This window comes from Talpa occidentalis, unplaced genomic scaffold (assembly GCF_014898055.3).
Source record: "Talpa occidentalis isolate TD23 unplaced genomic scaffold, MPIMG_talOcc4v2.1 talOcc4.14, whole genome shotgun sequence".
Taxonomy (NCBI): Eukaryota; Metazoa; Chordata; class Mammalia; order Eulipotyphla; family Talpidae; genus Talpa; species Talpa occidentalis.
Window position 1 is genome coordinate 7,839,410 of NW_023601433.1, and position 72,089 is coordinate 7,911,498.

The 72,089-nt window shown below is 39.4% G+C and overlaps 1 long non-coding RNA gene across 3 annotated transcripts; it reads left to right on the top strand.

The window, feature by feature from the left end:
• The first annotated feature begins 21,175 nt into the window (after positions 1 to 21,175).
• Positions 21,176 to 51,594, top strand: LOC119244317 (uncharacterized). 3 transcript variants are annotated; one of them, XR_005124937.2, is made up of 5 exons: positions 21,176 to 21,313; positions 21,684 to 21,923; positions 31,010 to 31,083; positions 43,828 to 43,987; positions 51,162 to 51,594. It is a non-coding gene; the product is annotated as an uncharacterized LOC119244317 (long non-coding RNA). The 3 variants fall into 3 exon arrangements; XR_005124939.2 differs by lacking the exon at positions 21,684 to 21,923 and having other exon boundaries at positions 31,010 to 31,162; XR_005124936.2 differs by lacking the exon at positions 21,684 to 21,923.
• The last annotated feature ends 20,495 nt before the right edge of the window (positions 51,595 to 72,089 follow it).

Sequence of the window (72,089 nt, forward strand, 5' to 3'; positions counted from 1 at the left end):
TTTGTATATCTAATGAGATGATAGAATTGTTTTTTCTTTTTAGTTCACCTGATGACTTATGATGTTTTATTTTCAATTGTTGAAACACTTTGTATGCCTTTAATAAATTTTATTTTTTTGAAGAGTTTGTACAGTATTGACATTAATTCTTCCATAAATAGTTGATAGAAGATTCCAGAGAAGCCATATGGATCTAGATTTTTTTCTCATGGAAAGATTTTTACTACAAATAAATATTTATTTTGGGATGAACTTTTATTATGTAAGAAACTTGTCCATTTATTGCCATAAAGTGAGTCACAGTAATCACTTTGTATTGTGTTAACATGAGTGGACTCTGTGGCAAGGTAGCTCCTTTCATTCCTAACTGTGTTTATTCTGTTTTCCTTATTGTCTTCCTGATTGTTTTAGAAGGAGAATATTTACTTTTTATTGATTTTTCTCAAAGAATCACCTTTTGGTTTCCTGGATATTGTCTTTATTTTTCTTTTTTCTCTTTCCTTGATTTCTACTCTAAAGACTAGTTTTTCCTTTCTTAGTCCTATAGTCATTTCACTTTACTTTTAATTTTCTAGTTGCTTAAGGTACAAAAAAAGTTCACTGATTGAGATGTCCCTTGTTTTCTAATATATGCATTCATGCCTTTAACTTATCTTATAAGTGCTGCTATAACTATATCCCACAAATTTTGATATGCTGTATTCATGTTTTTATATACTTTAAAATCTGTCTTATTTTCTTTTAGATCTCTTCTTTGATCCATAAGAAACAGCAAGTTCAAAGGCTTCAAGATCCTGTGAAGGGAACACATTACAATGTTTCAGGGACAGACAAGAATCCTCTCACGGCTAGTACAAAGAGAATAATAGCAAGTGGGATTCTCATTGGCAAGAATGGTAAGTAGTTTAACTCTTATTTGGATTACATTGACATTTTTACAAAAATCAATGGCATTATGTAAATTTGTCTCATTAAAAAATCATTCCAGCTGCTGAATTGAAATGATTAGGGGACCAATTAGGTGACTCTTACAGTAACATAGGCAAGCAGTGATGATGGCTTGGACAGTGCAGTAGAGGTGGTGACTAGTGGCAGGATTTGAATAAATCTTAAAACTAGAGCTTAAAGAATCTGTTTATTATTTGGATATAGGTGTGAAGGAAACAGTGGATATATAGATGACTTCTAGGTCTTTAATCTGATAACCTTCTTTATGAAAAGGTCATAGATTTAATTTTAGAGTGGTAGACACGTTTGTTGTTGACTTCTGTCAAAGATGCCTATAAGGCATCAAATAGAAGGTGGAATGATAAAAAGCATTCCACAAAAGCAGTGGAATGATATCTGAGTTAAAAATCTCAAGGACCTCAGATTCAACAGATTTTTAGTGTGTCCAGTGATGTTCAATCCACAGAACAACAAACAACTGTGTGCACTACAACTGAAGTTTAGAAATTTGAAAATTACTAATAAACACAGCCTGTGGGAGTATAGCTTTCTGAAATACATGTTGATACTGTATATCAAAAGCCTCAAAATACATATGACTAAATTTCATTTATTTAATTTTTTCTTGTATTTATAGATAATTACCATAAGAAAATAATCATGAATATAATGACAGCTAAATGTGAAAACCATTGTTTTAAGATTTATTTATTTATTCATACAAGAACTGGGGTACAGGCCAGATGCACAGGAGGGTGAGAGGATTTGCTAGAGACAGCGTGGGGAACAGAACAGGCAGATTGACTCAAATACACTGCTGAGGAGAACAGCAGGAGAGTCAGGAGAGGTCTGCTGCGCCATGTGGGTTGCTCCCTGGCCAGCTGGGGATTGAACTCGTGCTTCAGTGGCTGGCTGCGGATAGCCTCATAGGTTGTGCCTCAACCCCTTGCACCACCAGGGAGGTCTGTGAAAACCATTTTTATAACAAAAACAAAGAAGCTAAAATTATTGTTAAATGGAACATTATATATCAATGAAAATGGTACTGTAGTCCAGGTATATCTAGTTTTCAAATTGCAGGAACATGAACGTATCACCTTCCTTGGTTTCTTGATAATTGGACAATCCAGTGTAATGATCTTTGTCTAGTGAAGGTAAGAGGCTATGATGTGCTGCATTTCTCAAGGGTTATTCTGCAAATATAAGTCTTGTAATGCTCTGCTTCCCATTTGGTAAAACCCTGAGTCCTTGAATTACCATATTGTGTTCCTTTCTTACTATGATCACAAAGCATGAACCAGAAATGAAGTTTTGTTGTTATGTTTTGAATATTTAGTTTCTGGTTGCTGCCACAATATAATCTATCTTAATTTGGTTTATACATATCTATATTAACATAGAATGATGTTCATGGCACATTGTTCCATTAAAGAACAAGAAAGTAAAAAGAATGGAGGGGGGGCGGAGCAACATGGCGGCGAGGAGACGCTGCGAGTAAGATCTCCCATTAAAAAAAGTGAATAGGGAGGAAAAGCGGCAGGTCCCAGTGAGAACTGGGACACGGAAGATAAACGGGTGACTCCAGCGAACTGCCCAAAGAAGAAAGTGGCCATAAAAGAGGACGAGAAGGGAGGGAAGCGCAGAACCCTGCTCCCCTCCCCCGCCCACAGAGGCGGCACTCTCCGACCGGCAGAGAGGAGGAAACAACAAACCAAAACGGCCCACAAGAACAAACAACGCAGCAAGCGGGACTGTGCGTGGAAAGGAACTATTGCAGCCACCACACCCCGTGAACGGGAGCTGAGGCGAACCCTGCAGGATCCGCCGAGGCGGTGAGCGAACAGCTCTGGGCGCCATTAGAGAAGAACAAAGAACCGGGGAGACGCGCACACAGCCCGGGCTGCCGGTAAGCCTGCGCGGGAAAGCGGCGCATTCGGCGTGCGCTTGAAAAGCAAGTGCAGACCTGGATCGCAGCTGCCCAGGTCCCCGCGCCTGCGACCTAGGCTTGCGGGGAGACGACCTAGGCTTGCGGGGAGACGCGCAGAGGTCCTCACTGAGGTGAAGGTCCCTCCCTGAGTGAGCAGGAACCAGGCGCCCAGGCACGGGAGCTGTGCAAAAGGCGCCATTCCCGCGCCACTGAACTGGGCTACAGCCCGCGTCCTGGAACTGAGGGCTTTGAACTGAGACCCGGGGCACGAAAATTCAGGGCGTGGGTTCTCCACGACGGTGGGGCACAAGGCAGACACAGCACCCCAAAGCTGTTGAGGTGTACCCTACCATTCCCGCTCTGTTCTCTGTCCCACGGGGTGGGGGGAGGCGAAAAACAGCCCCCCAAGGACAATAGGAGAGATCTCTGGCGCCACCTAGCGACCAGGAAAAAAAAAAGTCACTAACACCCTATAAAACAGGACATTTCTTAAGACTGCTTGAAAAGGGCAGAAGGTTTCTGGAGGACCCAGTGGCCAGCCGGGAAGTTATTCCACGCCAGGCCCCTTCCGACCAGCAGTCTGAGCCACAGAGGGAGCAGGCACCCACGTCCGGGGCAGACCGGGTGCGCAGAAGAGTGTGCCTGAAACCGGAGGCGCAGGGACTGCATCCCGCTTCGCCATTTGAGAACAGGGACATTTCTTCAGTAAAAACTGCCTAAAACCAGCAGAAAGCTCCCCCAGAAGACAGAGATGGCTCCTGGAAGAGCCAGAGGGGAGCGGAGAAGTTCACCCAAGATGTCAGTCAGTCCGAGCACACAGTGTCCCAACGCATACGACAAATTAGAAAACAGACAGTAGGGAGTAGAAGAACCACACGCAACCTAAAAACGCCTCAGGAAAGAAGCACACCGCAAAAAGAAAACTACTCCCCAGATTGCAACGACAGCAACTTGGAAGAACTTCTGAGCCTTCCAGAAAGAGAATTTAAAATTGCCATGATTAAAAAAGTGATAGATCAGAAGAAGGAAATTGAGTCCCTAAAGAGGGAAGTAAGAGAAATGCAGGAGATCAAAGAATTAATGGAGGAACTAAAGAACTCTGGGAAAAGCAAGGAAAGCAGAATAGATGAAATGGAAGAACGAATAAGTAATCTTGAAGACACAGAAATAAAAAGAACAAAACAGAAAAGGAAAGAGAAGTACGAAGGAAAAAGAATGAAGAAAGACTTCGGGAACTATCTGACTCCATGAGGAAAGGAAATATAAGAGTTATAGGAATACCAGAAGGAGAGGAGAGAGAAGTAGGAACAGAGAAAATATTCATGGATATAATTGAAGAGAACTTCCCAAATGAGAAGAAGGAGCTGAAAATTGATATACAAGAAGCAAGAAGAACACCAAACTTCCACGACGAAAGGAAAAACACAGCAAGACACATAATAGTAAAGCTCCCAAGAATCCAGGACAAGGAAAAAATAATGAAGCTGACAAGAGGGAAGAAACAGATAACATTCAAAGGAAAACCAATCAGGCTGACATCAGACTTCTCTGAAGAAACACTACGGGCAAGGAGAGAGTGGAGGGACATAGTCAACAGACTCCAAGAAAACAGATGCCAACCAAGAATACTCTATCCCGCAAAGCTCTCTTTCCTCCATGAAGAAAGAATATGGACCTTCCCAGACAAAGAGAAACTCCGGAATTTCATTGCGACTAAACCCCCACTCCAAAAAATACTACAAGGAATCCTAAAGCCAGAACCTCAGAGGGACGAATAACAACGAAAGAAGACCAAAAAAAAGTTATTAAAAGAATAAATAAATAAAATCAAAGGAAAGACAAACATAATGGCAAATACAGAAGCTAACATATCAATATTAACTCTAAATGTAAATGGACTAAACTCTTCAATAAAAAGACACAGAGTTGCAGCCTGGATTAAGAAACAAAACCCAACCTTTTGCTGTCTCCAGGAAACACATTTAGCTACAAAAGATAAAAATAGGCTCAAAGTCAAAGGATGGAAAACAATCCTACAAGCAAATGGGCCAAAAAAGAAAGCAGGAACAGCTATACTTATATCAGATAAAACAGACTTCAAACTCAAAAAAATAAAAAGAGACCCCAATGGTCACTACATTATGATTAAGGGGACAATACTTCAAGAAGAAATAACACTCATTAACATATACTCACCAAACGAAAGAGCACCAAAATATATCAGACAACTGTTGTCCTCTCTGAAAACAGACATCAGAGAAAACACATATGTAGTGGGAGACTTCAACACACCACTATCAACAATGGATAGATCAACAAGACAAAAAATAAGTAAAGAAACTAAAGCTCTAAATAAGGACCTAGAGCATTTGGGCTTAACAGACATCTATAGAACACTAAACCCAAAAAAAACGGAGTACACATTTTTCTCAAGCGCACACGGATCATTCTCCAGGATCGATCACATACTGGGGCACAAGACAAACATCAACAGATACACCAAGATTGAAATCATACCAACCATCTTTTCTGACCACGAAGGCATCAAACTAGAAATAAATCATAAAAAGAAGGCAAGGAACTATCCTACCTCATGGAGATTAAAAGCCACACTACTGGAAGACCACTGGACTAACGAGGAGATCAAAGAAGAAATTAAAAAATTCTTTGAATTGAATGACAAGGAGGACACCAATATCCTAAATGTATGGGATGCAGCAAAAGCAGTAATAAGAGGAAAATATATAGCAATAGAAGCTCACATCAAAAAACAAGAAAGAACTCAAAGAAACAACCTAATCTCGAAGCTCAAAGATCTAGAAAAAGAACAACAAAAAAACCCAGAACCAGTAGAAGAAAGAAAATAATAAAACCAAAGCAGAAATAAATGAAATTGAAACTAAAAAAACAATCCAAAAGATCAATGAAACCAAGAGCTGGTTCTTTGAAAAAATAAATAAAATAGACAAACCCCTAGCCAGGCTCACAAAGGAAAAAAGGGAGAAAGCACAAATACACAGAATCATAAATGAAAGAGGAGAAATCACAACGGACACAGCAGAAATCAAAAGAATAATCAGTAACTACTATGAACAGTTATATGGAAACAAGTTCAACAATCTAGAGGAGATGGACAAATTCCTACAACTCTACAATCACCCAAAGCTAGATAAAGAAGAAATAGAACACCTAAACAGACCAATTACAAGCAGCGAAATTGAAATGGTAATTAAAAACCTCCCCAAAAACAAAAGCCCAGGACCTGATGGATTTACAAATGAATTCTACCAAACATTCAGAGACGAATTAGTGCCTATCCTTCACAAACTCTTCCAAAAAATTGAGAAGGAAGGGACAATACCAAACACGTTCTATGAAGCCAATATTACACTAATACCAAAACCGAATAAGGACAACACAAAAAAGGAAAATTATAGGCCAATCTCCCTAATGAACACTGATGCAAAAATCCTCAATAAAATTTTAGCTATCAGAATCCAACAATGTATCCATAAGATAATTCACCACGACCAAGTTGGATTCATTCCAGGGGCACAAGGATGGTTTAACATCCGAAAATCAATCAACGTTATCCAACACATCAACAAAAGAAATATAAAAACCATATGATAATATCAATAGATGCTGAGAAAGCTTTCGACAAAGTGCAACACCCATTCATGATAAAAGCCCTTGAAATTCTTGGGATACAAGGAACATACCTCAACATCATAAAGGCCATCTATGACAAGCCAACAGCCAGTATCATTCTCAATGGTGAAAAGCTGAAAGCAATTCCATTAAGATCTGGAACAAGACAAGGATGTCCACTCTCACCACTGCTCTTCAATATAATACTGGAAGTCCTAGCCAGAGCAATAAGACAAGAGAAAGACATCCAAGGAATCCAAATAGGAAAAGAAGAAGTCAAACTATCACTATTTGCAGATGATATGATAATATACATAGAGAACCCCAAAATCTCCACCAAAAAACTAATTCAACTCATCAATCAATTCAGTAAAGTGGCAGGATACAAAATCAACACGCAAAAGTCAGTAGCCTTCCTATACACAAACAATAAATCTGAAGAAGAAGAAATCAAAAAACCACCCTTTTATTATCGAAACAAAAAAAATCAATATTTGGGAATAAATCTAACAAAAGAGGTAAAGGACCTATACAAAGAAAACTATAAAACACTGTTAAAAGAAATAGAAGAAGACACAAAGAAATGGAAAGACATCCCCTGCTCATGGATTGGAAGAATAAACATTATTAAAATGGCCATCCTACCAAAAGCAATATACAGATTCAATGCTATTCCAATCAAAATCTCAATGGCATTCTTCAAAGAAATAGAACAATTATTGATGAAATTCATATGGAATCACCAAAAACCCCGAATAGCCAAAGCTCTACTGAAAAAAAAAGAAGGAAATGGAGGCATCACACTCCCAGACTTCAAACTCTACTACAAAGCCATAATCATCAAAACTGCATGGTATTGGAACAAGAACAGACATACAGACCAATGGAATCGAGTAGAAAATCCTGAAATAAACCCACAGATTTATGGTCAACTAATCTTTGACAAAGGAGCAAAGACTATGCATTGGAGCAAAGAAAGTTTGTTCAATAAATGGTGCTGGGAAAACTGGGTCGCTACATGCAAAAGAATGAAGCTTGACCACTACCTCACACCATACACAAAAATCAACTCAAAATGGATTAAAGAACTAGACATAAGACCTGAAACCATAAAATACATAGAAGGAAATATAGGCGAAACACTACGGGATTTGCACATCAAAGACATCTTTACAGACACATCACCCAAAGCAGTGATAGTGAAGAGAAAGATAAACAGCTGGGACTACATCAAATTAAAGAGCTTCTGCACAGCAAAAGAGACAATAACAAAAACAAAGAGAAACCCCACCAACTGGGAGAACATTTTTGCACCCAACACTAATGATAAAGGACTGATCACAAAAATCTGCAAAGAGCTGATGAGACTCAGCAACAACAAAGAAAATAATCCAGTCAAAAAATGGGCAGAAGAGCTAAAAAGAAACTTCTCTGAAGAGGAAATGCAAATGGCCAACAGACATATGAAAAAATGTTCAACATCACTTGTAATCAGGGAAATGCAAATCAAAACTACCATGAGATACCATCTCACACCAGTGAGAATGGCACATATTAAAAAAACTAACAACAACAAATGTTGGCGAGGATGTGGAGAAAAAGGAACTCTTGTGCACTGTTGGTGGGAGTGCAAACTGGTCCAACCACTATGGAGAGCTGTGTGGAGATTTCTGGACCTACTAAACATAGAGCTTCCATAGGATCCAGCAATTCCACTCCTAGGTATTTACCCAAAGGACACAGAAACATCAATTCCAAAGAGCACCTGCACTCCTATGTTTATAGCAGCACTGTTTACAATAGCTAAGCTTTGGAAACAACCCAAATGCCCAAAAATAGATGACTGGATCAAGAAGATGTGGTACATATACACCATGGAATATTACTCAGCATTCAAAAAAGATAAACACATGCAATTTGCAGCAACATGGATGGCACTGGAAGGGATCATGCTCAGCAAAATAAGCCAAAAAGAAAAAGAAAAATACCGGATGGTCTCACTCATAGCAGGAATCTAGAAAACTTAAATAAGGGACCAGGAAAATGAATATAAGAAAGTGAAAATCAAAATCAACAAAAAACTATGAACCAGAGACACTTTTTGGGGGGTGGGGTGCGGGAGGGGAAGGATTGGGGTCAGAATGGGGCATTTGCAATTGTATGGGGGAATATAAAAATAAAAAAAAAAAAAAAAGAAAGTAAAAAGAATGTATAATATGATTCTGTTTCTGTCTATGTGGGTATTTGTGTGTGTGTGTGTGTGTGTGACAATTTGAAGTGTCTAGTTGTGTTTTCTTTATTTCTTTTTTTATTGCTTAATGGTGTGTTATGATTTTTTTCCAATAGTGAACATGACCTTACAATAAGAAAAATAAATTACTGCATAAACAGACCAAGTATTCAAATCAAACACATTTTTGCATGGCATATCACAGTAAAAACAGCCTATTCTGGTCATTTCATGGTACAAATGACTCATAGCATTTCCTTACATCACAAATCCTTGCAAAGTTTTGGCAAAAGGAGTAGTGTAAAATAATCCTTGATCCTGAAAACATATCACATACTTTGTTTTTCCTTCTCTCAGTTCAGTAAATATCAGAGTCATAGATACTTTTTTTTTTTTTCCAATCATCAGATCTAAGTTTCTTTCAACTGGCTTCATCTGAATTGCCTGCTGCTTCCACCAGGGACAGTTTATAAATAAATGCCTGTATGGCAGCCACAGGGACCTTCTATACAAAACAACCCATCCCCAGGCAGAAAGGCTAATCTTGGTGCTTGTTGACACCCTATATGACCTCAGGTGAATCATTTGACCTCTTTTTGCACTCATCAACACTCTGAAAAAAAAAAAAAATGGGAACATAACCAGTGCTAGACTCAATTACAAAAGTTGAACTACCATTACACTACCATTAGCAAATGCAAGTGAATAAACTCAAGAAACAGAATAGTTGTATTTTATGAAAATTATGGTTTTGCTTCATTCTCCCTGCTATGAGAATCCACCTGGGCTGTGATAGAAAGAAAGACATTACCTTGATGGAATCCTAGTCTAAGGGGGTACCTTTAATAAACCATTAAAATGCAATAATAGAACAAAAATTTACTCAACATTTTATGGGGAAACAGAGGAGGAACATCTACTAGAGTGGTACTCCAGTAATGACATCAGATTCACTTCCAAGGAAAACAATTCCAAAGGTGGAAATGAAGGAGAAAGCACATCCCAGAAACAGTGAGCAGTGCAAAGTAGTGTGTGCATATGGAGAGTATTAGCTGAATAGACGAAAGAGTATAAGGAGATCCACCCATTATGAGAACTTGTATTTCTACAAAGCTGAACTATTTGAAAATCCCCCTGAAACTGATAAGCAAACTTTTACAAGAGTGAAGCAAGATACAAGTGAACTCTTGTTGTGTAACAGACAGTTCTTCATTAAAAAAAGAAAGTGAAAGATTGGAGACAAATGTCCACTCTTGTAGTAATGCAGGTGACATGTAGAGAGGGTGTTTTCACAATCACCATGGCGATTGTGAAAATGGATTTAGAATTGGGCACAAATTCACATCCTTTTTAGAGTTTGGAGCTCTCTAGACCTGCTGGTTAAAATTAGTGGGTGAGAGAAGGAGGAACGGCGATTTTCTGTCCTGGGTCCTCTTCATTAATACAGATGTGAGTAAGAATATTGGGAGGCTGAAGAGGTGGTAAAATGAATTAGAGTTATTTTAAGTTTGATATATACAGCAATTACATAGAGAGGCAGTCGAACGTAGAAATCTGGGGACACAACATGGTGGTTTTTTTCTATATACAAAGGTAATTGGGGCCTCCCTGGTGGCACACGGGGCTAAGCACCAAACTATGAAGCAATTCACAGCCTCTGCAGCTCGAGTTTGATTCCCAGATGGCCAGGGAGCAACCCACATGACACAGCAGACCTCTCCTGACTCGCCCGCTACTCCCTTCAGAAGTGTACTTCAGTCAATCTGTCTGTTCTGTTCCTCACTGTCTCTGATGAATTCTCTCACTCCACACACCTCTAGCCTGTACCCCAGCTCTTGTATGCATAAATAAATCTTTTAAAAATTAAAAAAATAAAAAGATAATTTAACAGGTGGAAATTTTCTGTAATTTTAGTTTCTCATATTTAACTATGCATGAGTGCTTTAGGAATGCAGAGGCAGAGTAGAGAACCATAGGTAACTGTCCTCCTGACTATTCTTACTGCTTTGACTGTCTGTTTTGGTGAGATAAGCAAAGGATTTGGAGTGGCAAGATTGAATTCAAATAAACCTTTTCCTAAGGGTTGAGTGACCTTTAGGAAATACATTTCTTAGAGATTCAGATTTCTCATTGATGAAACAAACTAAAGACTATCCAAATGTACTTGCTAGAGTTTATCTTTTTTATCTAGGACAAAGCCTAAGTCAAAAATGTGTTTAAACCATTAACCTACCAACTGCATTTGGGTTTAGGGCTGGTGGAATGTTTGTAGCTTTATTATCTGTGTAAGTAACTTATAGATAAAGGGAAAATCAACATCATTACTGATAGCAGGAAATCCTAACTTTCAATAGTTCAATTGTCCCCCAATTCCAGATAGCTAGTGTTTCTTTACTCAATCAGAACTGCCCTTACTTTTCTTCAGTGTCACAAAGGTATCTTTGGCAGACTCTATTCAGACTCTCTTCAGTGAGACTTGAAGGGAAATACTTCAAAGAAACAAGATGTAGAAGCATGTTCTGGAGCATGTGCATTTCCACAGAGTTCCCTTCAATTTAGAGGTCGAGGAGGAGCTCTTAATTCACCAGTTAACATCATTTACATCGGGTTTTAAAGCAGTAGTCTTTAGGGTCCCTTGGTTATATATTAAAATCTTCAACATTCTGTCACCCTAACCTTTTCTTTTGATGCTTTCTGATTCCATCCAGTTGCAAAGTAATGAGAAAAGTGTCACCCTTCTCCACCCCAACGTTTTTTTTTTTTTACTCCCTCCAGTATTTTATTCAGTTTGCAGAAATAGTAAAATTCCTGTTTCTTTGTACAGTCCTACTGACTCATTTATTAGGCACCTACTAAGTGCCAACATGCTGTGCTGGTGCTGAGGATCTCATAGTGATAGAGGAAGACATGACCTTCGCTCTCTGCCCTGTGACATTTGCAGTGAAGCCTCGAGAGTACAAAGTGCATTGCAGCCTGTTATTGGCGGACCTGCATGATCAATAGTCAGGAAAGAAAAGAAATGCTGCATTACTATCTATCCCCAAACCTGCAGGGCAATTTTAGAGAAATCAAGGATTATCCCATAATATGTTTGGGAATAGACTAACCAGGGAACGTTAATTTAAGATCACAACATTTATTCATTATCATGACATGCCTTTCTTAAAGTACCTGTAACAAAGTTAAGAATTGGCTTCAGAAGATTAGAAATTACGTAGTGAAAACTTGTAAGCTAGTATGGTAATTTGAGTTATAGAATTTCTTAGTGCTTTTATTTTGTAGGGATTGCATCAAATAAAGTGTTTATTAGCAGAAAGGTTTTAATCCCAAACTGGCATGGGATTTCAGATGTTTGATTAAACCTCACAATCTAATAAATATTAGTAAAATGTCAAAAGCAAATTTATCCTGTCATCCCTTTCCTTACTCTTCTGAAAATGGCTGTATTCAAGTGTGCTCTGAAAGATTTTGTTTTTTCCTAAATTCCTCATGTCAAATGTACCATGCCTCTTTAAAATAGAGACAATGAATTTCTATTTTTTAATTATTAAGATGGATCATGTGTTTTCAGGGCATTATTAACCTGCATTTCAGGTTAGACTGAATAAAAATAATTCTAAATCTTAACTTCTCCCTGAAAGACTTCATCATTCATTTTCTCAATATAATATAATCCTTTAAAAAGAAAAAAAAAGATGTAGCACATTCTAGAAAAAAATTACAATGCCTATGTCTGTGGACAGAACTGTGGACAACTTGGTGGTGAAGTAGTTTTTCTTGAAGCACAAATGACAAGCTGAAACAATAGCTTGGGTGCTGGGCAGAGAGAGGGAGCTGGGTCTCAGGGACTCATAGTTCCTATTATTGTGGAAGTTTCTGAGGAAGCTTGCAGATGTGATCTTTATTAATCCCGATATTTTATTTTACACCTGAATTTACAATGGGATCTTAAAATCAAATGAGACGTCAGTGCATCACCATCTGTTGTTTCACAACTAAGAGACTCACTCAGGTGTTGTCAATGACCACTTTTAAAGGATGAAGCCATGTAGCGTTCGAGGCTGCTTCTGTAGCGTTTTCAGATTATTTTTCCATTTTAATAGAGAGAAAAATTAGTCCCCTGTGTGGAAAAGTTCCACACACCATGCATCTACTGCTCAGAATGGACCAGAGGTGTGGTTGATATCCAGTGTTCTTTCACACCCTACACACACACATACACACACACACACACACACACACAGAGTCCATGCCCTGTGGGCTGTGTTTTTAAAGGGGGGAGGGCTGCAGTTTCCAGCTTCCACAGTCAGGCTCATCTGGCCGTGCATGGGATGTCATGGTAGAGAGGGCGACCATTGTACTCCCACAGGTGACCCTTTAGGTCACCCTTTAGGTGTTTGTGGTGACAGACCTAGCAGAGCTGAAGTGAGAGTTTCACATCAGACAGCACCGTGTGATTGGCTGGTTGTCTAGTGAAATTTACAGTCTCCTTCTAGACCTGCCAATCTGACATCTCGCTAAAACACAGAAGATGAGAGACAAGGTTATTTTCAGCTTTTGTGTGATTTTTGTTAATGTAAAGTGAGCGATGTTATAGCAATCATTTTATTGTCCTCTGAATAGTATTCCAATTATTTCTGAGTTAGATAACAAACCGTGTATATGTATATATATATATATATGCATATAGCTGTACAATTGGAAGGCTATGGCTCATCAAACCTTACATATGTGTGCACATAACATGCATAGGCACATATTTGTGTGACACATATACACATATATGCAAGCCTGTGATCTTTCAACACCAAGCCTCCAGACAGTACATTCAATATCATGCAAACCACCCATTTAACACCCCAAGAGCAAGAATCCCCAATAAAATCATATTCCTTGAGTGCGATGGGTCATTTTTATTCATTTATGCTTTTCACATAAATTTATCTAGATTTATAAAATCAAATGCTCAGCACAGAGACACATTGTATCGTGCGGGGAGTAGAGATGGGGGGGGGGTTGTGGATCATTCTGACCTGGAGGGGCAGCATCTGTCAGAGACCTCAATTTTAATGGAGCTGCAATCCATCGCAAGCATGTAGCTTTCAAATCCCAAAGCCTGAACACCATTAAATTCCATGGAAGGGATCCCCTCGGATAGACGCCAGCTTTAATGGAGGACATTTCTCCCAGCACCAGAAGTTTAAGGACCACCGATTTTCTCCGTGTTTCCCACCCCCCCTACCTCCTTTCACACACCTGCACCCCCAGGACAGGTCCTTCTGAGTCTGACAGCCTGAGCAGAGCACAGATGAGTACCACTGCAAAAAATAAAAATAAGGAGAACAGTTCCTCTCCCTTTTTTTTTTCACAGAATTTGAAATGTATATCTGTGCAAAAGTAATAAGCAGTCTCTAGTCCATTAGGCAAGAACAAATTTACCCCCATCCTTTTATCTTTGTTTAATTGAATATTTAATTAGTGTATGTATAAAACTAATTTTGGGATGTGTTCAGTACATTTAGCAGGAAGGCTCAATGCCGGGGCTGCCTGAAAAGCAGGTCTGCAGATGTGAACAGCCACCGTGTCCTCCTTGTCCTCCTCGGGGTGCTGGCGAAGTGAGGGGGTCATTTGGCATTAGCAAAGGAGCAAGTTAGCGTTTGCACTGAGCTGCAGCTTGCCAGAATGTGCATATTGGAAGGCGCAGACAGAGGCTCCTTTCACGTTGATGAATGGGTTTTTTCAAGCGTTCTGCTCCCTAGTTATGAGAAGGGTGACCCGGTCAGGAGACGACTTTATGAAGCTATAAAAAATGTATGTCACTTCGGACTCTCTAATGTCACGGGGAAGGGAAAAAAAAAAAAAAAAAACCTGTGCAAAAATGGCAGGGTAATAAGGCTGTTTTCAATGCTCGAAATAGCTTTCTGTCTACAGTCATATGTAGCCCTGGAACTGGGGCAGTGGAGTGCCCACAAAGCATTGTTGTGAGGTGGATTAGGAAAAAAAAATTGGGGGGCTTTGTTTGGCTTTGCTGGCCTTCACAGAAATGCTGACGGTGACGACAATAAGACATTTGTGAAGGCAGGTCCGGTGGCTGGGCTGGACCTGGGGAAGAGGCAGTGTCTTTTTAAAAGGCAGCATCTACTCAAGATGGTGATGACTTTCAAGTATGCAGAAGCTCCGGGAAGGGAGTCACTACAAAGCGAACACATTTTGAAAGGGGTCCTTTCATCTACTATTTTATAAAGTCTTTCCTCTCTATCACAAAGAATTAAAAAAAATAAAATAAAAAGGGAAGGTTTGCCAGGTACAGCTGCCCTATGCTTCTGTGGAATGCTCTGGAGTTTACAGATAGTGACATGTAGATTTTCACAAAAGCAGCCCTCGGCAGACCCATAATTTATCATTCATTGAATTCTCTCATTCCTCTCATCAATATGCATATTTCAAGGTATCAGGTGCTTTCCTTTTTGATATGTCACACATTTTATAACTCATGTTCAAATGTTAATTTACACAAGATAGGAACCCAGAGGATCCAGGTCAGAGGTTTTTGCCTTTATTAGGGCTTCAATTAGTCACAGGTGAACTCCGGAGTGTCTCCACCAGCTTCAAACGCTGACTTTTATATGGCTGAGTTGTACAACAGTGGCCAGTCTCCATCCAACCTCGGGTACACCTTGTCCCTCTTCTTTCTGGGGCCTGTAAACTCCTCTATCCACACGGCCGGAGGCACGAGCCACGCACTTGTGATAGAGTTACAGCAAAAGCCGAAGTCATGGTTCTGAGAAGGAGACAGAAAATGGGTCATTTCACCCACAGAGCACACCTGGCATGACTCAGCATTTCCTCAGGAAGCCATCTGCACACTTCAGACCAGTCCCCCAGACCCATTCTGAGAAATGTTAGACGTAATGGATTCTCCGTGTTCTGGTCATTGTGCTTTGGGTCCTGTGGTCTCTGTATCCTGGGACAACTGAGCAAAAGCCCAGGGACAGACTTGACCTAAGGATTCTCTTCAGAGAGCAGATGGCTCTGCAGAACCACTGAACTACTCAATCAATAAACACTCTAAGGAGACTGATGGAGAGACATGTAGACAAGAGATGGCAGTCAACGGAAGTGGGGAGAGTCAGGGGACATGGGGAGATACTGAACCTCAGGGGGAGGGCAGGAAGGGCACTGGAACAGCTGAGGTGGTAGCCACTGGCTATGTTATCAGAGCATGGTCAGGACACCCAGAGCTGCAAATTGACCGCTTGTCCCAACCCCTCTGAGTCCTGATCTTTCTTTTCTTTTTTTACAGCCTAAACAAGCCAATTTCATAGAACTGCAGGCATTCATATTTCAAGAGTCTCATCCAACAGAATGGTGTCATCAGAGGGGAAGCAGAGGGAAGGAAAGGGATTGAGGATTCAATTGCTGAGTGGAGATCCTGACCAGATATTGGGTGGTGGATGTGGGGCAACACACCAAGTTGCTGAGGTGAGACTCTGTACATCTAAAATCTATGCAGAGTTGTAGACTAATGTTACCTCAAGAAAAACAAAGAATCAACCTAATAAAAAGCCATTTTTCTAGCATTGGAGACAAAAATATTGAGGTCTCATCTTGGTAAAGAGTGCATTCAACTTTACATAAAAAGCAACTGAGAAATAAAAGAATAAAGAAGCACTTCCTTTGCAAGCCTTTTTTAAAAAGATTTATTTATGGATATAAGAGCTGGGGTACAGGCCAAAGGTGTGTGTGTGTGGGGGGGGTGAGCGGATTCACCAGAGACAGATTGACCAAAATACACTCCTGAAGGGAACAGCAGGTGAGTCAAGAGAGGTCTGCCACACCATGTGGGTAGCTCCCTGGCCAGCCAGGGATTGGACTCCTGCTGCAGAGGCTGCAAAAAGCTTCATAGTTTGTGTCTTAAACCCTTGCGCCACCAGGGAGGCCCCATGCTTTGTAAACATTGTGCCGAGCGAAGACTTCAGATTATTTACTTCTATAACCTGGAAACCAAAATTGATTGAATGGAGTTGGCGTTTTGGCCTAAGTTTTGGTGTTATTTATTGCCTTCACTGAAAAGAGAATGGCTTTGCTTGTTTGGATGAGTGGATTTGGTTTAAGGTAATGTGTCAGTTAAGATGTGAAAAGTTCATGAGGTAAAAAGAAGTGGAAGCAAATGCATGAAAAAAAGTAAGGTAAGAGAGGGGCTCAGGGATGGACTGGGGCCTCATTTGTCAGCTCACTGCATTCCTATTGGTTGATCTCTCTTAAGAACTAGAGGACAGTTTGCAAACTCCACCCAAGAAATAGGCAAGAGTGGCTACATTATCAGTCCACTGATAATTAAAAAAAAAAAATTAAAACAACAATAAAAGTGACAAGAGTGAAGAATTTTAAAACAACCACAGAAGTGACAAGAGGAGATTTGTTTTATATTGCCACCATTCCCTCTTCAAGCCCAACACTTTGTTCTGGGCGCCGTCCTGCATACTACAGAATGTGTATCTTCACAAAATAAAACTAAGAAATTCTTGCATCTAAAACCAACCGGTGTCAGGTGGTCAGAGACCTAAATTTGTCACAAGTGCTGGATCCTGAAGAGAACTCCTAAGACAAATATTTTGAGCTAAGTTTTCCCTATTCCTGAGTACCCATGCTCTCCCAGTGTTCGAGCCCAATAGTATAAAACAGATATTTTTTCAAGAAAAATTCCTCATCACTTAAGAATTTATTAACAATTTACATAATTGCTTAAGTAATCTGCATAATTGACAGAAAGTTTAATTTGACCCTAGTTCAACTGTAACACTTATGGTTTTAAATTGAAATTGGTATAATTCATTTATGAGAGTAATTAAGCCGTGGTGTCTAACAAATACAACGTTTGCTGCCTGGGGCCTCCAAGGCCAGAACATGCGATTAGAATGTTTTATTTAAATGTGTCAAATCTGCTCATCTCCACAGTCACCCATGTTAAACTAGAGTAATGGCTTGTTTGACCTTGGGCACCGTCCTTCTAAGAGAGGGCATTTGAAGCACAAAATTCAACGATCTTTCCAGAAGACTAAAAAGTGCTTAAGCAAAGGCAAACTTTACCTGATTTTCACCTTCGGGAAGCTGTTCAGACATATTTGATTTTATGATAATCACAAAAGTTATTAAACACCAACTTTCCATTATACCAGGACTGATAAAAGTCCTGGAATAATGGATTTTTAGGTTATAACAAGATGACTAATAACGAATGAAAAAAAATCTGTCCATCTTCCTTGAAATAGATGCATTTTATACATAAATGCACAATCACTTCGACTAATTGCAAGGTAGTCAACCCAAACAGAATGATGGTGTTGAACAGAACCAACACTTATGTCTAAGGGAGAGCAGAGATTCATCTGGACCAGAAACTGTGGTCAGCAACATCTCTGCTTGGGAAATAGCAGTTCTCATGCCTTTACTTTGTCACTTCCACCTGTGCTGCCTTGGAGACCCAAAGAATATGGGTGAGGGTCAGCTGCAAGCAACATGGCTATGTAGACAAAGTCTCTCTTGGGCATAGTCTGTTCTTTTGCAACCCTCATATGAGTGGTCCAAAGAAAACCTTCCATGCATCTTCATGCCTGACACCAGACTTCAACATTCCAGGCCCTTCTCCCTTGTTCTGCTCTTAGGAATTTTCTTTGTTCCCTTTTCTTATTGACCATTCACTCTCTTGCTCAGTTTTCCAGTTGCCCACAGTTATTTATTCTCATATTATTTTGTTTCTTCTAAATCCAGCGTTTCCACCCTGCCCTTGAGCTTGGCACCACTGAGTTGAAAGTACTAGTTATTGTTCAATGAGAACTTCTCCAGAACCAAATGTCATGTGTGAAACAACTGGTCCAGGAATAATGCTTTTCATATGTTATTTTCCAAGAACCTGTTGATACATTGAGTGAGGAAATACTGAATTTGACATCATTTATCTTACTTAAATCGTCATCCCCCAAGATAGCTTCATTGTGCAGATAAAGAAAAGGAGACTTTCATTTTTCATTAATTGAAATAACATTGCTTTATAAGATTTCAACTAGTCTATATGGATGGATAAATGAATGGATGGATAGATAGATAGATAATCTCATTGATCCATATTGAAAATTATAATTCTTCCTTCCTTCCGTAAATAACTATATGGAGTTCTCCAGTGGCAACTGGGCAATTGACAGGTAAGGTGTTAGTGGGAAGCAGCAAATGTTAGGAACTGCTGGCATTTACAGGAAGTCTCCAGCCAATCATCCATTTCAAGTAGCAGGGTGCTGACATCATCAGCGACTGTCTCCTGCTATTCCCACTGTCTCCACTGTCTGTGAGTCCTACAATTCAAAGTACCAGCTATTGGTTCCATGGATCTTTTTTGAATGTCATTTTCATTTCTATTTCATTTTGTTCTGCTCTGATTTTTATTATTTCCTTCCTTCTATTGCTTTGGCTTTTTTGGTCTTCATTTTCTAGTTCCTTGAGATGAGACAGACACATGGTTGTTTGAGCTTCTCCTAGTTTCTGAATGTGGGCCTGCATTGCTGTATAAGTTCGTCATTGAACTGCTTTTGCTGTGTCCCATACATTCTGAAAATTTGTTTCTTCATTATCATTTGTCTTGAGGTATTTTTAAATACCTTCTTTGACTTCCTCATTAACTGAGTGTATTGTTTAGTCTCTATGTATTAATGTTTTTCCTTGTTTTCTTTTTGCAGTTGATTTGCAGTTCAATATGTTTATGGTCAGAGAAGACACTTGCTATGTTTGGTGCTTTTTTTTGGGTGTGATGCTCTGAAAATGTCTATTAGACTTGTAGGATCTAATTCTTTGTTTATGGCAATTGCATCTTTATTTATTTTTTGTCTCACTAATCTATTTAGGGAGTTTGCATTCACTAAACCCTCCCCTCCAAAAAATATTAAAAAAGGCTTTAGGATCTGAATCAAAGAGAAGAACAAACACGAAGAACTGAATAAGAAATTAAATAGAACCACAAAGCTGGACAGGAAATGACACTGACCGATATTTACATGTCAATAATCATTCTAAATGTTAATGGACTGAACTCACCAATTAAAAAAACAGAGTGTATAGTTGGATTAGGAAGCAAAATCCAACCTTCAACTGAGTCCTGAAATCCAGCTGTGCTTTTCCTGAGACTGGTGTCCTCAGACCTTTGCATGGATTTGTAAATAACCGCTTCCATCAACTTAGTTGTTCTGTTCCTTGGAACAACTTGGCACTTTCTGATGAAACTCTGATTTGGTGTGTTGTTTTCTTTCTTCTGGTACATTTCTATGAGCCTGCATTTTAAAAAACAGACCAATTTATAAACTGGAAATCCACTGAAGCAGGCATCCCTTGCCTGAGTGAATTCCACAGTTATCAGTTGACCAAAACACTTTCCCATTTGAAAAGACTTTGAAACTGTAAAATTTTCACTATATTAATCTTCAAGTTCACAAATACATGCTCAGCTTTCTCCAGAATTATCATCAGCCCGGCAGACATACAGTGTTTGAATCAATCCTCCAGTTCTCCAGTTACATACTTTGAGAGCTTTCTTTTTCTATTTGGACAATCCCTTGTTCATTTATCATTGATTATCATCAGTCACACAAATTATAGCTTCTCACATTGTTTATGGTTGGTTTTGAGTCCTTAAGAATTTCTCTCAGCACTTTTCAGTTTCAAATTATGTCCTAGAGGATTTCCACTTAAGGGAAGATGGAATAGATCTACTTTTTCCTATTTCTCCCACTAAGTACAGCAAAAGACCTGGGCTCTATAGATGAAACAAATATAAGAAAGCCCTGGAAGATAAACGAAATGAGAGACAGGCTAGGAACCCTGGGGTTTAAGGAATAGTAAGTTCCCTGAGTTTGCTTTTTGCCTTGAAGATAAAGAAGTCAGCAACCCAGAAATGCCAAAGGTACAGGAAAGAGAAATCCCTAACAGAAGCTTGATCTTGCTCTAGCCAAAGGAGCAAAAAAAAAAAAAAAAAAAAAAAAAGACAGCCTAGGAAACAAGCAAAATTACAGACAATCTTCTCTACCGCAGTCAAACACCACTGAAAAGTGGTTTCATACTCATCCGTGCAGGCGAAGGTGAAGTGTGTGCCCTTGAAGTGGGATGAATGGTCCAAGCTCTTGTAAAGTGACGTCAGAGAAGGGTGAGCAAGGAGCCTCGACTTTCATCTCCATCCACTGCTAGCAATTCCCCTTCATGGTATTAGAGGACTTAGGGAGTCTGGAAGTTCATCCTACTGGCAACGGTGAGACACTGACTCACCTCCCTAATGGGGTGGCATCAGAAGTCTTGTGGAGAGGCAGGATTTCAAAGTCACCCAGCAATTATGAGGTCACAGTCAATTGGTGTCAGTGAGGACCTCGTAGGGGGCCAGAGTCCCTTCCTCACCAAACAGTACCAGAACTATCTCCCCTCCACCCCCAGTGTGTCAATGAAAACTGACAATCATAGCAGCCTCTCCCTTCCTTCTGCTGGATCAGTGTCAGGGGAAGAGAAGCAAAGCTGAGGTTTAAGTAAGTGCGTGTTCTCACAAGATAATGGAAAAGTTAAGGTTTTGTACTGTGAAGTAAAGGATTAACTTTGCAACAAAAATGTTTTGCGTTTTGCCGCTGGCTCCTGGGAGCTAACCTCTAAACCCTTGTAATGTCCTGCCAGATTAAAGTGCTTTTATTTAAATGGGAGCCTTGGGCCATGCAGCGTGGTCTAGGCTAACAATGTGATTTATGGTGGGGACTTGAGCCATATGTGGTATCATTTTAATCTCTAAAGGATCTAAAGATTAAGGTTAGTGATATGAGCAGTTAATATCTGTGATCAAAATTCAGTGAAAATTCTGATATCATGGCGTAGGTCAGCTTGGTAAAACCCTATGTGTTGTCATAGGTCACACAAATCTGCTGGGAGAAATCAGTTGGAAGCTCCATGACTTGTCTCTCCTGGACCCTGACTTATCCAGCTTTTCTTGTTACTCATTTTTATCTGCATTTTTTCTCTATAATAAATCATATTGTGAGCTGCTGCATGACCATAAAAATGGAGTTTGGTGAGTTCTAGTGAATCACTGGAATTGGAGGTGGCCTGAGGAAACTTCTGGGTTAAAGTATATGATAACCTCTTATTCTAGTAAGTATCAAAAGATCTCAAATTAATTAAAAAAATCAATAGATGCCAACATTGAAATCACAAAGATGTTAGATAAAAAAAGTTATTAAAGCAGCCACAATAAAAATGCTTTAGCAAGAAAGTATACAAACATGCTTGAAACAAAAGAAAAATACAGGAACTTAGGGGGGGAGACGGAAAATATAAACAAAGAGTCAAAATAAGGGGGGGTGCAATTGTATGGGGAATATAACCAAAATGCAAATGCATACTTTGTGCAAAGATGAAAAATGATGTAAGAATTTTATAAGATAAAATATTAAAAATAAATAAATAAATAAAAACCATAAAACCATGTAAAGAAAAAGAAAATATAAATAAAAACCAAGATTTAGAAACTTCAAATTTTAGAAATTTTAGAATAGGGAAACATTATTAGAACATTATTATTACAATATGATTAGAAAAAATATGGGTAAATTCAGCAAGTTTTTCTTTTCCAATTTTTTTCTTTTAATTTTCAGTTTGTCTCTTTTGCTATATTATCTATCTTGCAGGGTAGATTCTGTGTTTCTTTTTTTTTTTTTTTAATTTCATTTTTTTTTTTTAAAGATTTATTTATTTATTTATACAAGCACTGGGTACAGTCAGAAGCGCGGGAGGGTGAGAGAATTCACCAGAGCCAGAGTGGGGAGCAGAGCAGGCAGTAGGACCGAAGTACACTGCTGAGGGGAGCAGCGGGCGGCAGGAGAGGTCTGCGCGCCATGTGGGACCCTCCTCCGGTGGCCAGGGAGCAGCCGGGGATCGAACCGGCGCTGCAGAGGCTGCGGGCAGCTTCGCAACCCAGCGCTCAACCGCTGCGCCACCGGGGAGGCCCAGATTCTGTGTTTCTGTTCTCTACCGCTGTATCCCAGATGTTCCCCACCTGACCCCTATATAATGTACAAATAGCCCTGGCTCATCTCTACTCTTTCATGCATGCGGTCAACTCTTGGCATGGGCCATTCACCCTTTCTTTGGAAGTGATTGTGCACAGACCTCTTCAGATTATCTAATTGATTAATATTCTGCACCATCTCTTACTTTTGGATCTAGTCCTCCACTATCCTATCCCTTTCACTATCCCTTCCACTAAACTCTGTGGATCACCCATCGAACTCTCCATGTGATCACTTTGAAGGCAATCTCACCAGCCTAAAGATGAGGGCGAACTCTCCTTCCCATCTTTTAGGAAAAGGTATGAGAAAAATAAGTGATAGAATTTTAAGAATTTCTCCAAAGAAAGTCTTTCATTTGATGAAATTCTTCCATCAATGATCCTAGACTCGTGTTTTATAAGCTGGAGATGGGTGATAGCAGAAAGTTGTACAAGTGTTTATGAATATACTTTGCAAAATCTGAACAGATAGCCTAGTATTTTTGGAATATAATTGTGGCAGATGCTTTAGTGATGGGGGAGCTCAGCAAAAATGGAGACAATGAAGAACCCCTATGATCACATAGATATTAACTGCTCATATCACTAACCTTAATCTTTAGATCCTTTAGAGATTAAAATGATACCCAATAATGGCCCAAGACCCCACCATCAATCACATTGTTAGCTTAGACCACGCTGCATGGCCCAAGGCTCCCATTTAAATAAAAGCACTTTAATATGGCAGGACATTATAAGGGTTTAGAGGTTAGTGCCAGAATTTTGATAAAATTCTGTCTATCATAAAAACTTGTGCTCCAGAAGATACGAGTGCTTAATTAATTATTGATTGTTTTCCAAGAAGTGAGGTGAGATTAGAAAAGTCACATTGGAACCAGGACACAACTCTAAGTGTGCAGGAATAAACATCCTTGATACTAGAATAAAGTCAGTTGTAGGAGGACCTTCCTGGTAGCACAGGGGTTGAAGACAGAGCTATCAAGTTATCGCCAGACACTGCAGCATGAGTTTGATCCCTGGCCAGAGAGGTGACCCACATAGTGCAGCAGACCTCTCCTGTCTCACGCACTGCTCCCCTCAGCAGTGTATTTCAGTAGATCTGCCTGTTCTGCTCTCTAATCTCTCTGGTGAGATCCTCTCACCCCCTGCACCTCTGGCTTACACCCCAGTTCCTGTAAGCATAAATAAGTAAATCTTAAATAAATAAATAAAGTAGGTTGTATGAGAAGTGGGAATAGGTTGAGCAACAATAATTTTACCTCAATCTTGATTCCATGTTAAAGGTGCTACAGAGAGCCTCCCTCGTGGCACAAGGGCTTAAGCACAGCACTGTGAAGCTGTCCACAGCCTCTGCAGCACAAGTTCTATCCCCGGCCAGGGAGCTACCCACATGGCGCAGCAGACCTCTCCTGTCTCGCCCACTGCTCCCCTCAGCAGTGTATTTCAGTCAGTCTGCCTGTTCTGTTCCCCACTCTGTCTCTGGTGAATGCTCTTACCCTCCGCACCTCTGGCCTGTACCCCATTTCTTGTACGCATAAATAAATAAATCTTTTAAAAAAGGTGCTATGAAGGGCCTCCCCTGGTGGCGCAGCAGTTGAACACTGGGCTGTGAGGCTGCCCACAGCCTCTGCAGCACAAGTTGATTCCCCGGCCACCGGCGAGGGTCCCCCCCCAAAAAAGAAAAAGGTGCTACAAAAAGTTAACACGATAATATTAAGACCACGGGGAGGCCTCTTCAACAATCTAGAGGACAGAATTTTTAGTGAGCTCAGAATGCGAGATTCTGAGAAGGGAGATATTCTACCTGTGTAAATGAAACATTTTCACTCAGTTTTCTTTAATTGAGAAATTATATAAAAAATAATTGTTCTATGACACCAAACCAAAAAGACTGTGATTTCCAGTGATATGTTCAAATGACACATCTTAGTTGTTATTTTGAGAAGTTTGAATGTAATTATAGGTTATTAATAGGATGATTATTAATTTTGGATAAAAAGTAAATGTTAGAATTCTGTAAGGAAACTTGATATTCACCACTTTTGAGAAAAATGAACTGAAGAGATATTGAGGAAGTTAAAAGGAAATATTTTCATACCCTGCAACACACATGAAGAAATATTTTCCAGAACTGGGTGCAATAAGAGAAGATTTAAGAACCAAAGTTTTCAGCTCCTATTCCAGCTTTTTTTTTTTAAGATTTATTTATTTATTTATACAAGCACTGGGTACAGTCAGAAGCGCGGGAGAGTGAGAGAATTCACCAGAGCCAGAGCAGGGAACAGAACAGGCAGACTGACGAAGTACACTGCTGAGGGGAGCAGCGGGCAAAACAGGGGTAGTCTGTTGCGCCAAATTCCAGCTTTTGACTGTCTGATGAGGGGGTCATGGATCCAATGGGCTAAAAGGAATCTTTAATGAGAAATATCTTTATAATTTGGAATATGTAGATCTAAATACTCAGAATCATCTAACAGATACTACCAAATATTTGCTGCCATTACTGAGAATTTATAATTGTGATGTAATATTTTCTTACTTAGTGAAAAGAAGGAGGAAATCAGTGTTGATCAAAACATGGTAACCAAGCCAGCTCCACTTCAAGCAGGGCATTTTCTATAGCTATGAGACAACTTTTCTATGTTATTCAATTATCTTATTATTGATGCTATATAGATTATCATACATTTGATTTTATATGTTGTCTTTCCCCACCTTTGGCCACCCGCCACTGAACAGAATTGTAACCAAAGGTATGTCAAATCAACAAGAAGCAGAATGAACTCATAGATGCTGTCAACTGAGTTGTGTCCCCCTCAAATGCATATGTGGAAGCTTTAATGTCCAAGGCAGTTGCATTTGAAGCTAGGGCTTTTAGGATGTATTAGGTTAAATGAAGCCATAAGCGTGGGTTCTCAATCCAATAGACAGCAGGTCTTATAAAAAGAAGAAAATTCTCTCTTTTCTCCCTGCCTTCCTACCTTCCTCCTTCACTTCTTTCCATCCTCCCTCTCTCTCTCTCCATCATGTGAAGATACAGAGACAGGGTAGCTGTCCACAGCGGGGAAGAGAACTCTCACCAGAAACCTGATGGGCTGACAACTATGTAGTGGCCTTCCCAACCTCCAGAACCAAGAAAACTTAAATTTTGGTTTGTCAAGCCACCCACTTGATGGCATATTTTAGTGGTGGCTCCAGCTGAGTAATGCATAGTGATAATAAAATGGTGCAGCTTCTATGACAATCAGTATGAAAAATTAAAAATGGAATCACCTTATGATCCAGCAATTCCACTTCTGGGTAGTTACCCCCCAAAAAGTGAAAGCAGAGTCCTGTAGCAATATGTGTTCATTGACACATTACTTACAAGTTTCAAGAGGTGAAAGCAGTCCAAGTACCCCACTGATGGAAAATGGGTAAAAGGTGGGGCAGCTGAACAATGCACTTTTATTCAGCATTAATAGGGAAGTGATTGTGATACTGATACATGCTATATAATCAATAAGCTTGAGGACATTGTGCTGAGGGGTTCACAAAAAAAGACAAATACCGTCGGGTTCTGCTAATATGAGTTAATTGGTAGTCAAATTCATAGAATTAGAAATAGAAATTATAGTGGTGGCTGCTGGCAGCTAAGGGGGAAAAGGGTGGGAAATGTTGCTTAATGGGCAGAGTTTCTGTTCTACAGGATGAAATATTTCTGGACATCAGTTGTACAACGATGTGCACATGCCCAACACCTCTGCATTGGACACTTGAAAATGGTCAAAATGAAAAACAAATCACCTTTATTCATTTTATGAACATTTTATTTTCTCTATATTTTATGAAGATTTTACAGTATCTTTAAAAAACTGAACCATATTTACTGTGGCAATCTGCTGTATGCCAGCACTTTACTATGCCCAGAATTTTTCAAATTATCAGAAACTTCAAGTGTTTAACACAGTCAACCATTTTTCCAAATGTCCTATAAGTTCACACATTTATCTACATTGAGATTGCTGCAATATTTTATATTTTGCTTGTCTAGGAAAATTGTTCATCCTTTGCTTTGATGGAACTGGGAATTTGAGGAAGGAAATAGTGGAAAACTTTTCCACCTGAAAATGAAATGCTGCCTTTTGTACCATAAATGGGACTGAGAGATTTAGGTTTCTATCGTAGCCACATGTTTTCAATATGTGTTCACCAGCAGACACTTTACTTTTTGCATCCTGTTGTACTGAATATTTCAAAGTGGTTGGTGAATAACAATTTACTGAGATGGAAGCTTCTGGAAGCTACAGTCAGTCACCTTGAAAGATGTTGGGGAAAAGAAACCTAATTCATGGGCAGGACAGATTTGGAGAGCGAAGTGTGAGGGAAAGACAGGAGGCAAAGAATGCCTTCCTCTCTTTGGTCTCTTGAACTAAAGTTTACAAAAACAGGATGATGATAATAATTATAAAAATAGGAGGTGGGGGTTTCCCCGGTGGTGCAGAGGGCTGAGCGCCGTGCTATGAAGCTGTCCGCAGCCTCGACAGTGTGGGTTCGATCCCAGCCGTCCAGGGAGATTCCCACATGGCGCGGCAGACCTCTCCTGTTGCACCTGCTGCTCCCCTCAGCAGTGTGTTTCCATCATCTGCCTGTTCTGCTCCCTGCTGTCTCTGGTGAATCCTCTCACTCTCCTGTGCCTCTGGCCTGTAACCCCAGCTCTTGTATAAAAATAAATCTTAAAAAAAAAGATTATTAAAAAAAAAAAAAAAACAGGAGGTGGAGGGTGTGAGGAAGTGGATGCTGTGGCCTTGATGATGTATGGGAGGAGTATCTACAGGGTTCTTGGTTGAGCACAAAAAGAAGAGATGCCAGATAAGTTCGTGCAGGAATCAGGCCCTGAAGTCTTGGAAGTGGGGAGGCGGGTTGGAAGAACATGGAGTGTGGGTTGAGAAAAAGTTGAAAAGACAGGAGCGTCTGACATTCTGATGGTCAAGTTACCGGAGGCTAAACTGGATTTAGAAACAAGGAATTCTGTTTACAGGGGTGGAAGGGCAGTGAGGATGGGTTTATTGGGGGGTGGGGGGCAGGGTGTCCTTTTCATCTCCTTGTTCTCTTCCCAGGCCCCATCCTGCTCGCAGTGGCTGAGAGCTCTGTTGAAAGTTAAGGGAGAAATTGAGTCACAATGTTTTTAACTTAATAGCTTTACTGTTTCCAACCATCACATACGCTCCCAAAATGTTCACACACAAATCATCAATTTGTGTGAGTTGAACACGTGAGGACTTCCCCTGGAGCGAAAATATCACTGAAGTGCTGTATTTTATTCTAAAAAGAAATCACAAATGTGGTATTGGAGACACATAAATACTACAATTTGTTATTTGTTTGACCTTTTTTGTATCTCTAAAGGCAAAGTAGAAATTTAAATGTGCATAGTCAAGGCAGCCTGTGTATTTAAGGAAACAGAAAAATGCCTTAAAATAGTTCAAGTGTATAATGGAATATCATGCATTCATCTAAGCACCTTTTGTGTGAAAAGAAAGATGTGAGCAGAGGGCAATATTATTTGCTACTGTTATGTTTGGTATTAAACTTGTTTTGGGGCATAACTGATTATGTCTCTAACCGGAGAAGAGACCACAGAGAAAACAAATTGTTTCTTATATGATCCTTTCAGGATGTTTTCTTATTGTTGAGGCCATAAAATTAGCAAAATGCTGGGAAGAAGTATCTGAGAAAGACTATTAAATGCAAAGCACACTACTCCCCAACTAAAGAAATAAATGAATATTAAGGGACTACCATATAAATTTCCATATACTATTGCATTTTTTAAAGAAATGCCTTCTATCAAATCTCCATTAGAGTTGATGTTTTCCTGTACATCTTAAGAAAATATTTTGCTTAAAGAGAAGTCAGAGGCCCCACTTGAAATCCAAAAGTAGAGAAGCTTCTAGTTGAAGTGCATTTGTTTAGAGTCCCTGGGGATCTTGCACAGTTTTGTTTCCTCCTGGGGAGAGTTGAGTGCCCTTCAGGAGACCAAGGCCGGATAGTGGAAGGGGCGGGGCCCATGTCTCCTTTTTTTTTGCCATAAATATGGGACATTTACCTGGTTTGTCTTTCTCCCATCAACTCCTTGTGATACAAGGACATTTCAAGTGGACACTTTGATGACAGGAAGGAGAATGACAAGGACAGTGAATTGTGGTAGGGTCTCCCAACCATTGGACTATCGTCTAGATTCCTAAGTGTGACAGTGTGGCTGTTTTTGTCTGATGGTGTAGGAGACTGATAGGGACCTACTAGCCATCTCTGCTCTACCAGAAGATCTGTTTCACACCTCTACAAATGCCCTGGATGCATTCCTAGGAAATTTTAAGTATCAAGCTAGCCCTGGTATTGCAGTATAGATGTAGTAGTACACAACTCAGATTAAAAAAAAAAAAAAAATATATATATATATATATATATATATATATATATATATAAAACACACACACACATATGCTCTGTTACATGGAAGATTCTCAATGCTAAAGTTTCCTGGATCCCAGTTCTGCTAAATTTTAGGGTCCCTATAGAGGGAAATAAGATCCCAATCAAATTTTAAATCAAATCGCAATTCATTATATATGGGTGATGGAAGAGTTCAAGAAAAATATATGTTATGTCTTTGTAATCAAAACCTATCTCAGAAACAGATTTTTTTGGAAGTATGTGTCCGAAAGAATCTGAATCTTTTTGAAAGAAGCTCGGGGCTTTTCCAAAGTGCATCATTTCATCTAGAAGCAACACGATCTTGCTTGCAGTTCACCTAGCAGGAGCTGGGCAAATCCATCAAATCACTGGACATTAGGGGTTTAAGTGCAAGTGAATTCTTTTCAGCTCATTCCAGTGGCTCCAACCAGCAATGAATTTGCATCTCAGCACCATTAGGTGGCCTGGAGTTCTTAATTACCAAACAAATGGAAAGTTGCTGCCTGGTGCTGACAGCTCCTTTGTGTATCATTCTTCGCGGCACATGAATGATTAATGGAATTTTCCCAACACAGTCAAAGTTGTTTACTGATGGAATTAAATCTGAAATTGGCAAGGTCCTAGTGGGAAGACTTTTGCTATAATGTCACAGACCTGCCAAGCTCTCCAGATGAAAAATAGGAACAATTAGTGATGGCTCTGAGCAGATCCGGATATTCTTAGCGTTTGGTCCCAAATGAAAGTCATCTTTATTTGGAGGTTGTATCAGGGGAAGGTACTGACATTTAGTCTCTTTTTGTGGATCATGAGCAATAGTGATAAGGGTTACTTCTTGAGGAAGCACTGTTCTCAGGTAAGAAGTAGGGTGCCAGTTTTCCAAAGCTGAAACTGGAGGGAATGATCATAGTCCAGGTGCGTTCATTCCAACTCCACCATTTTAGAGGTCCCTGCACATCCCTGCTTAAGATCCAGGCAGGTGGGAAGAGCATCAGGGATGGATATTATCCTGCAGAGGGAGGGTTAATAATGCCTAACTTTATGAAGAGTTGTGGCTCTGGTGATCTGAGTGATTTAGATAAGGAATAAAATGGTTAATAAGCCTAAAAGCATAATTAGACAGGCACAACTTAAGGAGAACCTCCATATATTCCAGGGTTTTTGCTCCAACTCTGCCTGCCATTCAGGGTTATCCTGAAACTCTTGCCAACATCCTGCAAAACCAATGCCCACTCTGACCTGGCACAGTGAACTCCCTCACCCTCCTCTCTGCCCACCCTCCTGACAAAGAGCATTGACTGCAGCTTACTTTTTCCCTGCCAAGAGTAACTTGTAAGCAATCCTGCCTCTTTAGTTATTTCCATGGTGACAATGACCTTGATAGCATCGTGGTAAAAATGGAAGATGGATTTCAGTGTCCCAGACACTTGGCTATGACGATGCCTATGGCATTAGGGCCAGGAATTTTGTCTCACTAGTAGAAAGTAGCTTCTGACTGTCTATGATATAAAACTGATCACAAATATGCTGAGAGTGAACACACTTGCACACTTTTTTGGGTGATTAATCACTGCTGCCATTTGCAATGAAGGGAAGAGTAGATTGACAGAACAAATCACGTGTAATCCCCATGCAAATGAAAGTTGAGTGTGTCTTAGCATTTGTTTTTGATTGGGAAACATTGGCCCTCTGACTTGCAATTTTTGGCTTTCCTCAGACAAATCATCACGTAGTGTTACACAAGTTGACTTCATAAGCTGGTTCTGCATATACTCTCTTCAGTGACACAAGGTGAGTTTTCTCACTAGCTCCTGGAGTGAATACTGATTTCTCTACACTTCGTTTTCACTGCATAAAATGCTGAATCACGGTGAGTTGGGTCCTCTTGTTATAGTCAATTTGCTTGGTTTTCCTAAGGAAGAATTTCTGAGAAAATGTCTGTTACACAACAGTATCTTTGCAGCACTTAGACTTGCAAGATAGAACAAGTTCATTTTCAAACATAAATAATATATTGCCATCCTAATGTTAAAGGATCTGGCACTTCTGTACTGAGTCTTGGATAGGATAAAACTTCCAGAAGATAGTGGGTCATTTATTTGTACGTGGTACCCCCAGGCATGTGCCAGGTGAGATTAGTGCTTGGTAAATGTCAGGATGCTGGTGTTGTTGTGAATAACAGGATATCAGGGACTGTTCTGATAATTTCAATTGGCAATAAGTCCTGCCAAGTATACTGGATATGGTTCCATGTTGTTTTCCTGTTGCCTCTTGAAAAATCAGGTCCCAATGAATGAAGCAAAGAACACGTTTTGATCTTTTAAGAGTTCTCCATGGAAGTGCTGCACCCCCCATTTATCCTTTGCAGACCTGTCTAGCTCTGAGTGAGTCAGTGTTATTTTCACAGTTTAACCTATTCTACTGAAAGTGCCGGTTGCCACGTGAGCAGGCAGATGCCAGGGTGATTAGCTGGAAAGCCATGTAGATTAACCTCCTCTATTAGCAAGTGGCTCCAGTTTGGAAGGGATGTGTGAGTACTCTCAGTATGCCTCCAACACCATCAGAGACAAATAATCATCCCCCTGGGAGAGCATAAGGAACAACATATCGCCAAGTGTCTGTAATCACCAGGGGAGTAGTTATTTTATAATAACCACATCCTTCCTTTGCATTATGCTAAGATTGGTTCATGACAATAAATGACTTGGGCACACCAGAGTGTGAGGCACAAAATATTTCAGAGAGGAAATATGTTTTATTCTTTCCTAGCTCAAAATACAATTGGTTTTACTACAGATTTTAAGGTGTAGTTCCTGATTGGGGTGAGGTGAATCTATATGATGCACCTGCCAAAAATCAGGGAGTATGAGAATGTGGTTTATTTCCTTTGGATTTGTCAATTTGGGGAGTAATCATTGTTAGAAATGAAGGTAAGAGCAGAGAGTGTGCAATAAAGTACCAATGAATCATGATCCCGTGATTCTTTTTTTTTTTAAAGATTTATTTATTTATGCATACAAGGACTGGGCCAGAGGTGTGGGGTGTGAGAGGATTCACCAGAGACAGAGTGGGGAACAGAACAGGCAGATCTACTGAAATACTCTGCTGAAGGGAGCAGCAGGTGAATCAGGAGAGGTCTGCTGCACCATGTGGGTAGCTCCCTGGCCAGGGATCGACATTGCACCACGAGGGAGGCCCAATCCCATGATTATTAAGGTGAGGTCCTCAGATAATGTACCTATGCTCCCTTTGCTAGTTAGATGTGTCCAATCAAGTAAAACTAATGTCAGAAGATCTTGATGCATATGAGCCGGGTGACAGAGAGAACTGAAGATTGTTCTATCACATATTGGCTGTATGACTTGGGAAGTTTCATTTAACTCTTTAGGCTCTGATTTCCCCATAGATAAATTCAACCATATTTGATACATAATGATGGTGGCCATTAATGAGTTAGTCTAAATAAACTGCAAAGCATAGTGCCTAGAACATAGTCAGTGCTCAAAAAACTGGCAGTTTAATTGCCAATCTGAGCATTATTATTATAGACTGAAAGCTCTAGTTCTTCAATAACTCTTCCATTATGAATGACTTGGCATTTTTTCTATAGAAATAACCAAGTTAACTTAATGCTACATTTAAAGGTGTGTTGCTTGTGGTATAACCAATCTGAGAACAGAGTTCAGCACTCTCCATGATTTGGTTGGCTTGATGATAGGTAATTGAGGTTTCCAGAATAAAAAGCCAATGGGTTACTGCACCCAAAGATTTCATACAAAAGATGAGTCAGAAAGAGGGGAATGAGACATTTTTTGAAATTGTACTTGCTGAGATAACTGATTACAACAATTAACTAACAAGTTTACTTTTCCTTCCACAATGAAGTTTTTTTTTTTATATATCTTCTGCAACTGCGAGTCACCTGTCTTACTTAATTGTTCATTTATTAGAAAACCTAAAATCTCATGAGGATGTCTACAGTGAGAAATTGAGGCTACACAAGCAGCAGAAACCATTAGAAAGTATCCACCTAGAAAGATGAAGGCAATCTGATGGAAGTGCTACCTTCTCTCCCAGATCGTAGAAGGGCATGAACAGAATAAATGGTGTTAGCAGATATGATTTGGTAATGAGAAAGAATGGAGGAATATCTCCCTACGTCAAAGTCTGACAAAACTCTTGGGAAAAAACTATTCCTAACTCCGTGAACTTGGGCAGGTTATACAACCCTTCCATGACTCACCTCCTCATGTCTAAAGGAGGGATAATGGTGATGTCCAATTCATCCAGATGTTGTGTGGATTATAAGATTCCATTTTTGGAAAAGACTTGGGGTGGTGCCTGGCACAAGGTAAAAACTATATAAGCATTTTGAGAGAAATAATATATGCATGAATAAAGTAGAACAGAATTGTTTTTTATGTGTTATCACTTTTCTTTTTACAAAAATTATATGCATATATATGTATATATACATATATTAGAGGGAATTCAAGAAATAGGTATTGGAAAAGGAGTGAAATGAGTTTTGGTTTAATTGACTTGTTTTTTATCCAAGTCGAAATGCCTCTGTGTTCTAAATTTGAGTAACATTTGCAAAATTTTCTTTAGAACCTTAAGAATGTTGCATAACCACTTTGAATAAAGTTTATTCATCATTGAAGCTCTCCAGGGCTCTCAAAATTCTAAAGGTATCTGATGGCCACAGCCTTTACTGTTACACAGATGCTCACTTTGGCTTCATCCGTTGATGAGATGCCTGTGCAGTGATCGGTCAGGACTCCGTTCATTAGGGTCTGTGATGGCAATCACCTTCACTACCTCAGAAAAGCACTTGCCCTGTCTTTGTTGGTATAATTATGTCCTAAGAAGTGATTGGTTATAGTTCCTCCTCAATTAGTAAGGGTGAGATTCATCTCTTTTTTGACTGTTAACTTCTTCAGGGCTTGTGGAATGTCTCAAACCCAAAATGACTTGGGTATTTTAATTTGATATCTTATATAGAATATAAGTCAAAAAATCAATCTATAAATGGGCCAATCAAAGAATCAAAGCTAGTCTCTTTTTTTGGCTCCTATTTTTGGGGCAATTTCACATGAACCTGATTAGTTCTTAGGCTGTCTTTTCAAAGTCATAATCTGATAATGACACCTAAGACTCCCTCTGCACGGATATCTGAAAGAGATAAATAGGACCTCAGGGGCCTCCCACTTGATCACCCAGCCACTTGGGATCCACTTTGGTTGTTAAAAGTCTGGGGAAGATCCGAAGTGAGGGAGAGAGGGAAAAAGGCAGAGAACACTTAATATTACCCTCTTTGAGATTATTCCGTGGCTCATCTGAGTACCTTCTCATCGTAGTATCTTTTATAGCAGACAGATGAGTCCACCTGCAGAATTGGACACACATACCATTTTGAACATTTAAGAAGTCATCAACAGATCCTACCAGGAAAAATCAACCAATAACATGTTCATATAGCAAGCACCATAAGCCTGCCCTCCCTTTGTCTTTAAGTTCTGTTTTTCAGATGAAAAAAATGAGGGCTAAGGGGAGCAATCGCTTATAGGAGAAACACAAATAGAAAATACCCCATCAGAATCCAGACTCTCAACTTGCAAAGGATAAGCCCCCTGCTGGGTAAATAATCCAGAACTGAGTCAGCGGTTTCATCACACAATAATGCCTGACCTGATATCCCTCTTCAACTCACAGTGGTAAGAGTAAAGTGCAACTTCACAATGACTGTTAAATTGTCGATTCTGCTCCATGTCACTGCCAGGGTCCAGGCTAGAGGTGTAGACACTAGCTCAGCCAGCCCCACAGTGACTACGCTGTTCACACTTACACTAGGGATGCTGGCAAGTGAGGCTGAGCAGTTGGAAACTTCCCTGATGTACTTAGGAGAGAAACCTACCAATGCACCTACAGGCAACATAAAGCACATTTTCCAAGGTGGTGCGGACCTGTGTTTCTTTGCAAACCATAGCTGGCCATGGGGCTGTTCTGGGGAGTGGCTCCTTAGCTGGGCTCTGTTTGTGGGGGTCTAAGTCTTCATTCCGTGGGGCGCTGAGCTACCTGACAGCTCGAGATGCTAAAATTCGTCACGTGTGATGAACAGATATTCTACCCTGAGAGTTCACTCTACTCAGTGGGAAGCTCTCCCACGTTTACCGCTGAATTAAGAAAGGGAGAAAGATTATGACAACATTGTGGATGATTTTCAAAGCCTTTAAACAAAAAAGGGTGATGCTGCATTTGGTGAGCTCTGCATTACAGTGGACTCTGGCTGGCTCTGCCTGCCCAAGTTTTACCAATCCAAACTTGCCTATATTATAGAGCAAAAAAATAAGTTTAGATTAGAACGTAGGGGACTGGAGCTCCAGATGTCATTCCGCCAACAGCTATTTGGCATGGGGTCTGTCATCTTCCTCACCTTGCTGTTCAGCAGCCTAAACCTGTCAAACACAAGTGTCGGGCTAGATCCATCAAGGTCTCTTCTCACTCTGACTTCAGTAATTAGCACTCTAATACAGGTGCTAGTGAAGTGAAATTGTTGAACTATACCTGTGAACTTGTAATAATTAAGAAGTATGGACTCAGTTCTTAAAGTTCAATGCTAGATCTGCACACAAAAAGAAAGAGAAGGAAGCAAGGGGGAAAAGAAGGACTATTGTTGGTAGAGACAGTTACTACAATTTTGAATCTCTCTGTTTCTATATTGTAGGACTAGGAGTCAAGAATTTAATTGTTAAGAAAATGTTAGAACATTTTTAAAGAATTACGTAAAATCTTATATAATGTTCAATTTGTATTGGAAATAGCAACATGAACTTGTGGTTTACAGATGACTGTTTTCTTATCATCTATTATCCTCCATGTATCAATCATCAATCTATCTGTATGTCTATCTGTCTACATTCTATCAATTAACTTTCTACCCATCCATCCATCTGTCCATCCATCCATCCATCAGTCCATCCATCCATTCATCCATTCATCCATCCTTAAATCTAGAAACAACAGTGCCCCACTGGTACAACATTGGGTTATTTATGGAGGTTAAAACTCTAAAGTGAAAGGTTGTTGGGGACAGACTTTTATACACAATGCCAAAATTTCACTGTTGGAGGCAGAATAATGGCCTCACAAAATGTTCCCTGGTACATGAGGATTTGGCAGGTTGTATGGAGAAGGAGATGAAGATGGCAAGATGGCAGATAGAATTAACACTGCCAATCATCTGACATTAAAATATAGAGATTATTCTGGATTGTTTAAATAGACTGAGTTTAATCCAAGCATCCTGAAAAATGGAAGAGGGAGGCAGAGAGAAGATAAGATAAAGACATTTCGAGAAGAATCTGATCAACTTTTGCTGACCATGAGGACAGGGGGTAAAGGGCAAAGAATGCAGGTAGCCTTTAGACAGTGGAGAATGCAAAGAAACAGACTCTCCATGGACACCAGAAAGAAGGTTTCCAACACAGTGATTTTATCCAATGAGTTCAGCGGATTAGACTTCTTACCTCTAGAAATGTAAATGATAACTCGTGTTGTTAATGATGGAGAGTTTGTGATACCTTGTTATCGTCACAATAGAAAACCAATATGATCTCCCTAGACAGCTCTTGTTAATTACAAAAGAGAAGATGCCCTGCTACATTAGATGACTCCAGCAGTTATCACAGCAACCAAACTAAGGAATCAAACAGCCCCACCAGTAAAAGGTCCACTTTACATGATGTGGTTTCTAATGCAATGCATAATGAAACACACACACCATGGAGTGATCTCCACAAGAACGTGCAAAATAAGTGGAAATCAATCCCCTACATCTAATCGCTGGTTAAAATACAGGATATCGGAGATGAAGATAAATAATACCTTGAGCAAACAATCAGACAAATTGAAAATGAAGCATAATCTATAGTAAACTGGTCTAGAGTCTTTAAAAAGTCAATATCATTGAAGAAAAGGTAGAAATGAATTATTCTGGTTGCAGAGAGCTTAAGGATATCAAATGCAATTTGTGAACCATGAGTGGATCCTTGTCCAAAAAACTCATCACAAAAGACATTTTGGAGGCAATTGGGGAATTTTAATATGGACTACATTTTAGATGTTGGGTAACATAGTGGAAATATTTTTAATCTTTAGGTATGATAATGACATTGTGGCTATCTATATCCTTATTTCTAGAAAATGCATTTTGAAGTATTTATAGTGAAGGATGTTTGTCTAAAAAGTACCTTAATGTTTCATTTAAATACAAAAAAGTGAAATGTGGGGAATATTTCACAAATTTTAAATATAGATGGATTGTGCTGTTTATTAATTTACATTTGACACATTTGAAAACAAATGCTGAGAGAAGAAAATAAACTATTTCAAATATTAGACTATTTAAAAATAGGTAATCAATCTAAAACTATTGGAGGGGTCTGAGGAACCAAACTATGATTGCCGATAGCTTGGGTTGTATTGACAATGAAATACATGAGGTGAAAGTGCTCAGAAGTGTTTAGATACAAGTGAGTCTCAATATAGTCAGACTCTGTCTCCAGACCATACCTGTGGGCCTATGCTTTGTCAGGCCAGTGAGTTCCCAAGGCAAGGGCAAACAATAACCAAGCCGAAGCAATCAAAAACTGAAGCAAAGCAATTACCCAAGAACCTAACAATCAACCAAAGTAAAATATTAATATAAACATGGTAGCAATTAAAAACCAAGGACAACTCAATAAGACACTAATGATGCACTGATAACAAAGCTCACTTCCTGGAAATGATGGGAATTCTAACCATCTACTTGCCTACCTCAACCATTGGAGCTCCGCAGCGCAGCAAAGCTTTCTGTAGCAGCCAGACTTCCTGGCACCATGCTGGATTAAGGCCCAGAGTAAGCTCCCTTGACGTGCTAATTTTAGCTTGTCCATATCGCATGTTAGTAACTCTTCATAACTCATTTAATAGCTGTACACATCCAGTGGAATTTCAAGCCATTTGCACACAAGCAGTGCAGAATGAATTCAAAGGTTGGGGTAAGTTCCTGGACCTGAGAGAGGACTTCAAGGGCCTATCAGAGGACCCAAGACTTCACTATGAGAAAGACATATTTTTAAAAAAGATTTATTGATTTATGCATACAAGAACTGGGGTACAGGCCAGAGGTGTGTGGGGATGGGGGTGAGAGGATTCACCAGAGACAGAGTGGGGAACAGAACAGGCAGACTGACTGAAATACACTGCTGAGGGAGCAGCGGGGAGACAGGAGAGGTCTGCTGCGCCATGTGGGTAGCTCCCTGGCCAGGGATAGAACTCGTGCTGCAGTGGCTGCAGATAACTTCACAGGCTGCATCTTAACCCCTTGCACCACCACGGTGGCCTGAGAAAGACATATTTAGAGCCCAAACATTGCAGCAAAATATGTGTGGTTCTGCTCATGTATTTATTCCACAACTAAGGTCACTTTTTTAAACTGTAAAAGGGAGATGGATTTGAGGGTGTATATATTGTGTGATTGGTTGCCCTCTTCTTGGAAAGGCTCTTTCCGTGAGTGTTCTTTTGCTTATTTTCTTTTGTTCATTTTCTCTTTTACTCCTCCCCATGAATCCTACCCCTGAAATGGATGAACGTCATCAGATCCGAGCTAGCAGAGAAAGGTTCAAACTTGGGGAAATAATTTGCTTAGAAACAGAGCCCCACACTGATGTTAACCTTATCCCAGGGAGGGGCAAATGGCTTAAACTGCTGTTAATGTTGACCCACTTGGAAGCACACTTGAGGCTTGTAAGGTCTTGATTCTATCACCAGACACTCTAGACACTGCATGAGACAGAGAGAAGGGACAAGTTGGGGCTTAAACAGAACCCACTTGTAAGGATCTTTCCCACAGAAAACTTATGAACATGAAAAATTTATGAACACCCTTATGAACATCATGGAACTCGTGCCTCCAGAGTATAAACATAAACTTTCCCATAGATATCTGAATGAGAATGTCCATTTCATCATTGATAAAATAGCGCAAAATTGAAGGCGAGCTAAATACCCATCAAGAGAGGAATGTTCAAGAATAGCATGTATCTCTGTACTCTGATACCACACAGCTGTTTAAAGAATGTCATAAATCTACAGGATCTGTAATGAAAAGGTGTCTGAGATACTCTTTTGCAGAGAAAATCTCAAGCTACTGACCAAAATGCATAATAAGATCAAATAGAGTATTTTTGTAAATGCCTAGGAAAGCAAAGCAAGAATCTGCTCTAAACCTTAATTGGCGCTTTCAACAGGAAAGGGAATGGGATTTGTGGTTTGGAGGTAAAAAGACATCTTAGTGCTGTCTAATACAGCTGTTCATGACAGGGACTGCTTGGAATGTGGCCAGTGCGACAGACTAACTGAATTTTTTATTTCATGTATTTGAAGACCGACATGTATTTCTTCTATAATTATAAATAATCACCACAATATAAATGAGGGATAGGACAGAAAGACCCAATGTGGTTTGTTTTATTTTTATTTCATTTTAATTTTTTATTGAAGTAACAATGGCTTGTAACTACATCTATCGAGCAGGTAAACAGCATTACAGCTTGACGTCTGCTTAGCACACCATGATCTCCACCAAAAGCCTAATTTCTATCCACCTCCAGAAAATTGACCCCTTTTACCTGTTTTACCCGTCCCCCCCACCTGCCCATTCCCTATGTGATTTTTTAACCTCTCAGTTCAAATTTCTTCCTTTTTGTTAACAGAGTCACAGGTCACAACTGCTTAGAAAATGCATATTGCTTAAGGTATTGAGAATACGTATAAATGACCTAGAGGGATTTCCATAAATGGCCACATGGAGAAAGAAATGACAAAATGTCCTGCAGTATCACGATCTTCTAACTACTGTCACTGAGCCACATTAATTTTCTGATGGCAGAGTGTAATGCCCGGAACTTGTATCAAATTGCTAACTAGGTCAGCTGAGGAGGCCACCAGCGTCAGAGCTCTGCTGTTAGGAGGGCAGACTTTCTCTGCAGACAGGTAAGGCTGCCTGGCCACCCAGGTCCCAGAAATCTAAGCCCCTCAGTTGCAAATCTCAGAGAGTAGGGAAGTGGGGTTCTGAGCTCCATCACCCTTATGAGCATCACGGAACTTGTGGCTCCAGAGTATAAATATCTGTGTGCGGCTCTCAGTTCCTTGAAGGTGAAAAGTCACTTATTTACTGGTAGTTTCTAAAAGGCAGCATCTCATCCTGCTTTCTTAGTGGCCTGACTGGGGGGTGTGATGGGGGGGAGGGAGAGAGATAACCAGGATGCCGCTGACATTGATATTGTCATGAATCTGACTCATCAAGATATTATATGTATTGACACTGGAATGACCCTGATTGATGGGAAAATGGGGGCAACTGAGATAAAGCGATTCAAGTCGTCATTTAAAGAGCTACCACTTGTTCAGGAATCAATGACAAGTGGGCAATGCCAGGAGAGAGAAAAACCTGCCCATGCAGAGCAGTCCGGGAAATAAAAATTGACAGGAGTCCCGATAAGAAGCTGTAACAGTGTAATCTCCATACAAAGGAGCGAATGCATCTTCCTGGCTTAATTAGGCTGGCGCTGAGCAGGGTGGAGAAACAGAGGGAAGACTTGGAGGAAGGCTGTAGGAGGCATGTGAAACTGAGATATGTGAAGAAAGGCAAGCTTGCTTCTTGGCTTTGAACTTGCATCAAGGACTTGGGGGACATGGAAGAGACATGTGGAGGACAGAAATGTAGGGACACTTGCAAGAGATGTGGGTGAGACCTGTGGGGAGGTGACAATGGCAGCCTTAAGTTGATTTGTACTCTGATTTTGCTCCTTTAGTCACAGACATGCCTGGCCCCTTCTGCCCCTTTCCTATGGGTCCTCACCAGAAGGTTCCTTAGACTTGGGGCAAGTTTTCAGGCCGCAGCAGCCTCGCTTTGGGCCAACCCTGATTGACTGGGCACTTACCCATGAGGGGAGGGGGTGGGTAACTTTGGGTGTTTTATTCCTTCTCTTCTTTCTCTATATGCATGATCCTACTAAAGTCCTTTCACCTTATGAGTCTGTTTTATCTGCATGCAGTAGGTGGCAGAACCTCTTTAGACTGTGCAGGTTTGGGGGTCTTGGGGTATCCTTCTGTCTGCCTCTAATTGTGCTTCTGAAAAGCAGTATAAACACAGGAACCAAGTTGAAACCATTCGAGATGTAGGAACCCCACACCCACAGAGCTGAAGGCTTCCGCAGGACGTGGTGGACACTGCTGGGCACACTGGGCCAAGAAACAGCGACTCCCTACCCTGCCAGGGAACTTCCCAGGCAAGGTGCTACCCACTCTGTTTACAGCTCCCCCCCAGCTTTGCCAAAGTTTTGTAACCTTTCCCCTTGTGCACCAATTGAATTGCAAGCTTTTATTATTATAAATTGGATACCCCTCGATCAATTTACATTGTAGCTAGTGCATTTGGTTTGAGTCCTAGGTGTACACTTCCTGCTTCTGGAAGTGAGCACTCTGGGGTCCTGAACTTGACAGACCACAGGGTCACAGAGCAGTCCTTGCTCTCAGATGTCTCCCAGGCCACCTTGGCTGAGGGGGAGCCCTTGAAGCCATGAGCTAGAATGGGCTTTGAAGGTTCGTGATTCCTCTAAGGGCAAGTGGATGAGCACATGTGACTTGTTAATGAAATTGCAAAAATGAATCCACATCACAGGCGGTTGCAGGGAGAAATGCTTGGCCATAAAAAGATGATGTGCTTTAAAAATTTCCTAGTTGTGGGCCTCCCTGGTAGCGCAAGGGTTATTAAGATCTCAGTGCTATGAAGCTATCAGCAGCCACTGCGGCCTGAGTTTGATCCTGGCCAGGGAGCTGACCTACAGGGCATAGCAGGCCTCTCCCGTCTCGCCCGCTGCTCCCCTCAGCAGTGTATTTCAGTGGATCTGCCTGTTCTGCTCCCCGCTCTGTCTCTGGTGAATCCTCTTACCCCCTGCACTTGTGGCTGCACCCCAGTTCTTATATGCACAAATAAGTAAATTTATACCAATAAATAAATAAAAACAAATCTTTAAAATAAGTTTCCTATTTGAAATGAGGAAGCCAGTCTGTATTTTAGAGGGCTGCTGAGTGTGGAACCCGGGCCATGTTTATAGACATGAGACTGCATGCTGGGGTCACTCACAAACACCAAAGACACGAAACCCCTGATTTTGTAACATACCTGATGCCTCCAAGGACTTGTTCCTTCTAAAGTAAAATAACAAGTTTTTTTTGTTTGTTTTTTTTTTTTTTTTAATAAGTAGCTATAGTGGATATTTTATGGAAGAGTCTCAGAATGACTCTACTTGTGATAAAATTTAGAAATGTGGTGGGCCACGTTTTGGGTTACAGTTTTTGAAATTGCTAATATGCGTCTAAAGCTGCTTTTGACATGAAAATAAATGTAATCTGCCTATTGTAAAGATGCAGGGATACTGGAAATGTTAAAACTCAGTTTCTATTTTAAGTACCTCCTTAAGGCAGACCTTTAGGAATGTAAGATAAAGGATGCAAAGTTTGTCACTTTGCTTAGTTCTAGCAAAAACATCTATATTTACAAATCCCATTCTGAGGAGGCTCCCATGTGGGAGAGGGTCTTCACAGTGTGTTTGAAAACCATCTTGCCTGGGGAGTCACTGGGGGGCGCCAGGGTTTAAAGTACAGCTATTAAGCTATATACGGCCACTGTCGCAAGAGTTTGATCCCCAGCCAGGGAGCTACCAACATGGCGCAGCAGACCTCTCCTGTCTTGCCCGCTGCTCCCCTCAGCAGTGTATTTCAGTCAGTCTGCCTGTTCTGCCCCCCAATCTGCACTCTGTCTCTGGTGAATCCTCTTACCACCCGCCCTTCTCTGGCCTGCACCCCAGCTCTTGTATGCATAAGTAAATAATTTTTTTTAAAAAATAGAAAACCATCCTGCATCTATGGGTAGGGATGTGGCATAGCACTGAGAGCTTCAGATCTTACATGGCAGTTTCTGGGGAAAATAAACCTTTTTCCATATTAGGTTTCAGAGAACAAGCACATTAAAAATTGCATTCAAGGGAAGTCACCATTTGTATAATTGATCAGTTTAGCAAGTGAAATGTTTGTCGTATTGAAAAGGAAAATCCTTATAAACCCTGGATGGTAAATGCTTAAAAAAAAAAAAAAAGAAAAATCCCATATTTAATCAGTCATTGAAATGATGCATCAAATTTGAATCTCCTTTAACTTGCATGACATCATGCCCCAGGGGAGAGAGCTGAAATTAATCAAGGTAATTCTGTTGTATGACCTACTTTGGCATTTTCATCTGATGGAGCCAGGAAATGGGCTGGCTAATAGTCCATTTTGGAGTATTCTAAGATCTTAGCAATTCCATATTTAAGGAGGTTAATAGGATACTAATTGGGGCCGAGGTGAAAAGTTCACAAGAAAAATGAACTCACCTGGGCCGAGGACTCCACACAGGCCCATGGCGCCCTTTCTTGCTTTTTCCAGGGCTTCACCTTGGAACTCAGAGGGGAAGAAATCTCGCACCTGGGGATAGTCAGGAGACCCAGGCAGCTGCAGCTCTGTCTCCCAGCCTTGGGAACAATGCCTGGCCCGAGGCCAGGGTCGCCTGCCACCAGCTCAATCAGCATTCTGCTTCCTAGGAAGTGTAAGTAAAGTAAAACACCCCAAAGGAGAAAATAAGGCTCATGAAAATAAGGTTTATTCCAGAGTTGTTGGGAAAAAAAGCATGTTTTGTTAAGACTTAAGAAGTTTGAATTTAAAAAGTAATTCAGCATCTTTATCATCATTGCTCTAGAAATAGAATTTTTTTCTTTTATAAAAGTCTTCATCATCGTTGCTCTAGAGGTAAAGTTATTTATTTTTTTATAAAAGTGAAAATCCTAGGCCTGGCTCATGATGCTTCTCAAGCCACTGTTCCTGTTCATCAAGATCAATATGGAAGAGATGATAATGCTCTTGCTCAATTGTCTCCCCTGTAAATATTTGCAATAACTCCTGGCCGACTTGGGGAATGTATCAATAGAAAAAGCAGCTCTCTGAAATATTTCCATCTTGCCTCCTTCCTGTGACCCTTTGGCCACATCTGACTGTCTTCCCAGCCTCAGCAGTGTCATTTCTCACCTTATTCTCATTATCGTGCACCCACAGATAACACTGCACTTGCCCAAACATTTCCTTAGTTTTCTCTGTACAGAAAGAGTTAAGAATTTTTCTCCCCTAAAGGATTATGGCGTGTCTTTCCATCTTCCTCTCCAGGTGCAATTCATCTTCCCAGTTTCCAGAAGCGGCTGAGATTTTTAAAAACAGCTGTAATCTGCGGTCATTGATGGTGGAGTAGATTGTTTGCCAAACTATTACCATAACTGTCAACCGAAATCAGAAAAATAATCTCATTGTGCTGGACAGATGCGTTTCCTGCATTATTGATATAGTCACTCCAGAGTAATAGAGAAATATAAAGCATTGTTCTATTTACAAAAGGAGATTGGCCAAGTCCTTGAAAGTGAGCATGAGGGACAGGCACTTACAGGAAGTGAGATATAGTCAACTCGGTAAAAGTTATGTGTCAGAGCCACGTGACCTCCGGAGTCAGCAGGAGAATCTCAGAATCCCTCTCTCTACCCCACCCCGCCTCTTTCAGGCTGGTTTTGTGGTTTGTGCTCACAATGAAGGGGTTCCCAGAACTGATAGGTAGAGAGCCGTGTGGAATTGGTTGTGCATGTTTTCATTCCTCACCCCAGCAGTCCCTGACATGCCAACTCCTTTACCGTGTTCACCGTCCCTGGATATGGGGTTCATAGCTCTGGACCACTACATTATGGAATAATTGAATTTGTTTATTTAAAGCTGTGACCCCAACAGTCTGTGGGAGCAAAGAGTTAAATATGCCTTCTGCCTCCCGGCCTTGCAAGGAGGCTCTGTTGTCTTAGGTGCTCGGCTGCTGCTCCACCATAATTTGATCTATGAATGATGCGGTGCGATTCTATTTGTTGAGCACACAAACCATGCAGCATGGGACACTCACATTTATTATCTCTAATCCACAGAATACGTCCGCCCAGGCAGGGATAGCTTTTGAAGGCTGCATTTCACTGCTAGAGAAATGGATGTTCAAAAAGGGGCCAGAGATCTGAGGTCACACAACTCTTAAATAATTAATGTGGAATTTGAATTCAGATCTAATTCCAGAGTCAATTCTGCTAGATCATGCTCCCTTCCATTTTATTGAGATATAGGCAAAGATTATATTGTTCATTGGAATATTTTCCTCTGTCCAATGCATCTTTCCCCAAATATTTATAACCACACACACACACATAAACACACACACAGAGACACATACAGACACAAAGTCATTTTCCTTACAGAATAAAGAAGCAGTGTCTGGCTTCCCCAAGCATACCCAGAAGGGCAATTTAATAGGATGAGCCGCCCATCACCAGCTCCTGGATTCTGCCCAAATGAAATGGTTCTAGATATTTCTGGACAGAAGTTTGTGAGTTTTGACATCTCCAACCTGAAACCCTGACAGGGAGTCTAATTTTAGGAAGAGTAATTCTAACCCAGGCAAGTCAAAATCGCAGTTTCCTCTGCTTTTATAAGAAGGGGTAGTCCTGACATACTTCTGAAGAACAGCCTGGAAGTTCATTTCTTAATAGGCCAGAAATATGCCCTAAGCCAGAATTCCTGTGAAAATGTTGAATAGTGTTCTTAACGGAAACTTAATACAAAATTGGAGGTCATATGACAAATAAATTTATACACCTCCCCCCCAAAGATCTGTCATTATTTCTGTCTTTTTCTTTGGTTGAGTATGATTTCCAGGGAAATGAGACAGCCTGTTTGGAATAAGAGAGATGGAGGAGAATGAGTACTGTAGAGGGTTGGAAAGGCCCATTTACAGGATAGTTCTCCAATTAGGTAGTTCAGTTCCTCCCGGAGTGTGGTGGCTTTGATCCAAGCACAGTCTTGCTTGATTTGCTCTCTGGTCCTGCATGAGGAGACCCCAAGTGTAAAGCAAACAACTGGCTGGGCCCCTGCACAGAGACACACACCTGCGCCTAGAAGCAGCTGAGCCAATCAGCCACTGCCATGGCCGGGGCACATTCAGCCTGGGCCGGAGGGACAGTCGGGGCCAGAGGGATGATGGTCAGGGCTAGAGGAACAGCCTGGGCCAGAGAATGGTCTGAGCCAGAGGTCTCTGGAAACTGCAGCAGGTAAATAGGGGAGAGAAATGAAGTAAGACATCCCCCAACTTACACATCACATGTATATACTTTTCTCATTTTCACACCATAGTTTCGGGCTCCCTTTCTTAAAACATCTTAAAGCAACATTTGCAAGAAGTAACAATTATTGAATACAGCCCATTTTCAAAAGGTAACCTTTTCCCTTGTTTAAATAAGAAAGATGGAAAATTATGCAAGCAGATGATAAGCTGATGGGCTGCCATTGTTTTCCTATAGTTCCATCAACTTAAGTAATGAGGATTTAACAATTATGTTAAAATCGCCAAGCTTTTGTCCATTTTCTTCTTTTACATGTATCAACTTCTGTTTCATGCTGCTTGTAGCTGTTATTAGGTAGATATGCATTTAGAATTGTTAGGTTTTCTTGATGAATTTATACTTTTGTCACAATGAAGTGCTTTTCTTTATATCTCTCATAACTAACTCTTATCTTTGATATTGCTATAACTGCATTAGCTTTCTTACTGATGGAGTGGTATATTTTTCATTTGCACCTTTTTATTTTCAACCCATCTGTGTTTTTGTATTTTAAATGTGTTTCTTATAAACAACATGTAGATGAATCTTACTTTTTTAAAAAACCTATCTGATGGTGTCTGCCTTTAATTGGAGTAATAAGACCATTCACATTTAATGTAATAATTGATATGTTTTTTTAATCATCTGTCTTTTATATGTTTTCTTTAATTTCCTTTTGTCTTGGCTGTTAGTTGTTCTTTCCTTCCTTCTTTGAGTGGGTCCCAGATTTTTAAATTTTCCATTTGTCTTGTGTGTTGACTTTTTAGCTATCCTCTCTTTTCAGTGTGTGTCGTAGAGATTGCAGTCATTAGCTTATCAGTTATAAGTCATTATGCTTTGTGTTCAAATCACATCAGGCTTCCTATGTATAGTCATAACTTGCTATGGTATTTCTTGACCTGACTTCTTTTTTTGAATCATATTTTTCTAGAATTTCAGATACAAATCCTGTAGATTAGCAGTTCATAACCTTTATTGTGGGCCATAGAGACTTTTAAGAAGCAGAAGAAAACTCTAAATCCACACCCATGGATCTGCATGCACACACACACACAACCACACATGATTTTGCATGGAACTGTGAGAGATTCATACCCACATGGAACCTAGCTCATATGATGAAGTTTCCCTTTCAACCAGTGTTCATCGGGAATCTGAATGAGAAGCTTGAGCTAGTACTTGAAAAATAAATGCAAAATAACAGGAATGTTATTAGAGGATAAAAATGAACAGAAGGTAGATTTAAGGAGGAGAGAGATGGAAAAGATAAATTAAGAATTAACCCAGAATTTATTTATCGGTATACTTTTCGCATCCCATTGTGATGCCTTTACTATGGGTCATACCAGTGTTTTAGCCAGGTGCTTTATAAACTTACCTTAAAGTCTCCAAATAACCCAAAAATTTTTATAGCTTAAAAGCTTTTGGACTTTAAAAGTTTAATAAACTGGAGTCCACAATTCCATAGCATCTATGCAGATCCAGAATTTATGTTGCCTTCTTTTGGATTCCAACCTATCAATCTTTCCTCTTTTGCAAAGAGTTTTATGTATTTTCTATCACCTTGTTTCTATAAATACTTATTTTAGTTGAAGAACAATGTGCAATATGATGTCACTGTAATCCAGAGCACCTTTGGGTGTGGTGAAGGGGGTGAGTGATTTCTACTAAACTGAGGCTGGGAGGTGCCTTTTCCTGTAAGCTGGTCCCCGGGCACCTTCTCTATCCTGAGCTCTTAGATAAGTAAGTAGTGCAATTGTTGGATGGAATAAAGATGAATTGACTCATCCTCCAGGTAAAGAGGGAATTAATTGTTCTGCTTATGGGCACCATAAATTATTGCTTAGTACATTTTCTGATAGCCCATGGCCAGGAACAGGATGTCCCTGTCATTGACAAAATTTGATTTGTCATCCAGACTCATGGCATCCTGCTAACATGCATATATAACTGGCCACTGGGAATAGAATCTTTTCTACTGACTTGCTGGGAGAACTTAAGAGAAAAAAAGAAGTACCTCAAAATGTCTGCTTCCTAGAAAACAGAAAATAACATCTTAAAAGGTAGCCAACATTCACAAAGCAGCTGAAAATTGTCACCTTCATAGAATTGTGATAGAAAAGTCCTATTTGTCCATACACAACCATTACTACAGTGTGGTAGGAGACTCAAGGAAGTCACCAAAACAATTAAGAACCAATACAATTAACCTTTATATTTCGACATTGACCCAGTCTTCATAACTGGGTCTTCAAATCTGGAATACCCCAGCCCAGAGCCTAAGTATGTTTGTTTGCACACACACACACACACGCACACACACACATATATTCTTGCTCAGACACACCAACTGCAATAGCATTTTTAATTGAAAAGCATAAATTTGGACTGCTAAATCTATTAACGATTTGTTTTAATTAGGAACCCAGCTGCTTCCTGAGATTTTGCAGTCTGGGTTTCAGAACTTTTGCCATACTGAAAATGAGTCTCCAGTGGGTTGCTTCAGTCTTTCAGATCAGCATTTTTAAAGACTTGTTGGAAGGGGGAGCTGCAAATGCTTCTCTGCTGTAAAATTACAGCTGCTTTTGTCCTTGGGTGAGGACGGGCTGCTTTGTTAGTATAGCCAGCCTGACCCTAACCTCTGGCTTGGGCATGTGAAGTCTAGCAGACTGCCTGTTCCTTGGGTCATTTTACTTAGAGATCTTACCAACTTGGCTTACAAGGAGGCAGTATCGAGGCCGATTTGAGGACCCTACTTATTCCGTTGTCGACAGGGGGAGCTGTTACTTAATTGAAGTCTAAAGCATTGAGAGTATCCATTTTTCTTTTAATACTTCACTAGCTAAGGAGATAGTTCTCTGCATGTCCATTCTGGGAAGTAGGGCCTGAGAAGAAACACTGGTTTCTTTTACGATGATTGCCTAATGCCAGCAAAGCAACTTATCTTTTGGGTAACATTAAACAGAGTCTAACACATCCTGCTCATCAGAGACCATGGAAGCCATTCATTATTCATTTACTCGCTTGCTCATTTATTTCCTCCATGCTTATTGACTGACCATATGTAAAAATTCACGCTGCTAGGAATATGAAGATTAGTGTGGTTCACTTCTGCCTTTCGGGAGTTTATAGTCTAATGTGTGAAACACAGAGGCTGGGGGGAAAAAGTTACTGTAGAGTGTGACACAAATGCTAACAGGATCACACACAAAATGTTCTGGGAAAATAGGTAAAATGATCGGGATAGAGGATGGAATTCAGGAGAGACTGAGCGTGTAGTGCTAGGAATGTCATCATTCCATATGGGTTGAATGAATATTCATAAAAGGAAGAAGATGGCTGAGTGGATGGGAAGAAAAATGAGCTGACAGGGAAGTGGGGTGGAGATCAGGCCATCTAGGAAAAGTGGTTGGAGACAGGACATGGTGGAATCGGGAATCATGAGGACCTCCATGTCATTAGAGCAGGGGAGCATGGAGAGAAACTTCTCTGGTGCCAAGGGAGCCGTACAAGAGAAAACAGAAGCTGAATATGAACAGCTTTTGTGCCATGCTGAGGACTTAGACTTGGTTACCAAGAAGTTGCTGCATGAAGGGGAGATGAAGTCAGATCTGAATGATCTAGATTGGTCATTTGGGCAATGATTTCTATGATGATATAAAAATGTAAAACAAGAAGCAGAACAGAAAAATATACTTGAAGATATTTTCCAGTAATATGAAACTCATCTAGAAATGTGAACTAAAGATTGTGCCAGATTGGATATTTAGAAAACAATCAGCAGTACCTGGAAGCTAATTGAATGTGGGGCATTAACAATGTTTTATGACAAAGTATTCTACTTTGTACTCTTTGGTGAGTACAGAAACTTCTCTCTACTCTTTTCCAAAACATTGATGCATATTGATCAACTGTAATGGATTGCTTGCTAGCTATTTGTAGCAGTCATATAGCAATTTAAAGAAGATTGCAGTGAAGGACAGAATTTTGCCTACCCAGTGTCAATATTTTAATAAATTCAATTATGGTTGTGATATTTACAAGTGGGATATTTGGGATATTTGGATTCCTATAAGCATATTCATAACTTTTAAATCTATTAACATAAATATATTTCAATATTAATAGGAAATAACTGTCAAATAGGTGTTGGTCAATTACATCCTCGGGCATCCTCACTGCCCACTTTCCCAGAAGTAAGTTTCAATGAGATGTTGCCAGGTTCACTCAACATGTCGTCTCTGGCTGCTTTGGTGTTACAAGGGCAGAATTGAGTCTTTGTAACACACTGTATGGGGGTGAGGGGGAGTCTCAAGTATTTACTAGCTGCCCCTTTACAGTAGGAGTTTGTTGCTCCCTGAACCAGAATCTAGGCATCCCTCATACTTGTGGAGGTTTGACCACCCTACATTGAGCAAACTGTGAGTGCCATGTTTTCAATTGTGTGTTCTGATTTCGTTTCTTTGTCATGTGTTGGTAATTCTTGCAAAATTTCAGACATTTTCATCATTACTTTATCTGTTATGGTGATCATTGCTCTTTTGATCTTAGATGCTGCTGTTGTCCTTGCTCAGGATGCCATGGATGACACCCATGTAAGACAGTGAACTCAATTGGTAACTGTGTGTACTTTGTGCATTGACTGGTAATCCCCCACTGCACCCCCATCTCTCTTTCCTCAAACCTTCCCCTAGGGTCCAACAATATTGAAATTAGACCAATAACTAAGCCTACAATGGCCTGTAAGAGTTCAAGGTAAAGGAAAAGTGAATTGATGCAGCAACCTTCCTGCTGTCTTATTTTAACAACTTCCCACTGTTAATGGACCTCAGGACAGGATATACATAAATTTTCTAAGGTTGGGAAACCAAAATATTCATGTGACTTGCTTTATTGAGATATTGTTTGATTGTGGTGATCTGGAGACAATTCTGAAATATCTCTGAGGTGTGCTTGTATCAGAAAGTTCTTATCCTAGAGAGTTGGAAACTGGAAACTCAAAGGAAAAATGCATTAATTATTTGGAAAGTGGGTGTAGTCCTGTCCCATTGCTTGTAGATACTTGGGCGAAATTGGAGTAATGTTCAGAACTCTTTGGTAGAAAATTTATTCATTCAGGCCATTGGTTGGTATGAGATGGGAGGTATTTTGTGTGTGAGTGGCCAAGAACAGTGAATCTAGAAGAGTGGGGTGACCCTGTGAAGGGTCACAGGATCCTACAGAGCTTCAGCCACCATCTGGGCACCCCAAGGAGCAGCCACAGGAGGGCAGCAAAGTCACATGACATTAAAAATATTTACTAGAGAGCAATAGTGGTGGGCAGTGTGTACATTAAAAATTTGGCATTTGGCATTTGCTGTGATGGCCAACGACCTCCAGTAGGAATTTCTTCAGCACAAATATAAAAGCCCAAGAAGCTCTAGTGGATCCAAAATAAGAAAGACTCAGAAGTAAAATCTATGTTTGGGAGAAGTCAAACAGGTGAAAACAAGGAAGAGCTTTGGTGAGGACAGAGTGCCAGTGTGTGGTAGTGAGGGTCTTATGTCAGAGAGCAACATGGATACACAGTCATATAAACACTTAATGTTCTCATTTCGACTGATTCCTTCACAGGAAGAAAGATGAACTACACCCCCCTTCCAGGGGAAAATACAGTGTCTTTATTTTATTTTTTTAAAATAATGAGCTTTGAGAAATAGTATTTGTTTTCTTTTGCTGTTTCTTTCCACAATGTTTCTTTATTTTGTAGCTTATTTGTGCCAACTATGACACTAGAGTAGTGAGCTGGATATAAGAATAAAAAAATGATGGATTTATTTTATAATTTTAAAGTTACACCCAAGCCAAGAACAATAACCATCTCTGAAAAAAAGGCATAATTAAAATTTTGATTTTTTTTCCATTTCTTGCTTAGCTTTACCTATATATTAAGCCACTTGCCATTCCAAGGTGTTGACAACAGAATATTTTGTTTGGAAAACAGAAATTCCTCATTTTATTAGTAAAACATGGCTTTAAAATAAATTTGTATTATATATTTCACTAAATGTCGAAGTCATTAGAATACTAATATCTATATTACAGCTGAACTAGTCACTTCTTAAATGTGATCTGGCTATTGTTGACTCTGTCCTAATTACTTCTTGTCACTGGTGGGCGTTTCTTGTTTGCAAGTACATCTGTAATAAATGTTTGCTGAAACAACTATTTTTATGTCCCTGATATTTTGAGGAAAAAGTTAATAATTATGTGCTACTTCTTGACCAGGGTCAATTTTAGCCATATCTTTCTAACTGCGAAAAAATGACTGCTAGTTAATTCTAACATTTAAAAATGTGAATTATTTTTATTATTAAATTGTTCCAATAGTTACAGCCTTGGACTTTGGGAGCTAGAAGGAATTTTAGTAAAAACAATTGACTTAGTAACATTTTGGGAGTGAGTGTATATAAGAGTGTGTATTTCAGCTCTGAGACAGCCATAAAAACAACCCAAATGCCCAAAAATAGATGACTGGATCAAGAAGATGTGGTACATATATACCATGGAATATTACTCAGCATTCAAAAAAGATAAACACATGCAATTTGCAGCAACATGGATGGCGCTGGAAGGGATCATGCTCAGCGAAATAAGCCAAAAAGAAAAAGAAAAATACCGGATGGTCTCACTCATAGCAGGAATCTAGAAAACTTAAATAAGGGACCAGGAAAATGAATAACTACAAGAAAGTGAAAATCAAAATCAACAAAAAACTATGAACCAGAGACACTTTTAGGGGGGCGGGGGTGGGAGGGGAGGGATTGGGGTCAGAATGGGGGGGCTGCAATTGTATGGGGAATATAACAATAAAATTTATTAAAAAAAAAAAAAAGAAAAAAAAAAAAAAAAAAAGCCCTAAAAAGGTGTATACATATATTTATATCTTTTATTTGATGACCATCATCTCTGTAAAACTCTAAGAAAAATAGTGATAAAATTGCGTTTTATGCTAAATATAACTCTTCTATTGTGATTTATTTATTTTTTTAAAGATTTATTTATTTATGTATACAAGAACTGGGATACAGTCCTGAGGTGAGGGGGGGGGGTGAGAGGATTCACCAGAGGCAGAGTGGGGAACAGAACAGGCAGACTGACTGAAATACACTGCTGAGGGGAGCAGCAGGGAGACAGGAGAGGTCTGCTGTGCCGTGTGGGTAGCTCCCTGGCTGGCTGGGGATGGAACTCGTGCTTCACAGTGCTGTGCCTAACCCCTTGCGCCACCAGGGAGGCCCTCTTCTATTTTTTTTTTTAAATAATTCTCTAGAGTAGCCTAACTTTCTCATCTTGTATCCTCTCAGATTTGTATGCTTTTCCTGTTTCAATGAAATGAAAATATTTCCCCAAAAGAATTCCTGTGGAAAAGACATATTAGAATTATGGCCATACTTCCTCTAATTAAAAACAAACAAAAGATCAGGTAAAGAAGTGAAGAAAGAGAGAGAAAAAGAGAGAAAAGGGGAACATTTTTTCAGAATATGAGCAAGCTTTGCTCTTCTAAACCTTTGTTTCTCAAACCCCTTCAAAAGGGAAAGTGGTTGAGAGTAACGACTAACGCTTTTTCTTTTGAGAATCTTGCACTTTAAATAAAAATGATAGGGTGGCATTTTATTGCAGGGTGAGATGTGGCATTTAGACTTTAAAAAATGTCCTGTGGCTCTAGATCAGAAAAAAAGATATAGCTATTAGCCAGAGGGAGAGGATTCTATTTTCTTAGCAGCAGGTCCACATAGAATATATGGATTTACATTGCAGATAAAGATACAATGTTTATGTTTCTGCATAACTAGAAGAATAAAACCACATCATCATAAACTAGGATGCATAAAGGGCCTTATTTAAGAAGTCAATTAGGCCCTTAGTGCAAAAGCTTCTGCCAATTATTTGTGCTGCTAAGGGAACAATTAATAAAAGGCATACCGTTTTTAAAGATGAATTTTAGTAGCATTTAGTTAAATTGAAAGGAAAGCTCCTGTTGGTAGTTTGATTGGGATTAAATTGCAATTATTTAATAATGTAGGGAGATGTGACACATTTAAATATTATCTTTCTAGCCAAGGACAAACTATTTTTTCCAATTTATTCGGGTCTTCCTTTGTGGTCTTTAAAAGACTTGAAAAGTTTTAAGTTCTCTCCGTCCCTCTTTCTCTATGTCTCTATCTCTCTATATCATCTAAGATATAGATTAGATATAAATATATGAAAATATAGATACACATGTATTTTTAGGTTTATTATCATTTAGATTATTTATTTTTATTGTTGTTATATTTACTTCTTCCATGATATTATTTGACTATTTCTAAAAATTTTGTAAAAATATACTTGAATATAATTTGTGAGACTGAAAAGTTTGCAGATGAAAGGAGTAGAATGCAGAGTTTGAGATGGATCAACTTATAAATGGCAATTTAGTGGCTCATAATTAGTTGGATGAAACAGATTTATCCTTAAAATGAATTTATTCTTAAAAACAAGTTTCTCCTAAGTATGACAAGTGAGCCAAAAATGAGAAGATAAATAAATCTAAGGACATAAAATCTAAAAATTTTGATGGCAAAATATCACAAGTAAGGTAAAAATACAAATAGCAAACTGAAAAAATTATGACAGATGGAAGACTAATTTCATCAATATACAAAGAACTTCTTTCCATCAATCCAGAAAGCAAAAATCAAATATAAGAATGGGCAAAAGACTCAAGCAGGCAATCCTGAAGAAAATAAAAACAAATGGGAAACAAGGGGGAAAACACAAACCTGATTCATTTTGAACAAAATAAGGCAGAATCACATGGCATATTTTCCCATGAGATCATCAACATTTTGAAAATATTTATTACTGTTGATGGATATATGGAAGGAAAAGCACTTTACTCTTGTAAAATTTGTACAATAATTTGGAAATGTTTATTACATTTACAAACCCACTTGCCCTTTGAGAGAGAAATTCCAGTGGTCCTAAGAGTGCATTAACACACATTTGAAAAAGTTATATATAAATATATGTATTGCAGTGGTTTGAAAAAAATCTATTAAAGAAATCATTTTGTTACATATATGGTGAGGCCAGTTTAACAAATTATGATGAAATCGTGGGTTCTCATTAAAGCATTAAGTAAGTGTATACATGTGCTGACTTAGAATGTCATCCAGGATATAATGATTTAGAATGTCATCCAGGATATAAAGGGCCTTAGGTGTGTTATAGTCTATTTGTCCTTTTTATCTTTTACTTTTTGCAATCTTATCATTTCAAGGATTCCAAGACATTTGATTGATAAATACTTGGATGATGAGGATCTGTTTTTGGAATTTTCCATTCCAGTTTTTGAGCCAGTTTGTCCATTCTTGAGCTAATATGTTATTCTGGTTGCAATGATTTGTTTTTCTATTCTCAGACATTTATTTTGAACTTCAAAATAATTTTAAGTACTTAAACCATTGAGACAATGATTACAATTGCATGATTCATGTAGTAATTTGATAAAATTTGGCTTATTCATCGTATTAAGGATCTCTTTCCAGAATTATAAACTGGCCTTTCATTTATTTCGCTCTTGGTTTGTGTCTCTCAGTAGGACTTACAGTTGTCATTCCTGATCATGTGCCTTTCTTTTACTTTTCCCCCCACTGCTATTCCTTATGTTCCTTTAGCCCTTCCTCCTTCTTCTACTCTCTTAATCTCAGCAACTTCACTCTATTTAAGTGTCTGCTAACTTTTGTATTTTGCTTTGTTAAATCATCTGCTATGTAAAGTCCAATACTTGTCTTTGTTATTCTGACTTCCTTTGCTACAGGTAATTCCCCAAAACACCTTTCATTTTGTGGCCAATGGTGGCATTTCACTTCTATTTGTGTTTAGTAGACACATCTATGTAGTTGTCAAGGAGTAGGGATAGACTAGAAAGTATATTTAAGGGAGAGCATGAGGTGATTTTCTGGGATGATAGAATTATTCTGTATCTCAGCTCTTGTGTATCCTAATTGTGGTGGTGGTTGCAAAAATTTACACCTATATTAAAATCCGCAGAATTCAGAACTATGTCAGAAAGACATGGTAGATCTGGAAACTCCAGACTCCCTCTCCTCCAGGGAAACAGTAGCCAAAAAACTAGAAGGAAACTGAACAGGAGCTCTCAAATTAAAGCTCTGTAGCAACCAAGCTCAATGAAGAAAACATCATGTTTGAAGTGGTAAGAAATCTCATGACTTTTTTTTTCTTGTAACAAATGTACTTTTAATAGATCTACAGATGAAAACTGCTCAGGAAAGGTAAATAGCAGTCTCTGTCCTTACGTTAGAACTATATCTGGGACAGTCTTGAGAAATGGTTAACTGGTTGTTTTCATTATTTCACTTAGTTTGCAATACAAAGCATTGTATCACTTAATGTCTTGATGAAATTCAACAAGACCCCTACCCCTTTCCCTCCTTGACATTTCACAGCATAGTTTGAGGGGTGCGCCAACTCATCCCCATTCTTTCTGCAAATCAGAGAGAACAGAGGAGACTTGATTTGCAACATCATAAACTGTCTGCAGGCTGCCTGAAGGATTGATCTCTATCACCCAACTTGAAGCCCAGATTTCCAAAAGTGACTTGAATCTCAGGCTAGAAAAATATATTAGATGTGACAGACATGGTTAGTGAAAACCATGCAGACCTATAGATGCCTAGAAGCCAGAGATCACAGGTGAAATTACTAAATGAAACCAACATCTACCTTGATACTCAAGAAGCAACACCAGAAAGGACATATGTGTTGTTAGTCAAAGGTCGGACTAGTCAGTTAGTCAGACTTCAAGAAGTACAGGTGAGCCTCTTAAGGAAATTAAGTTATTTAAAACCAGCCATATATACTAGGAATTGGGGGGTAGGGAGAAAGACGCACACCCAAAATCCTGTGAGCTTTCATTCTTGGCTGATTAGTGACAGTATTCCCCTGCACAGAGACAGCCTACAAAGACTGCAAGTGCGGCTGTGTTTGTCTAAAGCTCAACTATCAACAAAGATTACAAGCTATACAAAGAAATAGGAAAATATTGCCAGTGCAAATGATTAAAATATATCCCCTTAAGGAACACAGACTTCAGACCTATTGGACAAAGACTTTAAAACAACCGTCTTTAAAAACAAAGAGCAAATAAAATATTTTTTTAAAAAAGAAAAAATAAATGAATAAAAACAAAGAACAAAAGGAAGACTTGGACATATAAATAAAGGTGATCATGAAAACCCTTAAAGAGGTTTTTGTCAACAACAGAACACATACATTGCAGGGGTTCCAACAGGCTTCACCTGCACTGCAGGTATGCAGTGCATGTAATAACACGCTGATGAAATTATCACTGACACATTTCTCAGAATGTATACCCATTGCTATTCAATGCATGACTATATAACCAAAAAATCAGAACATCATCAGTGAGATAGAAATTATTTTTAAAAGATCAAACAGAAATTCACTAGAAAGATTCAACAAGCAAGGTGACCTGGCAAAAAAAGTCATCTGCACACTTAAAGAAAATTGAAAATATCAAATCTAAGGAACAAGGAGAATGAAGAATAGTGAATACTGTCTATAAGGGATTTATGGAATATCATCAACTTGATCAATACATGAATTATGAGAGCCCCAGAAAGGAAAGAGAGGAGGCTAAATGTGAAGAAATAATGGCTGAATAGTCTTCAAATTGATGAATGACATGTATACATATAAACAATCAACTCTACAAATCCCATAGGAAAAGTCTAAAGAGATCCACAGTGTGAAATGTGATAATGCAGTTGTCTAAGCCAAAGCAAAGGAAGAAACTTCAAAGAGAAAGCAATTTGTTATGTGCAAGGAATCATCAATACAATGTTCAACGCATTTTTCAGCAGAAAAGTTGCAGTCCAGACGTGAGAGGAATGATGTGCTTAAAGTGCCAAAAAAAAAAAAAGGTTGCCAACTGAGAATTCTGCAGCTGGAAAAATTAACCTTAAAAGTGAATGAGAAGGGCCTCCGTGGTGGCACAAGGGGTTAAGCACAGCACTGTGAAGCTATCCGCAGCCTCTGCAGCATGAGTTTGATCCCCAGTGGTCAGGGAGCTACCCTCATGGCACTGCAGACCTCTCCTGTCTCACCCACTGCTCCCCTCAGCAGTGTATTTCAGTCAATCTGCCTGTTCCGTTTCCCACTCTATCTCTGGTGAATCCTTTCACCCTCCCCCCAACACCGCTGGCCTGCACTCTAGTTCTTGTGTGCATAAATAAATAAATCTTTAAAAAAAAAAGAATGAGAAATTGACACATCCTCAGGAAAGCAAACACTGAGGCCTTTCATTACCACTAGAGTAACTCTAGAAGAAATTGTAAAAGGAATGTTTCCAGTTGAAATGAAAGGATGCTTGATCTTGACTCAAAGCCATATAAAAATAGTCTTCCAATAAATATAAATATGTGGGCAAATATAAAAACCCATATTACTACATATTGACATAAATGGCATTGTTCATTCTTTTATAGGACTTGAAAGTAAAAAAAGCATAAAATCATTATGTCTATGTTAATGGAAAAAGATGCAACCTGTGTCAATAATACAACATTTGTGGGCTGGGGAAAAGCTAGAAAGGAGTAGAGTATTTGTTCATGATTACAGTTAAGTTGTTAATTTAAAACAGACAAATTTTAGGCTGTTATAATTCTGCAGGGGGAAGGGGAGAAGTAGGATCAAAGCAGGGGTGGGAAGAGCATATAGGACCGTGGTGATGGTTCACGGGTGAATTGATGGTGGGAATTTCATGAGAAAGCATACCTTGCACAAAAATGAAGAATGATGTAACAACTACATAAAATTTAAAAAATTTTAGGCTGGTATATATAATTCCCATGGTAATACAAAAGGAAACTTCTATAGAATATAGTCAAAATTAAATGAGAAGTGAATCCAAGGCTTCTCATTGGTCAAGCTCAAACAGACACCAGTTGGCCTGGTAGACAAGGCTATAGAATCCATAGGTGTGAGCTTCTCTGGACACAAAATTGAGCAGAAAATGGATCTAGAGTGGTTGGCAAATGGAATATAACTGTTACACAGCTCAAGTTATTTTAAGCATTAAACAGAGAACAGTTGTTAAAAAATAAAGAAAACATTAATTTTTAAATCTTTCCTTGACTGGACAAACCCCTTCCTCCTTAATCCTCATGAACTTTGCTTGTCTCGGTTCTAGCTGCTGGGATTCAGCAGTGTATCCCGGCACCCTAGAAGGACCCTAATCTGCCAGCTAATTGGGCAACATTCTTATATTTACCACTTCCATTGGCCAGATAATTCCAGGATTATTCTCCCACCCTCCCTCCCACCAAGTCGGCCTATGATATTAACACTTAAACACAGGGTTGTTTATATTTTGGTGGAGAGCTCATACTATCAATTTGCACATTAGTGAGCCCTGCTATTGCGCTCTTCTATCAGGTCCTATTGAGTGGTGGCTGGAGAGATATCTGCAGCTCAGAAAAAAAAAAAATACTTAGCTGTCTGATGAAATGTTTTAAATGCATAGGGTTCACCTTGGGGTTGGCTGCTGTTCAGATTTTATCCATTAATAACACACAGGGCTGCCTCTGTACTCTCCCGGGCTGATAGGAAAAATAGTACTACTTACAGGTCCTTGCTTTGCCTGAGGGAGGATATTTCAAATGCAGGTTGCTATACACAAACATGTATGTATGTGGGCACACCTAGTTCAAGTGCATGTGATGGTGCTTTCTGGAATTTTTTTCTTAAATGACATATAAGATGGTATTTCCATTGTAGACTATTTTCTTCTGCTAGAACCCATTTTAAGAAGGAAGATGATGTGTGTGTCAGTGTGAATGTCTAAGTCTATGTTTTACCCTGACACACAGTGTTACGTCAGCATCTTCACTCATTTCAAGTCGTTTGATATCATGTTCTGAAATGGATGGGGAAGGAGAAGCCTGAAACTGATCCTTTGCTCTTCTTTACCCACCTGGACCTTAAGCTGACGTTTGATTCTAAATGCAGAAAATTAGAATGGCTTTAAGAAGTCAATGTAAATGTATTACCTAGAGTGATTGGTAACATTTATGTTTTTAACCTATTTCCATTTTTATTCCCTCTCAGTCTTTCTTTGGGACACTTAAAGAAAAATATTTAAATAAGAGCCACTAACTGGTTGGATGTATTCTATAGGTCAGTCTTCAGAGGTATACTTGGAGAATTTGGCAGCGTTTCACTAATAAAGGATTCCATGCACAAATTCCTGAACATAGATAATGAAGTTATCTGAATTATTCTGTGCTTTTTCCTCACTTTCAATGTAAATTAAATAGCCATTTTCTATGGAGAAGAATTTAGTGTTAATGAAGATTTTGAGTTTTCAACACACAAGTGGCATGTAAAGGAAGGGGAATACTTATATAAAGAAAGAAAGTGATGGTTTTTGTGTGTGAGTGAATTGTTCTGTGAAACAATTACACTTAAAACAAGGCTGGGATGTCTTTAATATTTTAGTATCTAACAAACGAAAAATGATTTGCTCATCTCCGAAACTCACCTGCTTCAAGTTCATTTAAAACGTCTCAGTCAAGTTATTCTATACTAAATATATATTTAAGCTATACTATTATACTCTAAATGTGTCAGAGTTAAGAAAGGAGGTGTCCCCACTCCATACCAAAATATGGAATTCATTATCTCAGAGAAGTTTTTCAGAACTAAAGCAGTGGTTAATCTCAGATCACCCATGTTAGATTAAACAATTTACAATTTACTTCGCATTACCATGCTAAAGTTTTAGTCTCAAACTGAATTGCCCTTTTTTTTTTTTTAACCAAAAAAAAGTTCCTTGAATTAGTGTGGACAAGAAAGAGTTGAGTGTAAAGCCAAGGTTGCTGTTGAGTCAAAACTTAATAATACTTATTCACTAATTAACAAAACCCTATAAAGATACTAAAAGACCATAATGCCTTAGAAATGTTTCCACACATATGGTATGTTTATTTTTAGATGTTTCTTGTATTTCTTTCTCATAACTTGGCATAGAACTGACATTGAATTCCTGGCTTTGACACTAACTGTGTGACCTCGGGCAAAACATTTAGCCTTTTTAGGTATCAGGTTTTTCAATCTGTACAGTGGAGATAGTAAACACTTCACAGGGGTTACATAAGGATCAAGAGAGCTGAAATATATTTATTCTTTTTTAAAAGCTTTTGGTAAAATGTCATAGAAGAATATGTTTATGGTGTGAAAGAGAATGATCACACTAAAAGGAAATAGACTAAGGGCAAAATTTTATTTTTCTAGCCAGTCTTCTTTCTATTTAATTATTAATTTCTACCTTTCCAAAGGTCATGAAAGGCATAACTACAACAAAAATATCATTAGAACCATGATATGAGGACAGGATCCAAGTGGTGAAATGATGAAAATTCAACTTAAATCAAAGACAGAGTTAGGGGTAGCTGAAGACAGTGTCAGCAATCCAGCTACAAAGTCTCCTTATTATAGTATAAAACAAGACAAAACATCAGAAAGAAAATAAAATCTATATGAAAAGACATGTTCAGCATAACTTGAAAAAGGCAATGCCTAACATTCAAAACCACTGTGAATAAAAACAAAATCAACAAACCCCCATGTAATACCTCACACTCCACCACGACTGCCTTCTAATGTAAGGTCCCCAAGAGAAAACTTCATAGTTGTTCAGGGTGTCAAGAAAAACTGTGGAGAAATACAGAAGATGAAGGCCATGGGGAGAACTGTTTGTCTTAAAACTGCGCCAGAAAAAGCAATTCTACCCTATGTCTAGAAAGTAGCCCAGTGGGTCTAAGCACGGGTTCATGGGAAGGGTTTTCAATGTATGTGTAAATTGAAGTAGCAAGTCATATTTAACAAGGGAGACATAATTTAAAGGAATGATGGAGACCTAAAAGGACAGGTGCAATTGCAAGGGGTCATCTTTGAAATGCACAAATTGAAGGAGAGAAAAAAGAGAAACAAGAAGCAGCATTTGGCAATCGGGAGTGAAGGCTAAAAGAAGAAAATGGGGTGAGGGTAGGTTAGGGTCCTGGTTGTCAAAGGTGAACTTTACTTGAAAAGTTTACGCACATCTCCCTCTCTCTCCCTATCAAAAAAAAAAAAATCAAGCAAATTAAAAATGATTGCTCCAAATATCTAGACTTTGTATGTCTTTTTTTCTCCCCGTGAAGGAACATTGAATCATAACATTATGCAAATTTCAGGTGTGTATCACAACTGGGAGAAAATTTTTGCACACAACACTAATGATAAAGGACTGATCACAAAAATCGGCAAAGAGCTGATGAGACTCAACAACAACAAAGAAAATAATCCAGTCAAAAAATGGAAAGAGGAGCTAAAAAGAAACTTCTCTGAAGAGGAAATGCGAATGGCCAACAGACATATGAAAAAATGTTCAACATCACTTGCAATCAGGGAAATGCAAATCAAAACTACCATGAGATACCATCTTACACCAGTGAGAATGGCACATATTAAAAAAACTAGCAACAACAAATGTTGGTGTGGTTGTGGAGAAAAAGGAACTCTTCTGCACTGCTGGTGGGAGTGCAAACTGGTCCAACCACTATGGAGAGCTGTGTGGAGATTTCTGGACCTACTAAACATAGAGCTTCCACAGGATCCAGCAATTCCACTCCTATGTATTTACCCAAAGAACACAGAAACATCAATTCCAAAGAACACCTGCACCCCTATGTTTATAGCAGCACTGTTTACAATAGCTAAGCTTTGGAAACAACCCAAATGCCCAAAAATAGATGACTGGATCAAGAAGATGTGGTACATATACACCATGGAATATTACTCAGCATTCAAAAAAGATAAACACATGCAATTTGCAGCAACATGGATGACGCTGGAAGGGATCATGCTCAGTGAAATAAGCCAAAAAGAAAAAGAAAAATACCGGATGGTCTCACTCATAGCAGGAATCTAGAATACTTAAATAAGGGACCAGGAAAATGAATAACTATAAGAAAGTGAAAATCAAAATCAACAAAAACTATGAACCAGAGACACCTTTTGGGGTGTGGGGGGCGGGAGGGGAGGGATTGGGGTCAGAATGGGGGGATTGCAATTGTATGAGGAATATAAAAATGAAATTTATTAATTAAAAAAAAAAACTAGTGTTGATTGAAAGGTGAGGATTTTAATAGACTACTAATCATGTAAACATCACAATACATATACAATTCAACAAATGGAAAGTCAAATCTATACAGAGCTATTGCAGAATAAAATGTCACACATATTAAATGTACACAAACACAGGTGGAATTTATTTTATTGTTGTCTTTGATGAAGGAAAGCAAGACAGTGGAATAGAGCTAGTATTTAAAATTGTAATACATGAAAACTTTCTAGAAATAGAAAAATAGAGAAATAAAATTATTGAAAGGGTTAACTAGTTTCTGGAAAAATTAATCCAAATTTTTCATGTCACCCCAACCCCTAATATCATTTCTATAGCCTTGACATTTGAAGGCCCAATTGACTATATGAAATCCCTGGTTCACAAAGACCCCAAATAGCCAAAACAATCCTCACCATAAAAGAATGGAGGCACCATATGCCCATAATTCAAACTATACTACAAAGTTATTGTAATCAAAACAATATGGAATTGGAATAAAAAGATACACGAATCAATGGACAATCAAAAATCAAGAAACAAACCCAGGTGTATATGGACAATTAATTTATGATAGAGAAGCCAAAAGTATAAAATAGAATAAGGCAAGTCTGTTTAACAAATGGTGTTGGGAAATCTTGACAGTTTGCAGAAGTAAACTAGGCTACTTTCATACCATACACAAAAATTTAACTCACAATGGACAAAAGGTTTACATGTAAGGCTTGAAATCATAAACTACATAGAGTAAAACAGGCATGACACTCCATGATGCTGACTTCACTGATGCCTTTGGGAACTCAAATACAATGGCAAGTGAAAAAAAAAAAAAAAAAAAAAAAAGGGACTACATCAAATTAAAAAGCATCTGCACAATGAATGAATCTATCATTAAAACAGAAAGATGCCCTACTGAATGGCAAACCATATTTGGATATATACATCTGACAAGGGGCAAATATTCAATTTCTTCAAAGGACACATACAACTCAATTACAAATAAGCCTATCATGGGCCACCCTGGTGGCGCAGGCAGATGAGCGCAAAACTGTGAAGCTGTCCGCAGCCTTTGCAGCGCAGGTTTGATCCCAGCCAGTCGGCGAGGGTCCCACATGGCACAGCAGACCTCTCCTGTCTTGCCCGCTGCTCTCCTCAGCAGTGTATTTGGCCAGTTTGCCTGTTCTGTTCCCTGCTCTGTCTCTGGTGAATCCTCTCACCCTCCCGTGCATCTGGCCTGTACCCCAGCACTTGTATAAATAAAAAATAAAAAAATAAAACAAACTCTAAATCTAATGCCATTCTAATTATCTATCTTGTATTAGTTGCTAGACATTTTTGGCTGGAATATCTAACGATTTTTGGCTTTATCATTGAAATGTAATAGTTTTATGAGGATATTCTTGGAATTATTTGGGATTTTAATCTCAGTATTCTTGAGTGAAAGGATAGACATTAACTGAAATTTCATATTGTAAATAATGCATATTAAAAAGTAGCTACACTACTTATCAGAATCTATGGAGTATATATATATATATATTTAGAAAAGTTATTACAGGAAAATGCATAATGTAAATCATCTTCATTGTATAAATGGAAGAATGAAAATAAGTGAATCATCTGAAAACTAGAAGAGAATATTAAATTTAGAAAATCAGAAGCCAAGAAATTAAAAAAAAACAAAACAGAAATTGATAGGATAATGAATGGAAACAAATTTATAGTTAATTTTAAATCCTAGTTTTTGGAAAATTTTTCAAAATAGACAAACTACTTGCTACATTAATCAAGAAAAAAAATTAGATACAAAACAAGGAGTAACAAGGGAAAAACAGACACTGCAACAGAAGAAAATTTAAAAATTTTTAGAGACTACTTGGCAGATTTCTATGCAAACAAATTGGAAAACCTAGATAAAAAGAATAATTTCCTAAGGAAACCCACTAGAGTGAAATCCATCCATCGTAAACAAAAAGCTTAAAAGACCAATCTGTATTGAAGGAGGAGAAAATGCTATGAAGAAAACGTGTCACAAAAAGCACCAGGCCAGATGGCTTCCCAGAGCTGACTACTATATATTCAAAGATCAGAGAGAAGCTCTATATTATTATCTCAGAGCACTGGAAAGAAAGGAAAACTTCCTAATTTCTTTTTAGAAAGAAGTATAATATTAACATCTAAACCTCATAAAGGCAGTATGAAAAAGAAAACTGATGTTTCCCCTGTATATCAAAACAAAAACATGATATAAAATATTATAGAAGCCAAATTGGGAAAATAATACACGATGACAAGTGAAACTTAACTCTAAGGGCCTAATCCCCATGATCCTATCTGCCATGATCCTCTCCCTCCCCCACCCTGCCTCCCACTCACTTACTGGCCCAGTTTTCAATCCTTTAGTCCTGAGTCCTTGTTAAACATCACATGAATTCATTGGTCCTCAACAGAAACAAAAATTAGATGTACAGAGCACCAGGAGTGAGTACAAGCTGCAGTGGATTCGATGCACATATATGTAAACATTGCCATACTGTGGCGAACATCTTAGCCATGTCCCTAATTTGTTTGCACAAAAATTCTAACCCACTGAGGTGAGCTGTCAGGAACTGATCTTCATTCAGTCTTCCATGGGCTTCCTGACAGGAAGAGTAAAGAAAAAGATGAAAACAGGCTACTGATCCCTCACACCAGCCTTCAAATGGGTTGTGTGGGGGAACATGTGGTTTCCTAAATCCTGGGGAAGGCCTATGCTGGCCTGTGTGCTCTCTCTGAACATACCTTGACCCCATCATGGAATCCTGTAGGCTGTGCAAGGGGAAACTTCTGAGTGGGGCTTTGAGAGGTTCTTCAAGTGTCTTCTCGATTGGTTTTTGGTTTAGTTCTACTGAAGTGGGGATGATGCCCAGGGCCATAATCACCAGTATTGCCCAGAGTTATGTTTATTAACTTGTTATTACTAAGGAGAATGCTTACTAACCAGAAAAAGAACCTCAGGTTGGGACCTCCCTGGTGGTGCAAGGGGTTAAGCATCAGCACTATGAAGCTATCTGCAGGCTCTGCAGCACGAGTTCTATCCCCAGCCAGGGAGCTACCCACATAGCACGGCAGACCTCTCTTGCCTTACCCGCTGCTCCCCACAGCAATGTATTTCAGTCAATCTGTCTGTTCTGCTCCCCACTCTGTCTCTGTTGAATCCTCTCACCCACACTGTACCTCTGGCCTACAACCCAGCTCTTATACGCATAAATAAATAAATCTTAAAAAAAAAAAAAAAACAAAACTGAGGTTTCCCAGGAATATAGATTTGGATTTGGACTTGTATTAGGTGACATTGAAGAAGATCAAGGAAGCAGGACTCCGATGGAGGTTGGGCAATGCCAGTGAAAGGTAGGCTTTCCCAAAACGTGCATACAGCTTCGCTCAAACTTGTCGCTTAGCCTGTGAATTATTTCTAGCTGAGGTCAATCAAAGTTCTGCAGGTTCACTACATTTTTTTTTTTTTAAGATTTATTTATTTATACAAGCACTGGAGTACAGGCCAGAGCCACGGGAGGGTGAGAGAATTCACCAGAGACAGATCAGGGAGCAGAACAAGCAGAAGGACCAAAACACACTGCTGAGGGGAGCAGCGGGGAGACAGGAGAGGTCTGCTGCACCATGAGGATTCTCACCAGCCGGCCAGGATCGAACCTGCGCTGCTGAGGCTGCGGACAGCCTCACAACACTGCCTTCAACCCGCTGTACCCACCAGGGAGGCCCATGATTCACAAGAAATTTTTAACAATCCATTAATCACATAGAAGAATGAAAATTGGGGGTATTAACCAAAAATAGGGATTTTATCAGAAATAACCTTTTCTAGCAGAGAAACCTATCTGCATGGCAGGTGAACATCTGGTCTTTACCACATGTGTTACCCACTACTAGTCATGCAAGTTCCCCTTCTCTTTCTTCGAAGTACAAGGTGACTATTGAATGCCTTAGCTGTATATTTCCTCACTGACCTTGGAATCTCTGGTTCTATGAAGATGCCCCATATGTATGCTCTTAATTTTTTTTTAAAGATTTATTTTTGTTTATACAAGAGCTGGGGTACAGGCCAGAGGTGTGGGAGGGTGAGAGGATTCACCCAGAGACGGAGCAGGGAGCAGAACCACCAAAATACACTGCTGAGGGGAGCAGTGGGCGAGGCAGGAGAGGGCTGCCACGCCATGTGGGAATCTCCCCAGCTGGCTGGGAATCGAACCCGTGTTGCAGACAGCTTCACAGGGCTGTGCTCAACCCCCTGCGCCACCTGGGAGGTCCTGCTCTTAATTTTTTTTATCTGACTGATCTGCCCGATGTTTGTTTGTTTGTTTAGGTGGGGGGGTGCATTTCTTCTCCTTCCCAACATTAGAAAGCTGGGAAATTTAGCAACTTGCAACTGGGCATGCTGATTTTTATCTGGGAGGAGTAAAGTGAAGATTCACTGCTAAAGAAGCAGCAGAGAGGCATACGTTCTGTCACTGTTGTGTGATACAGTTGCCTTTTAGTGTCTGCGATGACACGTGGTCACAGAGTGGACTTGTGTTAATGCTTGTCCCTCATGGTTGAAGAGTGGACTGTCTAATGTTACTGTTTTTTTCTTAAAGATTTATTTATTTTTATACAAGTACCGGGGTACAGGCCAGATGCGCGGGACGGTGAAGGATTCACCAGAGACAGAGCAGGGAACAGAACAGGCAGACTGACTGAAAACACTGCTGAGGGGAGCAGCAGGTGAGACAGGAGAGGCCTGCAGGGCCATGTGGGATTCTCACCGGCCGGCCGGGATTGAACCCGCACTGCAGAGGCTGCAGACAGCTTCACAGTGTGGGGCTCAACCGCCTGCGCCACCAGGGAGACCCTGATGTTATTATTACGTGAGATTGTTTGTGTTCATCAGGGGACATTAGTCCAGACGGTCTCTGCCAACTGTTGGAAAGCTCAGTAGAAACTCAGAGAGACTGGACCCAATGAAAGGACCGTCACATTCAGGACATTAAAAAGAACGAGGAAGGTTCATGTTTGGTGGTCTGGTGTTCAGTTCAGTGCTGCTCGGGAGCCTAAACTCATTCCACTGGTGGACATACAATTAACAGTGGTGTCAGCAGCACCTCGTGCACTTGTTGGCTCATCCATTCCAATATTTATTGCCAGCCTTCCAGGTGGCATTTGTGATGTCATGGCTATACACCCTCAGAGGTAACGACAAACAAGAGCTGTGGTTGCAGGCTGATGTGATGTCAGAGTAGCGGCCAGACGTGAGAACCCACGGAGGGAATGTGCCAGCTGCCCAGAGCTGTGGGCATGAACTCCCCTTGGCACTCTTACTGGGACGTGAAGCCCAGAACCATCTCATTTTTGCAATGATTTCATGCTTTGATTGCCTTGCCAGCTAGGAAGCCCCGGGCAATATTTCTGATGGATTAGTTGAGAAGGACTCATGGTGGTGGGCGAAGAGAGCTTTGCAGAAACTGGAATGAACTGGGAGGAAAGAAATCTGGAAAACAGGGCATTTCTCAGCAAAGAGGCCAGAGAGAGAGAGAAAACCCAAAACTGAACAGCATGAGAAAAACTGAGAAAGACAGTCCTTTCTCTTGTAATCTTCACTCACATTTGATGACTCTGTAGTCACGGAAAATGATAACTAGACTACTAACTGCTTTAGTTAGGAGAGAATATTAACATTTTATGGGACAAAAGAATCCTGAATCAGCCGATAGTGCCATCATGATAACTAGAGCAAAGCACTTATTGACAAATTCAGGAGAACCATAACCATGTCTTCATTAGCTCTGCTTCGTGTTTAGAATTTCTAGAAAGAGCTCTGTTTAAAAAAATAAAATAAAGAGCTGAATTTCTCTAGCGGGGAAAGTAATTGTGAAGTTTTTAAGTAAATGAAAGAGGCTCCCTTTGCATTGAAATGTAAAGCTTCCATTTCCTCTCTTTAAATGTTTAAAGGAATTTTTGTCAGTTTCAGCATGAAGAAACATTAAAATTCAACTCAGCTGAAACCCATAGTGGATAAAAAAAAAAAGATGTTAAATATCAGCAAATGGATCTGATAATCTGCAGAGTATTTCTGCTGTCAAAGAAGGACCGTGGGATAAAAAACACATGTTCCGGATTTGACATCCCTTGGCATCTTGTAAATAGCCTACACAAATCTATACCTTAAAACTGCCAACACCAGCAAAATTGTGCCCAAGTTTCTAGTAAGTTAAGCAAGCAAAGCAGAGAGGGGAAATGTGGCTAGATTGCATATAAAAACCTAAGGACCCCGAAACTGACCTCAAACTCATTTTACCAAAAGATATTCACCACACTTTTGCAGAATTGTCTGTTGATTCAGAATTCAAACAGCCTTTTGTGGTATGTATGTGTGTATGAGTAAATAGAATATAGAGAGTAGATATGTTAAGAGGGGAGGGACAGGAGGATTAGCCACGTGGGAAGAATTTTCCGTTATAAAAAGCTGCTGAATAATAATAATAAAATAAAATGATCATCCAGCCCAGAACACTACCTTCCTCAACAGGTTAAAAAAAATGCATTTATTTTGCCTTTTGACTTATTTCACTCAGCATAATTCCTTCTAGCTCCATCCATATTGCTGTAACATTAGTTTATCTTTTTGATTGCTGAATAGTACTCCATTGTGTATATGTACCACATCTTCTTGATCCAGTCATCTATTTTTGGGCATTTGGGTTGTGTCCATGTTTTACCTATTATAAATAGTGATGTAAAAATATATATAAAAAATAAATTAAAAAAATACATTTCTCAGTGTGTTTTCAGATTCAAAATATAAAACATAGAGTGTCCCAGAGCAGGAAAGTGCTTTCTCCTTTCCTGCCCAAATCCCCCTGGGAGCCTCCCCAGCCATGTGAGAACACTGAGGCCCAAGTTACAGTGACTCAACACAGATGTAACTGCCTGCTTCCCCAAAACTCAAAGTTTATTATTGTTATTTATATTTATTTATATATACAAGATCTGGGTGCAGGCCAGAGGTGTGGGAATGAAAATGTTCACCAGAGACAGAGTGGGGAGCAGAACAGGCAGACTGATGAAATACACTGCTGAGGTGAGCAGCAGGGAGACAGGAGAGGTCTGTTGTGCCATGTGGGTAGCTCCCTGGCCTGGGATCAAATTCATGCTGCAGTGGCTGGGGATAGGTTGGTGGGCTGAGACTTAACCCTTGCGCCACCAGAGAGGCCCCACTCAAAGTTTTGAAAATTTTGTTCTGGTCACCATTTCTATTAAGTAAAGGTACACCATCAATCAAGGAAATTGACTATTGGAGTCTCTAATTAGTTCATTATATGCTGATGTTACCTCTGAAGGACAGGCTTCCCCAAGATGTTCAGAGAAGACCTTCCCAGACATGTCACTTTGATACATGAATTATTTTGAGCTAAGGTCAGTCAAGAAAAATTTTGAGTCTGCAGATGAAGAAAAATTTGTACTACTCCCTTAACTGAGAATGAAAATTGGGGGCATCCCCCATATTTAGGGTTATTTTCAGAGAAACCTATCTTTGGAGAATACAAACAGGTCATACATACATGACATATATGTATATAAATATATGTGTATATAAAACCATGGCAAATATATAATTACTGAGCAACTGGTCCTTTTATCATGCAAGGCCTCCTTCTCTCTTCCTTCTCCTTGAAGCTCAAGGTCCTTATCCCATTCCTTGACTGATTTTGCCTCATTTCCTTTAAATAAACATCTATGTAGATTCTCCATACACATGTAATTAGATTTGTGCTTTTCCTCCTACTAATCTGTCAGATGTTAATTTGATTGCTCAACCAATATGAAAATAACTCAGAGGCGTAGGGAGGGAATTTATTCCTTGCCCCTACATTATCTACAGTGAGTTGCTATTTGGCCAAAATATAAAGAAAAGGATTTCTTTTTCCTTGCTGAAATTTTATTAGAGTAAATGTGCATCTTGATTTATGAAAAATGACAATGGCATTTACTGAAAATACATTGTATAATAGATGGCTTGTAAACATTATTTTATGTCATTCTTATGACAAGGCCACAAGTGAGGAGGTAGAAAAGATTGAGGTCTGCAAAGGTGTCCAAATTTCATACAACTAGGGAGTAGCAAGGCTGAATTTTGAACACAGATATGCAGGATGGTAAACCCAGTTTTTTTCCCCACTGTTCCCCAATGTCGTTTTGACAAATAGCTTCGTCCC